The sequence below is a fragment of the Phaenicophaeus curvirostris genome, chromosome 1, assembly GCF_032191515.1.
Source record: "Phaenicophaeus curvirostris isolate KB17595 chromosome 1, BPBGC_Pcur_1.0, whole genome shotgun sequence".
Taxonomy (NCBI): domain Eukaryota; kingdom Metazoa; phylum Chordata; class Aves; order Cuculiformes; family Cuculidae; genus Phaenicophaeus; species Phaenicophaeus curvirostris.
The window spans coordinates 26,168,263-26,240,351 of NC_091392.1; the positions used below are offsets into that span (position 1 = coordinate 26,168,263).

The 72,089-nt window shown below is 40.3% G+C and overlaps 2 protein-coding genes across 2 annotated transcripts; both read right to left on the bottom strand.

The window, feature by feature from the left end:
• Positions 1–1,524: 1,524 nt before the first annotated feature.
• CAV1 (caveolin 1) lies at positions 1,525–19,405 on the bottom strand. Its single transcript, XM_069851056.1, has 3 exons — positions 19,173–19,405; positions 18,203–18,367; positions 1,525–3,883 (listed from the first exon to the last, which is right to left on the bottom strand). The coding sequence occupies exons 1-3, from the start codon at positions 19,200–19,202 to the stop codon at positions 3,542–3,544; spliced, it is 537 nt and encodes a 178-aa protein (XP_069707157.1). The 5' UTR covers positions 19,203–19,405; the 3' UTR covers positions 1,525–3,541.
• Positions 19,406–23,449: 4,044 nt separating this feature from the next.
• CAV2 (caveolin 2) lies at positions 23,450–35,534 on the bottom strand. Its single transcript, XM_069851046.1, has 3 exons — positions 35,331–35,534; positions 34,486–34,673; positions 23,450–27,844 (listed from the first exon to the last, which is right to left on the bottom strand). The coding sequence occupies exons 1-3, from the start codon at positions 35,478–35,480 to the stop codon at positions 27,694–27,696; spliced, it is 489 nt and encodes a 162-aa protein (XP_069707147.1). The 5' UTR covers positions 35,481–35,534; the 3' UTR covers positions 23,450–27,693.
• Positions 35,535–72,089: the final 36,555 nt, after the last annotated feature.

Here is a 72,089-nt window from a genome sequence, read left to right on the forward strand (position 1 = left end):
AACTCAAGTGCTCCAGCTGGTTTTAACTGGAGTGTCCAGCTGCCCCAGATGTCTCAGCATGTTCAAAGGAAAACATTTTGCATTACATGACACAGTTTAAGGACTGGTGGCTCAGAGGATAAGAAGAATGACAGCTAAGAAAGTTTTCTGGCAGGTGGAAAAAGTGATGTTGAGCCTACCTGAACTCACAGGTCCTGAAGCAGCTTATGACACTGACTTTCATATCTAGCAGTGTAAGACTATGTAGATCACATTTATAACCATGACAGGACATTGCTTGACGACATTGTCTAACAGCTAATGTCTAGTCCTCTAGCAGACAACCCTGAATCTTGCTATGGGGTATACACGGTTGTGTTGCTGATCATGAGTGTCATTGCACTGAAAGCCTGGGAGGAGCATGAGATTCACCTACAGCACAGACCTGTGACCATTGCCCAGCGAAGCATCAGAGACAGTGCAACTGCAGGGTGAATTTGCATGTCTTTCCCATGAACAGTCTTGGAGATGTGCCATTATAAATTGTTCAAATGAATAGATGTATCTGTCCTGAATCTATCAGGCTCTTCGGAAAGGCAAGCTGGTTTTGAATAATGAATTGCTCATTAGCTTTACTTTCACGTTACAACCTCCCTTTTACCTTTTAAAACAATTCAAATTTTCAATTCAAAGTACTATTTGCTAATATTGGACTATTAACTACCACTAAATGCACCATGCTGCTATTAGAAAACACGTGACTGATTACCTTAAGTGTAGTATCTGCCATCTGAACCTTAAAACACAGTTAATAGATTTGTAGGCCAAAATGTAATAGCTCACTTTGTTGAGCTTTTGTGTACTAGAGGAATGGTGTGACAGGTATTGTGTAAACGCCACAGAAAAGAACTGCCCTGTCACAAGTTAGGTCTATACACGGCTGGATAAAAGCTGTCATTCCCCTATTCCCATACATTAAACGCTTAGGCTAATGAGCTTTTATTAGGAACAATACTGTTTCCACTGGATTCAAAACAAAACCTTTGAACAATTTTAACTGAAGAGCTATCAGGACAATCCAGGACTGAACTTTATATGCCCAAAGACTTTTACATAACATGAACTATAAGCAGGTCATTGTATTAGGGTATCATTCTGTTTACTGAATATTAAAATAATCTACAAGTAAACATCATTATCCAAATCAGAGATGTAAGGAAACTGAGAAACAAGAAATCAAAGGAATTAGTCATCATTAAGCATTTAAACCAGCTTAGGCTCCCTATTTAATGCTGAATTCATTAGTCCTACTAACACTTATTTAGCAACCAAAAAATTTACTGGGGAGAAAAATGTCATTTTTTTGGGGGAAGAACCTTCCTGATCCAGATCCTGAACCACAAATCAAGACTGTTTTGTGCTTGCTTTCTTGAGAAACCAATGACATTGATTTCTGTTTCTTTATCAAGAAATGTTGGGCTTTTCTTCCTAGTAACATGAGATTTGTTCACATGACTCTCTAGGAAAAAGAAGTCAGACAGGAGCTACCAATAAACATCTTTTTATTGTAGTCATTAATGTACATGCAGATTTAAAAAAAAAGTGTCAGTTATATCTGTAAGTGTACAAATGTAAATGTCTTAGATCAGCAATGTAATGGATTAAGGACTAATAACTAAGTGAACAGACATCTTTCAGGATATACAGTTTATATGGTAAATCAAGAAGGTTTTCTTCAGAGTGATTTTCCTCATAAAAAGATAAAATATTTCTTGTATACAATCTCGCTTGTTTTTAAGACTGAAAAAAAATCTATAATAGTACACTCTTCATTATGTACATAGAAAAACATAAAACTATATCCATACCAGTGTCTGTTTTAAATGCAAACAATAGTAGTTAATAGCTTTGTAACTTTTTTGTGCACCCTTGCCCTTGCCCCCCACCCCCCCCTTAAAAAATGCAGCATTTCCTTAAGTTTTCAATGCTTTGGCAGTAATTGAACTTAAGGCACTCCCGTGTTAGGTAAAGCAATATGTGAAATATCAGCACTAAATACAAAAGCTGTAGGTGTACCAGACAGCTCCATGCTCATCCCAAGGGCCAAATCTTGGACTCTCTGAGGTCAAGAACTGGTTTGCTGGGTATCTCAACTGGAGCAGGCTCAGGCCCTCGGTTGGCTTACAATAAACCTGATTGGCCTCACGACTATTTTTACAAACGCTTCACGCAAACCATATGAGGATGCAGAGAGCACCTCTGAACACAGTACTATCATGAGGGAAAAAAACTCCTGCAGGTCACAGCATCAGAACATGTTGCAAAGGTTTTGCTTTCTGGGCCTTGCACTTTGCAACATGGTAGTTTCACACAACACCCTCTGTTTAAGACTTCCTCCTGTTGCAGCTCAGCTAAAAATGAACAAACAAACCCACGAATGTGAAGTTTCTAAACCATCTCTTGTGATGGATTGGTTTAGACTTTGCGAAGTCAGTTCTCCTGAAAAAAATCTGCATGCCAGGGGCATGCTGACTTCTGCTGATAGGGAAGCTATGAAAGCTGATAGAGAAGTTTCTTGCAGGGGCAGCTCCTCCTTGGCCTCATGTGGCTTGTGTTTGGCACACCTTCATTTTTCTTGTAATGCAGGGGTATCTCTGGCATACCTGTGATACGTATTTATATCAATACATTGCAAAAAGAAAAAGAAGCCTATGAGAGAAGCACCTAAATGCTCCTTAAGGGACGTGTCATAAGTCACAGTCAGGAAAACATTTCCATCATAACTAGCTTTAGTTCTCAACTGCAGTTTGTTTCTGCAACCCTAGTAAAGGTTGAGGAATGACTGGATGCAAACTTTGAAGAGAGAATGACACAGAAAGGCACTGACTGAAGCTTTTTACGCATATGAAAAGCTTTCAGATGCCAATGTCTCCAGCCCGATAAAATGTTAGATTTTTGGGCCATATATTAGTTCAGTAATTTGTTTACTTTACTAATTTATTCATAGTGCACCATATCTGATCACGACTGTAAACAGCTGCAGTCAACTGACAGTCCAATTGAAAAAGAACATTCTGCTAAAACCTGCCAGCTGGTCACGTTCATTCTGCTGCAACAGCTCTGTGCTCTCTGGCCACAATAAAATGAATGGCTTTATAGTGATGGAAAGCATTTTTGTCATTCTTCAGTATCACTGTGGATTTATCTCATAAGGAATGAAGGGTAAGATAAAAAGGCAACCAATAGCACTCCAGTCTCTGAATTGAACAGCCAGAGAAATGATATACAGCTGGCATGGAAGAAGAGCCATTTAAGGTTAGTTTGAAATGCAGGCTGAAGGGGGAAAAGGAAGAAAGGGAAAAAAAAAAAAAGGCAAGTAGTCCAGTAAGAATAAACAGTCGATTAAGAAACTGAGCAAGTGATTCTTTGTTTTGGGCCAGTATATCCACCACCAGTTGCTGTATGTTGCTTTGGGAAACATGAAACTTGGCACCAAAACACTTCAAACAACACAACCCCCCTCACCCCTTTCCTAGGCTGATGGCTCTCCTTGAAATGTCCCTCAAATCTCTTTCCGTACTGTGGCTCGGATGCTGCTGAACATTTTGCCTATGGCCTCAAACAGTGGATCGCAGAACGTGTGGATGCAGATAGAATAGACGCGGCTAATGCACTGGATCTCAATCAGGTAGCTCCTTATGCACGGCACCACTGCCCAGATGTGCAGGAATGACAAAATGGCAAAGTAGATGCCCCAGATGAGAGCCATAGGAATGCCAAAGATTGCTGACAGTAAACGATAAAACCAGTATTTCGTTACAGTGAAGGTGGTAAAACTGGCCTTCCAAATCCCATCAAAGCTGTGTGTCCCCTCTGGCTCAGCAATCACATCTTCAAAATCAATCTGCAGCAAAGAACACAAAGTCAGGTCAGTCAGATGTTCTCATCATGGGTGGATTCCAGAAATCCTTTTCCTGGAGAGCAATGGTCCCCTGCAACAAAACACCAAAGTACGTACTTCCTACATCCCAACATGATTTGACCCACATTTTAACACATCATTAAAGCCAAGAATCTTTTCAAGGACTATCTTTTTCCAGTGATTATCAGGAAGCCTCAATGGTTAACTCAAAATTAGACACCTAACTTCTAGAAGAAGACAAACTGCCCACAATACATTTTCCTCATCTCCTAAAGGCCTAAGGGTGTGGAGGGCCCTTGAGGTCTACTTAAGGGATGAACCAGGTGAATAGAACCATCATGCTTTCATGGCCAAAAAGCATTTCATGTCTCTACAACTGGAATAAATGCAGCCATTGCTTTGACTTTCTACACACCTCAAGAATGCATCAATAAAATGTGTTATCCATCCTAATTTTCTCATCATGCCTTGTATAGCACTGCTGAATTCTGACAGTGAAAAAATGGTGAGGCTAGTAATTTAAATTTTGAAACAGGCATAGATAGTTCTTAATAGTCCAAAAAAAAAAAAATGTTGGGTTTAGATCTGCAAAAGGTGGAGCTGCTTCTTAGTCTGAAAGGGACCTCTTTCATCTTATTACTATATGTGAGAAGGCTCTTCACATTAGAGCCATTCTGTTCTAACCTATCCTGTTTATGTGATAACATTCTGTGCATGAAAGACATGGCCAGGCCAACATATTAATATTTAGAAGGAACACACTCTTCCACATATTTCATAGTTTTGACTATTCACACATCATTCGAAAAGTCACCTAAGGAAGCAGCGCATTCCAACAGGCATATTTTACCACTCTGTTGAAATACTGAGCTTTTCAGGAAGCTTAATTGTCAAAACATTTCTGTTAGAAAACTAACAGAATTGTGATGATGATACAGCTGCATGTCATACAAACATGTGTTTGATATAACCCACAACACAGGATATTTCATGTACTCAGCACAACCAGTTGTGGTACTGCATTCAACAGGACAAAGAACACCACAACACTATTCTTCTGCAAGAAATGAAATACCTGTTTAAATCAGATAAAAGAGAAAAAACAGAGCTTGTATTTCTGGGACTGGATCCTAAAGTCAGATGATACTGCTGCCAGAAGTGAAGACTTACAGGAGCAGGATAAGTATGACATGGGCTAGTGGCCACAGGAACTCAGGCAACAGTTCCTTAGAATGCTGGAAAGAGGTGAATATATATATATAAACATACATTCAGTATAAGTATTCCTTATACTGTAGGAAATGACTCACAATCACTTCTTTTAATCTAAAATATACAGAAACATTGGAAAAAAACTCCTCTGTCTCTCCTGTTGAGTCCTCAACCAAAACATAATTCCAAAGCAAAACTGTACAGTCTACATCCAATTTACCTGAAGGGCTCAAAAGCCTTTGGGAAGAAATCGTGATCTCAATTATCTTTAATGCCTAATATCAAGCTGGCTTCATTCTACACGGAGAAGTCAATAATATCTACTGATGATGACTTCTAACTGCCTTATGTCTATTCCTGCCTGCCCGCCCCCCGCAACAAAAAAAGATGATTTCAAGATCTGCATATTGTTCACTGAAATCTATCTCATTCAACTGAGTACAAATGTTGGAAAAACGTATGCCTGAGATCACGAAGAGGGTGTATTTTCTTTCTGGAAGACGTAAGCATACATATATTATCTATTTCTGCAGCTGTTTTTCTTTTAGTCTATAGTCTATATCCCATGTTAGCTCATTTTCAAAGCAAATGGGTGTTCTTGGCTTATTATTGATGTTTGCCCTGAAATCAGATAATAAAAATATGCAGATGATAGCTAACCCCAAGATGATTACAGCAATAAAAAAAAAAAATAAATTGCTTCTCAAAAAATGGTACTATAGAAAGACTACATATTTTTTTTGTCTCAGGCTGAACACAGCCCACTAATCTAAAATTTCTGGCATTTTATTGTATGCTTCCTACCAGCTGATGTTGTAATCATTGGCAGGGCCAGTTTGTGCAGACAGGCACCATACAGCAGTTTAGTGCATCAAGGGCTATTCAGGGTCATGCCTAAAGTCTTATTCAGTTCAGTTGTGATGGAGCCTACCTTGTCTTTTTTTCAGCTGGCTGGTAAGGGAAATGTCATATCTCAGCATTTGCATGGAGATTCATCAGCATTTCATGGTTACATCTTTAAGTTAGCTAAGTGCGACCTTGTTTTTATAAGCAAAGCATATTTTTGGCATGTAAAAAGAAACCATAGGTCAATGTGAATTTCCTAGAACTTTTAAGATAAGTAGGAAGACTGGTCCATAATTTGATTCCTTTCAAAATAATTCATTTAATGAATGCTTTACTGAAAAATGGGAACCAGTAAACTCATTGGTTTGTAAATCAAATAGTAAACTTTCTCTAATCATGATTCCCAGTAACTAATGTTTTCAGCCTGTTGTGCAGGCTAAAGATGTCCATGGACTTATTCCCGGGGAGCTGACAAAAGAATCATGCTATATAACATTTCCAGATGGACAGCCCTGTCTCATTCCAGCAGATGATGCTAATATTAGAACATCCTTGATAGATCTTTGGCCAGTATTTCCCATCTCAAGTCATACACAGTTGTCCTAAAAGTACTCAGGAATCAAACTATCTGTTAGATGATAATAACAGTGTATTTGTGCCACCAACAGTTGTCAAGAGATTACTTTTTTGGAGTAATTTCAAGAGCTCTTAGACTGTCTCTACCAATGCACAGAAGCTGAAGAGATGGTGCAATAGAAACCATAGCTGATGTCTCACTGCCGTTATCTTTCCCATTTTCATTACTGAAGTTCCATGTTTCACACTGCTCCAGTTTCAGTAACGGAGATATCAAACTGAACTTGAGAGTGAAAAGACAGGAAAAACTCTTAAAAACTCACTGCTGAATACAGTGTTAACATGAAGCTGTTATCTCCCTGAAAGCCATAAGAACATTACAAAACTACATACATGTCAGGAGAGTCCAGCTATGACTAGAACGCAAACCTCTGCAGAGCTGCTGTCCAAATCCAGACTTATCCGCAGCAGTGTACAGTCTAAATAAAGACAGGCAAAGAGTGGAAGCAATCTGGGCTCTTCTACTTCTCAGCTGCTAACAGATCACGTACAGACCCACTGGCTGGGAAAGGCTCTATTTATTTCGCTGTTCAGGCAGTAGAGATAAGTCCTTACACTGCAGGAACTGAGATATTACCCAGATTCTTCCTGCACTGAACCACTCCCATGAAAGATCCTGTTTTTAAATCACAGAGATCAGTCCTCCCCAAGCAATGGAAGGAATAGGTGACTGGATGCATTTTCTCTTGCTGTGGGTTACATTTACATCACTCCTCAATATCTCCTGTAACTGCCCTCTGCTTCAGTAGTTCAGTAGTACTCAGTGATGGTGAGTGTCATCAGGCTAATAACAGGAGTCCAAATGAACTAAGTAAAGTAAAAATAGGGCTGATGGGAGAAAGAGAAGTGGTCAGAAATATGTCCCTAGGGAAGAAAGACACTCTGTTTTCTGGAAATGAACCTAACTGTCTTGCAAAGATGACATATCTTTTTTTAGTGTATTGTTTTCAAAGCCGCTCTTGACAAGCATTACACATGCACGCAAATCTGTAAAGAAGTTTGTTTTATTTAAATGATGGAATGCTTAGGTTAGGCACAGGTCTCGTTCAGTAAACTGCATGTTCAGCGTGCCATTTGTTCCTCCAGTGCTGTCATGGTGTGCTGTGAAATCACGTTGACTTATTCACCAAGCTAATGAAAATATGGGCACATTCACTTGTGACAAGGAGAGAAGTAAAGGAAATTTCTTTTGACCCTCTAAAGTGTGCTAATAACTCGCTGTAGCCTTCTGTTTTAGCCAAAGCTGTTAAACACTATCAACTTGTATTCCATGCCTACAATACACTTCCTGGCTTCAGCTATTCTTTGTTTCCTACTATTCAGTTTGGTAAAGTCAGTTTTCACAATGCTCGAAGCTTTCATCTGATTCTGCTATGAGAATTATCACTTCTTTTGCTTTGCATATGTTTATTAAACTTCTATCAGGAAATTAAGGAACCTGCTTTGATTCTAGAACAGATGTATTACAAGAAAGGGAAATGGTATGGGGAATTTGTCTTCTTTTCTTTCAGTTTGTTTAAAGAAAGAAATAATAAATTACAAAAGCTAAGCAGTGTGAAGTTACTGGTTTTTTTCTTAAAAAAACCCCAGCTGTCTCAAAAATATAAGCTTTATATATGAAAATAGTTGATCTGTTGACCTTGCTGCATTAAAACCCAGCAGGATGGAAACGTGTGCTAAATGTCAACCTCAAATCACCTACTTACCCGCTGTGCTCCTCAAAAGTTTGTTCTTTGAGGTATATAATAGTCATTACAGAGAAAAATTTGCTGTACTGGGTCTATGAGAAAAAAAAAATGAACGCCAATGGGAGCTTAGACTTAGTCTACTTCTTTGTGATTCTAACTATAATCATTCAAGTCTTCGTGCATTCTATCTGTGTGCTCACAGCATGCAGATTGCACAGACAGGCACCATCCCTGCTCCACTAAGGAGGAACCCAAACAAGCGCTGAGGATGTCTACATTTTTGAGCGCCACAAATTCTTTTTGGAGTCAGTGAAGAGAAGCTCAGATCCTTATTGGATTTCTTTTGATTGATCACTGGTATCTTCAATCAAGCAAACCACTTAAATATGCGTGCAACCTAAAAAATGTGAACTGTCCCACTGATGTCAATATACTTACGTAGTCTGCCAGACCAGGGCTGTGGTCAAGTCTGAATACATATTTATACAATAAGGAGTCACAAGCTAGTTTTCTTTACATTTTCAGCACAGAGTATGGAAACTATCTTTACTGCTTACCCAGTGCTGATTTTAAATAGTTTTTTCCCTGATACCAAGACTGTAAGTAGAACATTGTTTCACCAGATTATATTGTATCCTTGTAAGAGACATACAGAAAAAAAAGCAGATATGCTATTTTTTCTGTTGTGATAAATTCAATTTGTAAAATTTCCCAAAACATTCAATGTCCTTTAAATAAACATTCATTAGAAGAAAATGTACAAAAGATCATGAGTCACATTTGGGAGATGATATTCAGGACAGGTGCAGCACCAGCTTTGGAGAAAGCCGTGATGAATGTTACTGAAAACTACAAAATGCGTGAGCATATGATATCATTATTTGAAAATTAAAAATTAACACAATTACAGTGTTTGGAAAACAAAGACATGACAGCAGAAGCAAAAACACCCTAAACAATAAGCTCTCAATAATTCTACTAAATCAGTGATATCAGCTAAACCTCTAAGTGTTTCCTTGACTTTTGAAATATCATGTTTTTACATCTGCTAATTCTTCTCTCCCTGATCACTACCACTGTTTATAACAAAATGAGAAGAAAGCTTATTAGTTTGTTCTACTGAATCCAAGAGAAAGTGCATGGGAGGTGCTGGGACTAACAGGGGTAAATCTGCTCTTCTCTCTTCCCTCCTCTCTCAGAGACCAGGGTGCTTCACTGTTTTGAAGGTGTGGGATGTAGCATGCAGTAGCACCTCAAGGCTGCAAGGCCTACGTGAAAGAAGAATGGGAGGACACTCAGTTCTTACTGTTGCAAAGGGGTCCAGCGCTCTCCCTGCGGATTCACATCCATGCCTTGGCTGTATGGTATTACAGGAATTTGAACAGTGTCTTCATCATTCCTACTGTAAGAAATCATTCACCCTTTTGACAGCACTACGTAATCTCCATCTGGCAAATGTTTACCTGCAGTTACTAGAGAAACTGCTACTTTGTTCCTGAAAACATCGAGCTTTGTGATGCCTAGGTGTTCTGCTTTCTCACTAATCATCGTTTTCAACAGCACACATTAGGTGTTGTCAGGTGTGTTACAAAGGCAAAATTTGTTCTATTTCAGAGTATTTATATGAGCCTCAGTGTGACTACAAAACGTGAGCATCCAGCAGTGACCAGAGATGGGGTAAATTCCATCAGAAGACAAGGAATCACCTTGACTTTTGGTATGGTGGCAAGTTCCTAACAGGAGAACCTCGAGAGACTTTCTAGACTGGGTTTGCAGCAGTGTAAGGCTCTGCCTGTCAACCTTGAACTCTGCCTTCAGAGGATACTGCATTTCTGGGGACCGGCCAGATCAGTGGGCACAACATGCATTCCTCAGCACAGGAAAAGATGCCATGAGTGCAGATGGCTAGGAAAGTTTTTGGCTTGTTAAATCCAGAAAAACGACAAGTAATTCCAAGGCAAATGAAACCCTGAACAAGCAAATAGAACTGTTTCACCCTATTTACTTGTTCAAACCGGCCAATGAATTTGCATTTGGTTTAGTGGTTGATAGGAATGGTTGGACTTGATGATCCTAGAGGTCATTCCCAACCTAGTGATTCTATGATCCTATGATTCTATTACATTGCCTGTCTCCCTGAACCTGCTTTTCATAATATGGCAAGAAAAGAGAGTTCTGCTGGCAGATCTCTTGATGGAAATAGTGAATCTTTCCTGAGTACTACAGAGTATGCCAGAAAATTCAACAATGCTTTAACAAACAAATTCATGTTGGAAAGTAGATTTGAAGGACTATATTCCTCTAGTCAGAAGAAAACCTGTCTGGTCAGGAGTCACCATTACAGCACACATTGCAAATACTCAAATGGATTGTGTACAATTTTAAATAAAGCCATGACTTAGAAAAAGGTTGTGATTGCAGGTCACCATTTCACAAAGTGAAAATCAATAAAAATTGCCAAAAATAATGTGCTACTAATCACTAAGAGAACAACCTTCTGCTCCCTACCCATGCCGAATTACTGATTTCATACCGGAAAAGCCCTGGTGATGGGCTGTGTTTTATAGATAGGCAGGCTCACAAAAATCTGCAGAAGTACTTATGAGAAAAATGTGACTGATGCCAATGGGTCAGCACTGTAGCAACCAGTCACTTTTCCAGAGATCTCTTCCTGAAGCACTTGCCTGTCTTGTCTCTATCTATTCCAGCAGAAGAAAGGACTTCAAGGAGACACCTGCACTCCTCTGAAACACAGCAAAACTTCCTGTGCAGGTGGGGATATCATGTTCATTGGAAAATACGTTGATGTTGTTGGTATAGGCATTCAGAAACTAAAGTGGTTGTTTTCCTCCCTGGAAACTGGGCTGCTGGGAGAATATTGCATGAACATGAAGACTGGAGTGAAGTTTTGACTACGCTAAAGATAACACGAGTTCCTTTGTTGATTCCAGTGAGGTCTGAGTTAACCAGGATCCAGAAACATCAATGAAACAAAATAAAACACTAATAAATTCAAGGTATTCTGTAAATAGATATTATGTTCTATTTTATTAGATTTTGTTTTATACATATAACTAGCTTATAGCACACATATTGTGTGCCCTTGATGCATATTTACAGTTCTGCTTACGGTAATAAAGTACTGCTAGTTATAACTTTTCAGAACTTGCTCTAGCTTCATCCCTCCTAAATTTAGCCACTAATGGGAATAATGGGAAATTTAGACACTAATGGGAATAGTGACCTCAGTCTCCTTAGTGGTGCATGGAGAGAGACAGGCACCTTTGGAGGGTGCTTCAGATCTGGAAATCACTTTTTCCTCTTCATCATTTGTAAAGGGAATCTAAGAAGAGCAGACGCTTAACTAGGTATACCACCCACAAACACATTCCTATTAACTGCCTCAATTCTTTTTAGCAAAGCTCTATAGCTTGTTCTCACCTTTTCCCTCATCCCTGCCTGAATATACTTACTGCTGACAATGAGCATGCAGCAATGTCCAGCTGCCTCTCTTTTCCTTAGGAAAAAAATTGCCTCTATATTCCTTCTGTTAGGAGATTGTCTTTCTTGTACAAGATCTTAAGTTACTGATCCTTAAATACAAGGTAACTATTTCTTTAGTATTTCATAAAAATCAAGGTCTCATTAGTCTACATAAATTAGTCTTGTCATAAACTGCACTGGAACAGAGATTTATGACCATGGACTTCATAAAACAACAGGAGACTTTAAGGCTAAGGTATACAGGAGATTTTAGCCTGATCTTGAAGGGAAACTGGTTTATTTTTTTGTAACACCTACTTAAAGAGAAGGGATTTCAAAGTTGAGGAAGTGTCACAATCCACCTATAAGACTCCCTTAGACTTTCTTAGAACTCTGAGTATAAATGCACCACAGTGGGAATCTAGACAGGGAACGTGATGCTTTCACCTTCAGCTGTGAGAGTATCTTCTCACTTCTTATCTATGAAACTGAATTTATGACTTCCTATGTATTTGAAAATAAAGTACATGGCTCAGATAAATAGAAAACTACAGACAAACCCCATCCTTGTACAACCCAACTAACATTTACAGCACAGCTCCTTGACTGTTTTGAATAAAATAAGGTGCAAATTTTACTAATAACATGGTCAAGAGAGCGGGGATAGTGGTACAAATTTATTTGTCCTTTGGAATGGTAATCTGATTACATAATTTCTAACATGAATGATATCGCATAAAATTCAAAGTGGTTTTTTTTAAACCATGAAAAGGCATTTTCATAAGAAATCTGCCAGAAAAAGAGAAAGGGACTAACAGAGTTAAACCTGCCTCCCCAATAAATGAAATTAAATTGCATAACTTTTCTTTCATCTTCAAAATAAAAAATCCTTTTTCGTACAAGACGTTTTTTATTTCTGTCGTTTGTTTGGAAAAGAATGATGGTAGTTCTGGATCAAAAAGCTCAAAAATTCCACTGCTGATGCAGATTTTACCCCCCTGTTTGTTTCTTACAAGGGTATTTGAGAGCTATGGGAAATACAAACTTATCTCAGTTCAGAACTATATATCTCTTCAGTTTTCCAGAGATTGCAAATTTTATGGCATCATCTAAGTTCATCTGTATTTTCTTCTCACTGTTGCCTAAAATACAACAAAGATCAAATTCTCACTGGAGACCTCAGGGGCAGACTGCTCTGCTATACACGTTGATCCTTCTTCCCCATGGAGAATTTTGAATATCAATATTTTCAGTTTTAGGTGTCCATACTTTCTGCAACAGAAGATGGTATTTCTAACCATATATTGGGCTAAGAAATACATAATTAATTCATATTGTTCTTAAAATTTTCTAATGTGTAACTGAATTCTGTTGAGTTTAAGAGAAATAAAATCTGTCTCCTCTGAATGTGAGATAATGTCCAATAAATTCTAACAAAGGGAACATCCATGCTGAATCGTTGGCTTTGTTTCCATGGCCATCTAAAGAGCCTTTTGCTATGGAGTTATGAGTCATGTTCGTCATGCTAAGCAAGAAAAGAGTGCATAAGGCTTTAATAATACTATGGGCTTAAACACAAACACTTTTTTTTTTTTTTTCATTAGAAAAAATGCCATTATTATTTGTAATCTTATGGACATTCAGAAATTCCATGCCTGGAAACTCCTAACTCTTGTGCAAAAACGCTGCTTTTCAGAACTCTAAGACCTTGCTCATTCCTTGCATAAACCAGCACTCATAACAACTCCAGCTTTTAATCTTTCACTCGTAGACTAGCCTTGGATGCAATATTTGAAACAGAATGGTATTATGTGGATTGCCAAAGTAAAACATTTGAATATTCTTGCAGTTCAAATTTAAAAACCACAGTTGGACATTATTATGAAACAAAGTTCAAGAATAATTTCATTTAGATGCAGTTGTGTAGAAGTGTCATGTGTAAGCTACATGTATTGTCAATGGACAGAAACACACTCTTTGAGAGCACTGCTTGTCTCGTCCAATGGTTAGGCCTGTGATGTGAGTCTGCCTCCAGAATCATCACTTTCATCACTGCTTATAGCAAGGGCTCAGATGACAAGCTTGGATTGAAACAACCATGTACACACATTTGCATTATTTATATCAAAGTATTTGAACTTATACATTTACCTATTTTATAGGACTTTTAACAATACCTAAAAGCAATGAAAGGAGGGCCACACTAAAAGTTATTAATGTTTCAGAAAAAGCATCTGACCGAGTTCTGTTTTTCTCTCATTTTATCGTGTTGAAGAACAGAACTCTGTTCCTTCCAGGTTGATGTGTGCTATCACACCACATCACAGTGATAGCCCTCAATGCCTAACCTTTCCCATCTGAAAAGAGCCAAGGACAACACCTGCTTTCCTCGCAGGAGGTCCTCAGGTGTGGCGATGCAAGGTGCTCTGAGTAGTCACCTCTCAGTGCATCTTACATCATACTCCGTACAACAGGAAGGGACCGTAGCTGTGAAAGACTAAATAATATAGCAAACTGCCTTTTAAAATATCCTCTCTTTTTACTAGAAAGAGGCAGAAACTGTAAATGGCTTTAAAATGGCTGAGTAATACTTTCTTCCCTAATGTCTACATAAGGATGTTATAGCATTTGTCAACATCTGACTAGAAACTCCAGACTTTTCCTCGCAGTGAGCTGAATTGCCCTTGGTTGCATTAGTTTTAAGTGGAAAGCACAAATACAGAACTGTTTAAAACTTGGTACAAAAGCTTTGCATCCTTACACCAGTAGCCAAGTACTGAATTTTTTTTCCACAGGGAAAGTGACTCTTATGCAACAAATAGCAGATAGACACCATTTGTTTCAAACAAAATAATAATTATGTTTTGGATGGTAGACCAGGCACAGGCTTTTCTTCCTGGCACACCACCGTAGGAAAAAACTGTAATCTGGCTGCAGATGTGACTGCACATTTGGTCTTCACTAGTCCCAAAGGAGTAGACTTTGCAGGGTTGGCTACAAGGTCCATCACATTCTGAGCAAGGAGACACTGAGGACTGCAAGCTGCAGCAACTCTGTTTCTCTCCTCTGCTTCCCTCAAATTCAGCAAACTTTGTGCAGACTTGATCACAGATACATTGAAAAACTCAAAACTACAAAGAGTTGGAAGACTGTAATTTAGCCACACTCTGAAACAGGAAGAGCAAAGGCTGAACTTCAGGCACTTTCATTGGGAATTCTGCATCAAGGGGGAACGAATGAGAGGAAAAAAAAGTTCAGCTTTCTATGCTGTCTGTTGCATCTCATCACACATATATAAAAACTGTGGGACACAAGTCCAAAAGTAGAATCGTTCAGTTAAGGACATATGAAATGCCTCCTGCATGAGTAGCCGGTTGGATAGTGATGGTGAGGTTTTACAAGGCAATGTCCCAAGGCATGGGACCACTGTTGCTTGTAGGTTGTCCCCCAGCTGAGGTGACACATAAGGGCAGTCATATGAGGAAGAAACTTCTTCCTTTCCACTCCCTGCTGAAGGAATTGGAACGGGAAGGAAAAATTGGTGATTTTACTAGATCATGTTTCCTCCAGCATAGGGCTGCCAACTCTGTTGTCTGCAGGCCTCATGTTCAGTACAGCCTCATTCCCATCCCTCTCTTAACAGAAATCCAGCCACTTGACCCACTTTTCTGTAAACCACTCAGCACTTAGCTTCTACTCGGTGGCTAATTTGAAGATAAAATGTAAGCAAAGTAGTATGCAACAGTTTTAGCTCCATGTGTCCAGTTTCTATGCAAGGGTCTTGACTGAGTCTCACCCTCTTGCCTGCACCCCTATCCTGTTGCTGCCTGCATCATGTATCTGCGGCAGAGGAAGCTGTGCAGATGATGCATGTTGCACACCAAGAGAACATGTCTCCTGCTTCTCACAAGCAAGGGTTATTTTTAAAATGTGCTATGGGAAGTATTTGAATGCAGACAACACTGAGGCCTTTTAGAGAGCTGCTTACAGAGCAGATTCCTCGTTCTCTGCCTAATCATTTCTGTTTCATGGCTGACTGATTTGTCCCCAGTTTCCATGCTATTGTGCCTCATAGTCAAGTGGCAAGAAATGCATTAAATGCTGAGTAAAATGCAGAAAGTTCTGAATCTAGAAAAATGCAACAGCTCTAAACAAAATTGAGCTAAGCCTGAACCATATTTCTGGCTTACAATACCACTGAACAATTTTTTCCCTCTGTCTGACTGAGACTGGGGACTCCTGTTGTACTGGTGTCTGAATGATTTCCAACAGAAGGAAAGGCAGATAAGTGACAAAAGGGGACCACAAACTGATAGCTAAGGCAGTAACTGAATCTTTGTATCTTCCCCACACACTGAGCCTGTAACTTAGGTACAGGGTCTGAACCCTATGGCCACTTCTAACAAGTTGGACCCGAATGCAGTGTCCAAATAAACTCAAATTATGGCAAAATTCCTCTCTCTTCTTTTCAGATTAGACTCAAATACTTATAAAACCTCAAAGAAATTAACAAGAAAAATATTTCTTTACCACATCCACATTTTTTTACAAATGCTGCTGGTTTTACAATGCAAAAAGCATCCTGAGTGGTTAACGTAAGACTCATTTGATACATTCCTGTATCTTGATATGACTATGTGCACTACCAGGAGCTCTCTTGCTAATAAAAAGGCAATATATGTGTTCTGGCTGTTTGCGAGTTTTCAATGAATGTGTCTGTCCACAATTATTTTGAAAAGGCAAACTAAAAAGCTTGCTTATTCCTATAAGTCTTACTTTTCAACTTTATTTTCAATGATTGTGTGTAAGAAACTTTCTTAATCATTGCCTCTGCAGGAGGCAGAGAGGGCAGGATGAGCTTTGTACACTTCAGTTTCTTTTAAGTCCCTTAGGAGTTTTTTCCATCAGTGGTCTCCCTCTTTTCCCAGCTGGATCTTTCTTTCCCTAGCTAAACTTGTGGACACCTGAATTCCTACATGCTTGGGGGCTATGACTCATCCTCAGAATGTTTGGTTGCTTTGGGGACTTCTTCTGTTGATGTACGCAACAAGCCATGATGCAGCCTCATTCTTCAGCTCTTGCATTCCCTGTCTAGTCAGCTGCTCCCCCATGGATAGAAGAAAAAACAATTGCTCTCTTACTTTTAAAATGAAGCACTTTAACACAAGTTTTGTACCATTAAGTACATAGATGGTTTTCTTCCTAAAGAAATAAAAACTATGTCTTTTCTTTCTAAATCAAAGCTGTCAATGGCTCTGAGGCATAACCCTAAGCATTGAGCCACCATGATGGGTAACCATATTCAGCACCTCAAAATTATGTTAAAGTCAGTGGAGTTTGGGGTTACTTGCGACCTTACTATATTCTCTGCACATAGTACGAATCATTCAACTGACATACATTCAGGAACCAGAGTCCAACCTTTTGATTCTCTGGAAATAATGCAATATTTCTCATTTTCAATAGCAGGTCTTCCTAACCAACAAACATGGTGAACTGCACACACTCTGACTCTGCTGGACACTAAATAAGCTATTTAGTGGCTTAGTCACCCACTACAGCTGGGCAACTCCTGTTTTTCCTAAGTTCTGACAACCAGATGAGAGCATCCTCAACTTTTACATGCATAGTATGCAACTCATCTGCTAAGAGAAAAACAATCTCTGTGATTTGTCTGACTGAATTGAACTCCAGCAAAAATCTCCATCGATGGTGATTCGTCCAAACAGGCAAACTCTGAATTGAAAACCCAAACAGCAACAATAAAAAAAAAATCCAGACAGGGGCACAGATAGATTTTGCTTAGCTTATTTCCTTTTAGTATTTCTAGAGGGAAGGAAAAACACCAAGGAAAACGGAACAAGGAAACAAATCCAAGCGTCCACCAGGACCTCTGCTTTGTGCATCCCCTTGGCTCAGGGAGGGCGACCTGTCCCGCAGACCGTGCCCAGCAGCGCAGTGAGCTCAGAGGGCTCGGCTTTGGTGCCAGCTCCCTTCCCTGTCTCTATATGTATATACTCCCTGCCCGAGGGAAGGAAGATCCCTGAGCCGGTGTTACATCAGGTCAGGCAACTCTCCCCGCTCCCCGGGGTGCCGGGAGGGCTGTCCGGGCACAGAGCTGCCGCATCCCTGAACCGGGAGGAGCCTTTCCCGGGAAGGGCTCCCGCATCCCTGCGCCGGGAGGGGTCTCTCCCGGGAGGCTCCCGCATCCCTGCGCCGGGAGGGGTCTGTCCCGGGAGGCTCCCGCATGGCCCGCGGCGGGGAGCGCAGGGGCAGCCGCGTCTCTTCGAGGGGCTCCCGCCGGCCGCCCCCGCCCGCTGCCCACTTCTCTGCTGTACCTTATCCTTTCAATAAATAAATCCGAGCTCCCCCCCGTCCCCCGTCCCTTCATCTCTCGCAGCAGGTGGAGGGAAGCGGTTCGCCCCGGCGCCCTCACCTTCACCACGTCGTCGTTGAGGTGCTTGGGGTCTCGGTCGACCAGGTCGATCTCTTTGGTGTGGGCGTCGCGCAGCGGCTTTTCGCTCATCTCGTCTGCCAGCATCTTGTTGTTGGGCTTGTAGATGTTGCCCTGCTCCCTGACGGGCGCCGCGTACAGAAAGCCCTGCGGGGAGGGAGCGCGGCCGGGAGGGGCCGGGGGCCGGGCTGGGGGAGGCGCGCCGGGGCCCGCGGGGGGCGCGGGAGCCTCGCTGCGGGGCGGCTCTCGCCGCGGCTATTTAACCCCCCGCGGGACCCAGCGCTGCCTCCCGCCGCCGCCCCGCGCCCTCCGCGCTGCCCCGGGGCGGAGCGCGGCCGCCGCCCTCCCTGCTCCGCACCGCCCGCGGCGCCCTCCCGCACCGCCTTCTCCGTCCCAGCGCCCGCACCGCGCAGCCTACACCGCACCGCCCGCTCCGTAGAGCTCTCGCTACACCGCCCACGCCCGCACGGGCATCACCGTGCCCCCTCCACCCCAACGCCCGCACCGTACTGCCCGCACCGTACTGCCCGTCCCGTATTGCCCGCACTGTATTCCCCTCGCTCTATTCCCCCCGCTGTACTGCCCTCGCTGTACTGCCCTCGCTGTACTGCCCGCATCGTGCTGTCCGCTCTCCCCGCACCGCCCCCCGCACGGGCATCACCGTGCGCCCCCCACCCCGCCGCCCGCCCCGTCCCGCTCTCGCTGTGCCGGCCCCCGCACGGGCGTCGCGGTGCCCGCTCCGGCCCCCGCCCGCAGCGCCCGCAGGTCCTGCCCCGCCGCCCCGCAGCCCGTGGCGGCCTCAGGGTACGAGCCCTCCGGCTCCCCCCCGCCGCCCCCCGCAGGTGCCCGGGTGTCCGCGCCCCGCGCCGAGCTGCCCCCGCGCCTTCGCCGGGGGGACGCGGGGTCCGAGCCGCAGCCGGCGCCCGCGGCTCCGTTCCCACGGCGCTCCTACCTCCGAGTCCACGTATTTGGTGCCGGACATGCTGCCCCGGGCCGGCCGGCGTCTCTGCCGCGGGTGTCTCTGCGCTGTGACTCGCGGGAGCGGGGCAGGAGGATCCCGGGCGGCCGCGGGGGAGGCGGCTGCGAGGGCGCTGGCTGGACGGCGGCCAGGGGCTGCTCCCCGCCGCCGGCTCGGGTGGATGAGAAGCCCCGGCACCTCGCGGCGGGGGTGGGAAGGGAAAACGGCCCTGCCCCGGCAGCCTGGAAGCGGGCGGACCCGGCCCCGGATGCTCGTGTCAGGGAACCGGCGGGGACGGGGCGAGGGTCCTCCCCGCGCCGCCCTCCGGCCCCGACCGCGGGGGGAGCGCGGAGGGCAGGGGAGCGCCGAGGAGATGGAAAACTTTAGCTGTGTTTCACGTCCAGAGCGAGGGAGGCGTTTGTAGGGCTCCCCCCTCACCCGCCTGCGCTGACAGCAGTTTACACGGAGTCATCGCTGCCCCGCGAACAGTCGTGGAAACTTGGACATCCTTGAGATGAAGAGAAAGAGATTTTCTCAACTAGTTAATTTCAAAACTATGCAAATATTTAACAGTCCTGCACTTTAGCTGCGTTATATTTTTCTCGGAGCGGAGACTGACCCATACGTATCTTGCCATGCCTATTAGCCAGCTGGGATTTACTTTTAAAGAGGAGTAGTGAGATGCTGATATTTGCCATGCTCTGTTCTCAAAGCCCTTTGTCAGCTCCGGGGCGTATGTTGATGTAAAAGCTATAAGGGTTCACCGCTGTATTGAAGATGGTTCAAGTGAGGGCTGTAATGACAGTATAAATATATAAAGGCTGGTTGGATGGAGCCTTGGGCAGCCTGATCCAGTGGGATGACCCTGCCCGTGGCAGGGGGGTTGGAACTAGATGATCTTTAAGGTCCCTTTCAATCCAAACTATTCCATGATTCTACAAACTGTGAGTTATGTTTTGCCCTACTTTATTTTTGTGTGTGTGCATTTGCAGCTATCCGTTTTCTGTTAGGAAATCAGACCATGGTGCAAGATTTATAACATTAATGGAAATATAGTGACTTAGTGTTATGCCATTTAGCACAGAGTTGCAGCAACAGAAGTAGACAATTCTTCACTGCTGTATATTTGGCTTAGGCAATTCAACAGAGAAATTACCTCGAAAATGTGTTGGATGTAGGCTTCACAGATGTAAATAACTGCACCTGATGAAAATGCAGTCCACCAGTGATCATATTACTGATATGATCACTGGTTAGCAGTGGAATTTAAGAGTTTATATTGCTTATAAACTTTAGGACAAATGCTTTGGATGGATGTTATCCAGCTTTCCAAGTTCATGTTAAATTAAGCTTTAAAAGTAACTTTTAAATTGATGCAATAATTCACTTAGGCCATCATTAAAATATCTTTGGCTGTCCAAGCATTTCAGTGTGTGCATAGAGTCAAATGAGTGGATTGAAGGACATAGTCTCTGCAATTTTTCAGCCTTCCCCAAAAAAAGCCCACAAAACAGTTACTTGTTTTCATACTTAGGAAAGTGTCCTGCACATAAATCAGAAGATTTTGACCCATCATTCACTATTACAGTGTATATCAAAGATGGCTAAAAAAAAGAGAGATATATTTATTAATTTGAACTGCTGAATTGGCCCTGGTGTGGTTTCTGCAGAACCACAGTCACCTTTAAAATCATGCAACACTGCTGCAGCTAGAAGAATACTGGAAACAGGTGGAATTTATACACTTTATGAGATGTATATGTATAGGGCTGAAATGAACTGTCACATCCGATGAACCTTGGAAATGCTCACTTGAGCTTGAATACCAAGAAGACAGCCTACGAGTACTACCAGGTTGAAAGAGTGAGGATGGGGACAGGGCCATGGCCCATTGCTTCTGGCACTGTTGTATGAGAAATACACAAAAAGTTAACAGCCAGAGACTTCGCATGGATGCACATGGAGTTCTGCAAGGAGCTCCCATTACATACAGAGGAAGAGTATAGCTCAGCAGAAAAAAGGCTGATAAATCTTGCAGGAATCTTCTGAAAGTGCAAAGGCTTTGACCCCCTTCTCAGTTACTATGAATGGATTATTCAGGGGTAGCCTAAAATTGACAGGGGTTGTAGACCCCAAGCTGGCCTTGAAAATGCCACCCAAACTGTCTTCTCGTTGAGCTTTGCTGTGCCTTTAGTAGCCCAGGTCAGCAGGACTACATGCTACCTTTCCTGGCCACCTCACTGACTCTCTTCTTTCTCCATCACACCGGTGTTAGGCATTTCACGCCTAATTTTAAGAAGTTTTTATTGATCCAAAGACTTGCTTTAACTGAACATCCAGACTTCAGGGACTCCTTAATTAAGAACTTGCTCTAAACATGGAGCAAACTGTGAGCAACTCATAAGCTGTTCTTTCTGTTTTGAAAAGAGAAAAGATTTTGGTATGGGTGGGAAACATTTCTTCCCATAAGCCAGCATGAAAAAAAATAAAGAAAAGGATTGGACAAAATTCCTCAAAAAACTGTTGAAAATGAGTCATGAAACTGAACTGAACATGCATGAGAGCTCACTGAGTGTCTTTGTCTGGTATCACTCTCCCTCCAATCCTCATCACCCTCCCCGGTTTTTTTTTTTTCCAAGCTTGTGTAATTATTCCAATTATGGTATTAGCAATGCCCTTGATATATTCCAATGTCAGCAAGATCAGAATCAGCCCTAGGAAACTGTATTCTTTATGTATAATTTCAGCAGCAGCAGGGCTGTCAGCTAACAGAGGCTGTCAGCAAGCAACCTGTCTTATGTAGAGCACTTAAAATCCTGAGGCTTAGGAGAGGAAGGTCATTGCTTTTTTTTAAGTGCCTTCCCTTCAGCTGCTTAGCTGCATCCTTTTATGTGCATTTTTGGATATTTTGCTGGATGAAAGCGTGAGCTGCCAGAGCTGTTGGTATTGAACTTTTATCAGCTGTGGTACTGTCCTCAGCTTGCTGTGTGATACCAAGCATCGGGATGGGTTTAACACACAGGCCCATGTTTTGCTCATTCATTATTTACAGACTTGTAGTCCTGGAGGATTCATGGTGGTTGTCCCCACTCCCTGGAGGATTTCTGTGTTTTAAATTATAGGTCACTGGATCAGCAGTTTTCTACTGACATGGGTGCTTCTTGCTGTCAGTATATAGGACCACATTTTCATGAATGCATTTGTTATTTGCCCCTTTTTTTGTCTGCATCAAAGGAGTAGTTATGCCAGGAGAGATGTTGAGATGCACTCCCATTCCTTCCCTCTCGCAGCCTCTAGCTGGGAGTGAATTCATTTATTCCTTTTACATGGAAACGCTGCTGCCATAAAACATTTCACAATAGCCTGAGGGCTAGAAGAAATAATCTAGCATCTGAAACACCCAAAATAATTTTTTGCATGTCTCAAGAAGTGCTAATGCATGTGAACTCAGTCCCGGGAAGGCGTTATCTTAGGAAGTTCCCTATTCCACTCATGTGCAGTAAGTGTGTTTTGAGGGGTCCAACGCAATCTGTTCTCTTCTTTTGTGATTATGACTGGGTTTAGATGCAAGTAAGATGCCAGGTTGCTCAAACAAGGGCAGTTCCGGGCATGACCAAAGTAAAATTGTGGGTACTGAGGGGAGGTTACGTGAAAGGGAGGTGCCTTCTCAGTTTAGACATGTTCCTGGTTGGGTGGCAGCTGGGCAGGGACTGCGATTCTGGATTTAAATGCCTGACTGTCATCTCAATCCTGTGGTAGGTGTGTACATCATTTATTAGAGCTAGTCCCTGTAGGTCTTGATCAACATAGCTTCTAACTGTCTTGGCTGGAGAGGTAAACAGATTGAAAGCTTTAATTCTGCCAGACCTTGCACAAATCAAGTCACTCTTTTCTCAACCCCTTTTAGCATAAAATTCCTGACAAATACCTAGCTAGACCATGAACACTGGTCCATGTCAACACTGCTGTATACCTTTCCGCCAGTTCTAGTATACTATTAACTCTTCAGCTGTCTTGTGGAAATATCAGATCTAGTCTTGTCAATGGGGCTCATAGTGGGACTTAATACCCACCCCTTGAGGCTTATGTATGGATGGAATTTATTGTCACCCAGATTTGCTAAGCGTTTCATGGCCAATCCTAGCTTATAGTGTAGCACTGTGATAGCTCTGATGGTGTAAAGTAAAAAGCAAGGTGAGGTAGGTATATGGGGTGAAAAAACAGCTCTTATTACTGAGGCAGTTTGAAAAATAGACAAGCTTTCTCTCAAGTTTGAAATACAAGTGTGAATCTCTACATTTTATTCCATTAAAATGTACAAAGTAGGATCCAAATCAGTGTCTCGTAAAGGGGTCCTCCTTTCTGCTACTTGCAGTTGGAGGGGGAAGCCAGATCACAGACAAAACTGAACGCCTAACACAGGTGACACTTACTCCTGACCTCAAGTTGTGAGAGAAGTGTGCAGAGAAGAACCTACCCCACTATTTACATAAAGTTCTAGTTGCTTCCATAGTCCTGCTCGATTTCTTCAGCAAATACAACTTTTTTTTTTTGTAGCAGTGGAATGGAGCTAAGCCAAACATTTTGCATTAATCAGTGCAGAGTGTCTTCTCTGGAGGATGATTCAGTGCAGGAATCTATCTTCGCTCCTCTGAATTGCCCCCACAGAAGGCATTTTCTTTTTGTTGCAATAAGCTTAGGAAGATTAGTGTCATCAGGCTAAAATTAGCCATTATTAATTGTCACCTCAATTGTAAATCCCTCCATGAAAGAAGTACGTCAGTTTTTAATACGTAACTATTGGTTCAGTGTACTGGCTGGAGGACTTCAGCTCTGATTTCCATGAGCATGATGTACTAACAGACAACACTAGCAGAGTGCCTGGTGTTTGACCTTGCTCCATCTGCATTTTTATCTTAAAAAACCCCTCAAAACACATGTATTTTTCCATGTATTAAAAGTAGAGAGTTAATACAACTTACTAGCAATAGTTTTATCTCTGCAGGTTGGGGAACGATCACACCCTATAAAAATAATGGACTTACCATTCTTTGGCATCCACTAAATACGAATGTGTGGTCTGAGGTCCCAGAGCTGCAGGGATATTCTAAACTTTTAATTCAGTGAATGCCTAAGTGAGCTTTTTGGATAGTGAGAAAAGTCTTCTCATTTACTAAAATGTCAAAGTTTCTTTTAAGAATTTATTCCAATTTATAAAGTGAACAAATAGGTTGGGGAAAGATAAAATCCAAATATAAACGTTATAGAGTCAGATTAGAAGGATTTTATGAAATAGCTCTCAGAAGGAGGCAGGTTAAATTTCTTTGTTAATTAAAAGAAAAAAATCCATAAATACAAGTCCAGGGTTAGTTCTGTATGTTAGTTGTGAAAACACGAAAAAGAAGATGCTGAAATAGTCTGCATTACAGAACTGAATCTCCAGCTTATGATTACAATCCAAGGTCTGCAGTAACAAGAGGTAGGCTGGAATCATGACATCTCACACTTTATTCATTTATCCTCATAACTACGATGATACAAAATCTACTCTTGTTAAAGAGCAACAGCGTTTTCCCCATTCCATAGAGGGGAAAAAGGTTCATCAAAAGTAGCTGACCTGAACCAGATGTAAATTGTCCTATATTTGTTGCAGACACTGAGACTAAGTTTCTAGATTCCCTTTTTGCCCAAATTGTCTTTTTAAGTTGCTGTTACAGGATCTGCTGGTATGGTTTGTCCACATTTCAAGTTAATTGGAGACGAACTTAAGGAACTTGCCCTTACATCAAAGATCACAAGTCAGTGCCAGTGCCTGCTTCATCCCTGTTGTCCAACAGTTCTGTCCGCTATTGACAGTATCAGCTGTGGCAGAGCTTCAAGATGTCAGTCAGAATTGTAAAGTTCATAAAATCTAGAGGATGCTTGCCAGTCAGAATTGCCCAGGGCAGATTCACACCTAAATGCTGAAGAGTCTGTATATATTCATGCATCCTTCCACTGTTTTCATGAAGTAGTATTTGCCAAACATCTAATATTTTACCCTAAGCCCATTAGTCCATTTGGTATTTTCTCGTAGTAAAAGCACATCTACTTCAGAGAAAGATACTGCTGTAAAATATGTAAGAAACTAACAGCTTTAATTACTTAATTATAAGCTCATTTGAGCCTCGTGACAGCTAGCAAAATGGCGAAAAGAACTAATTAATGACAAGCCTAAATAAAAATAAGAACAGACCAAATGATTCTACTTGATTTTCTGTGGCAGCTAGAGACTTCAGTAAGCTATTTAAAAATGTATATATCCAGGAGTGCACGACCTAAATGGATAGCATTTTCTCTAGGGAATGGCCTCATTCTCCATATTTGGAGCCAGACCCAAGTTCCCTCAAAGTTTAGGCTTTTATAGCACTTCTTTTAGACACAAGGATTAGTACTGATTGATTTATTTTCTTGTTTTTAATGAATTCATCAAGGAGATATATTTATGTGGAAAATATCTTTGGAAAAACCCTTGGATGCTGTAAAAGAAAACAACTCCCAAAAGAACTCAAACCTATCCTCACCAATTTTTATTTTCAAAAGAGATATTTTCATTTTTAACATAAGAAGGGTATCCTGAAGAGCACATCTGAACAGTGACCTAACTTCCTGCAGAACTAAAAATGTCCAGAAAAGTTTCCATGGGATCCAGTTTTGAAAAGCCATATGAATCCCTCTCTGAAAGGCACAAACATACAAAGATGTTTTCAATGTACAAAGAATATAGTGTCAGTTAGTTTCTGTAGGCCAATAAGCAAGAAAAGGAAAATTTGGCAGCTCATCTGTAAATAAAGCACGTGCTTATAAAAAGAATTAAGTGTTTTTTTGAATGTAACAAAAGTTATGCATCGAGAGACCTGCTTCAGAGAAAGCAATCATTCTCTATGGGCTTAATTATACAAATAGCTACACCATTTTCTGCTATAAATAAGTTAAATGCAGTTTATAATAGTGGAACCATATTGATGTTCATCAATTTCTTTTCCCTTTCCCATATTTTGGAAGAACTGCACAGTATTCTATGCTGTTCAGCATTTTAATAGATTAAAAAAAAAGTTTAAAAACCTGAAAAAACAAAGTTGAAAAGAGGAAAAAGCTGACCTTTTATTATTTTATTATTTATCTCTTGTTTGATAAGAAATTTGTGACATCATTTTAGAAAATAACATTCTAAATCATACAAACATTTTACAATTGCAACTTATCATCTGTATTTCAAGAAAACAGCAGCATAAGCCCATCAGCAGGCTAATGTAATTTTAATGTGCCTCTGCATACATTCTGTTATTCTGGTTTACAAAGCCACACTAGGTGCAGAAGGAAGAAGGGCTTTTTTATAGGTTAGGCTTTGAAGTAGCAAATAAGCAACACAGAGAGTCAAGTCAGTAGGTGAGGAGAACTAGACAAGGATACCGATTACAGTCACTTGCCTTCTAGAAGTGCTTGCTACCTAAAGTGCCAGCATAGTGTCTATTGTTTTAAATATCACAATATTTGCACAGATAATACACAGAAATAGGCAGGGCTGCATTTAATACACCCCATTTTTAATAAAAACATTTCTCATAAACAGATATTTCCAACTCCTGCTTAGTCTTGTATTAAAAGTTACAATCTTTGCTTTTACACACTACCATATATAATCAATATACTAGAATTGCACGGCAACACTTAAAAGTCTATATAATTTAGAAACTGAAATTTTAGTTATCTGAAGTCATCTTTTGCAGTGTCTTACTCTTGTTGCCTAGTAAGCTGGTTAGAATTCAAATACTATAGAAATAATGTTTCAAAGAAAACTGATCAAGTGCCATTTACAAAGATACAAAATATACAGCAAAGTTAACCTCTCATTAAATAAAATATACAGATTAGCTGATGTTCCAAATCATTAGCTAACACCTTATCTTAAGGGATAAACTTCCAGGGAGCTTTTCCTCCCCAATACAGGAGATTACACAACAGTTCCTTTCCCTGCGTGTTTATGCAATGAGTCACCTTCATTTTAACTGCTGATAATAAAGGAGTGAGCTGATCATTCTGCATAGTGAGGGGTAGAAACGATCTCTGGTGGACTTGCAGTAAAGTCAATGGGAAACCCTAGAGATCAGTTTCACCTAAGGTATCACAGCCTATTTAAATATTTATAGTAACAACGCCAGTCATTATCACTGTGGTGGCTGTTAAACCTCCACCAGAATTCTCCTGTGACCTAGCAGACGTACCATTAAAATAAAGTGTTGCCAACATACTCCATGTTCAGTCTGTTGTTAAAACAGCGAGCTATGAAAACTGCCTACTTATTCTTCACCCGATTTCCCTGAAAATAAAGGAGTTTTTGAAAAAATAGCATGTTCCCACTTAAACCAGCCATTGCAATTTAACGGTTTGGAATGAATGGTAAGTGCTTGTATGTTAGGTTAGCAAAGAGGTATTAACATCCGCTACAATTACAGCAGCGTCACTTCCTTGATGTTCACTCTTGGTCCAGGCGTATATTAACCATAGCAAAGCATCGGCCTAGGCTGTGAAAGAATGGTACGATGAAAACATCCGTCATGCTCTTCCATATAGTTTGAACCGAAGGCAAGACCATGAGACAGGTTTTCACAAAAGGCACCACAATCCTGTAAAAGAGAAAAAGGAAGATCTGAAGAATGCTGCTGCTATAGCATGGGGAAATCAGGATAACCAAATACAAGTATGAGATCTTAGGGCAGAGAAAGTGATTTAAACACTCTAAATCTCTAAACAAGTTGATTTTACACTCTTGCACCAATTTTTCATCAATGTTGTTCACTCAGCCTCACATATGCACGTGCAGAAGCACCATAATGCACATGGTTTCTTTTATTCCGCACCCCCCCACCCCACCTTCCTGCAAATGCACAGGAACACATGCACAGGGCCAGACCAACTGCAACATCACTGTTACAAGTTGTTAAAATAAAACAGAAACAGTAAAGCAATATCTGGTTACGCTGGATTACTAAAATTACAGCACAGGCCAAACCTGAGAAAAATGGCATCTTGCTAATCCTTGCTAATTTGTGGGTAAGGAACTAAAGTTGAATGAGGTCAAAACTCCTGGTCAGGTGAAAGACTTAGGGTGCATACTTTAAAGTATTGTGCTTTCATCTGGAGATGCTCTCCTTGTGTCCCAGTTCCAAAGCCATTAGTGGTGGCTTATGCCAAGTGTATTAACGACAGAGGCGAGCCAGAAATGCAGGTATGGGTGGCTCACAAGGGCAGCAGATACATGGTAACTCATCACAGTATTTTAATTCATTCTTCCATATTAGTCATTCACTGGCCAAACCCCCTAGTCACTTCACTAATCTGGATGTTCTTATTTGGGCGCAGACAAAATAAATGCATAAATAATTTATGTAATACTACAGTGGTACTAGAGCAAGGTTTTAAAAAAATCTCTGCGGCATATATAACAGTTTTACTTCCTAAATTAGGTAGAATTCTCTTGATAAAGATAATAAGCTCCAGTTTGGATTCCAGTTTTGCACCCACATAATTGCATTGCAGAACTATCACTGATTTTGTAATGACAGGAAATATTTAATTTACTGCTTCACTGGAAGTCTAAAAAATATGCAATATTCTGTCTTTCGGTGAGTACTTCTCAGAATAACAAAGTAGAAAAAAAAGTACATTTAAAAAAAATGAAGCTTAGAAATTTAAAGAGTCAAAATGATTTTCAGTGTTTGTCTAACCAGATTCTCAGCTTTTATCATACAATGCAAGCCGTATACTAGTATGTCTATGCTGCACTCTAAGCTAACTCAGATGGATTTAAACAAGAATAGTTTTCTAAAACCTTCTCTTCTTTTGTCTCTGCTGAAAGAGCTAGTAATATACACACCATATAGAACTGTGAGCGCTGCTGGCATATTGTGTATTTTAAAGTGAACTCAGTAAACTATGTGTTTTAAAACGAACTCAGTAAACTATGTGTTTTATAACCACCTATAGTTCCACCGTATATAGAACATATAATTTATAGAGAATAAAATTTGAGCTTCATGTGTTAGAATGCAGTTGATAAGCATCAGTAATGCAAATGAAAAAAAAAAATCTGCATTACTCTAAGGGAAAATACCAGAAATGGATACTCAGCTTGTGTTGACTTCACCCCTTTTCCATTTCAGTTAGTTTATAAAGGCTATGTCACTGCTCCTTTGCTGTCATCTAAAATTAATTTGGCCTGCTTTTTTTTTATATATTTTTTTATTTTTTTAAATCTAACTGAATTGCAGAGAAGCAGAAAAGCTGACATTTCTGTTGGACCTTCTTGACAAGATTACAGAAAATATAAACTAAGCAAATATCACACTGTGCAAAAGTTTCATGGAAAGATGTAGTTAATCATGAGGACATCATTAGGGAAGGCTTGAAAAGCAGTGATCATACTACTTGCAATGGCTGTAGTGGTCATTTACAAAGTACCAGAACTCAATGTCTTTTGATAATGTTAAATACAATAAACACAAAAATGTTTTGGTAATGTTTTGCAATCTTTTAACACTTGCTATCTGATTTTATGTTAAATGCACACAAAAATCAACGTAGGCTAACTCCATAGGATGATATGTGAAACATGCTAGCAACCAAAGCTAATTAAGGTAACCCACTTTCAATTTTAAAATAACAGTCAGTCTGTTTAGATGACAATTACTCAAACATCTTTCCTCACAGAAGGAAATCCTTTACACCCAAGAGACCAGTAAATGGTATTTTCTAACTTAAAAAAGAGTGTCTATCTATGTATCTACATGTATGTAAGTACACATCCTGTTCTGCATAGGATATGTTATCCTGCTGTGCAACATTTCCAAATCATCACAGGGTACAATGTGCCTTCCGTGACCAGGCACACTAAAAAAATAAATAACCAAGCACATTAGAAGCTATATATTTGTTTTTGTCACCTCTCAATAAACATTAACATATATGTGCTTTACTCCCAGTGCGGTGGGTTTAGCCTGGTCTGCACTTCTGATCACAGAGATGGTAACTGTTTGCTTGAGTGATGTCTAGCAGTGGAAGTAAAGCTGGTATATCCCAAGGATATCAATATTTACTGGAGTATCGGTACTACTAGCACTGCCACATGGTACAGCATTGGGAAGAAAATCAAAGCTCTGTTGAATTTGGCATTTAAGTCAAAGCATAGCCAAAATATTTCAACTACCTATTATATATGACCTGTCATTGACTCTATACATCATAAATACCCACTCTTTCACTAAGCAGAAAGAATCACCTCTTTTGGGAACTGTTTAACTGAAAAGAGTAAATAACCCCATTTTTTTTACATCTTATCCTATTTTCATTTCTTTCTCTTCGAGATGTCTGTTCATGACATCCACAAAATTATACCCATCAATGTTTCTCACTTTTGCTCACATTACTTTTTTTCTGCTTTTCTCTGAGGGAACACTGCTGAGAACCAAACACCTCTTGGACATGGAGTGCACAATTTAATTCCCACTGATGAGGGTATTTCCAGCTTGCAGCAGCTCAACTTTTCAAGATCTGGGCAATGTGGTTGAAGTAGTCATTCAATAGTAATTCAGTTTCCTGCTTCAAAGTGATGAATCACATCTTCTCCTGTATGGTTTTTAAAACTAGAGATAGTTGTCAAACGCTAGACCATTCAGACATTAAATTACTTATTTCCAAGTATGCACATGTACTTCATCATGATTTTGATTTAAAAGTCTTGTATGGCTCTGCAATACAAGTAAGCATTGTGAACAGATGGCTAAATATTACCTAGCAGTTGCGGACCTTCTTGTTGAAGTGCATTAAAACCAAACATCATACACCCAAGGACCTTGATAGACTCAAAATGATAAAACTAAAAAGGAAGCAAGACAAACTATCTCCTCTTCAGAAACCAAGGGATATATACCCTGGACATGAATGAAGAGGCATCAAGACAACACCAGATCATAAGGCAGATCTTTGTGGCATAGCTGTAATGTAATTTCTTTTGATTTCAGACAGCCAGTAAGGAGATGGTTTTGGAGTTGAGGATGATGGCAATAAGTTATACAAATGGAGTCGTGGAGACATAGGTAAGAGGTGATGCATGTCCATACCTACTTCTCTGTGTTAAGTTTCTGGTTAAATCTTAGCACTGTGAATGGAAGTGAGAGAAGCTGAGAGAAGTTCTGAGGACCTACTGGTCCAGGTGATGACAAGTGCATAAAGCTGGCTGAGTCCTTGTTCTTTAGAGTGCATCTCAGATCCAAGACAATTTATGGATCCTCAAATGAACCACTGATTCTCAGCATAAACAGGTAACATCAGAACACTATTCAGAGAAGCCTACAGCAAAGTGTATATAAGATTCAAGTGTTAATTTCCAAGAGGTGGCAAACATGTGGCTTGGAAGAAGAATCAGTCCACAATCTGTAATAAATATAATGATTTTGCATGTGTTGCCTGGAAAATCAGCAGTGTTCTGCTCATTTTCAAAAATCAGTAATCTTAATAGACTTGATCTAAGGACATGTTTAAAAGCTTGCTAATATTCACAGAAAGACATTAAAAGTCAGTCTGACAAATTCTGCTATGAATTTGACATGAATGAATTTGACACGAATGACATGAATGAAATGTCACTCTGTGGTGAGAATGACAGCCCCCAGTAAAGGAGAAGAAATGTGGAGAAGCAGCCTTCCTTGAACAGGCTCGTATGGAGGTCACCAAGCTCCCAGCTGGCACAGTTTCAGCCCATCAGTATCTTTTACCTGGATTCTGGCTCAAGCAACCAGTTTGAAAATGGAACAGAATATGCTCCACCTTTACAGGTAAAACTGAAAATTAAAGTGTATTATTACATATTTCTTACTCAGCTTTCTTTGTGCTTTCCATGACATTTGCTTCCGTATTTGCTTCCTTCTTTAGCAATCATTTTGCTGGTGAGAGACATTTACTATCAGGTATGAGGGGTTAAACTCATGAGGTGTCCTTGATGCATGAGGAATGCTGAGACAGACTTTTGTGGATTTTGAGCATGCTGACAAAAGTGCAACAACATGTGTGACAATCAGCAGTGCCTAAGCACTTCCAAAAGTTGTTGAAATGCCTTTGAATTTAGCCTCAGGAAAAGGCTCCCCTATGACAGATCAACATCATCATCTCACTGGTTTGGATGATGCAAGTGAGGGACAGGAGCTCTGATAAGCCCTCCTGCAGGCAGCCATGAGGGTGGGTGTGCCCAGGGTTTTCCCCTGACGTTTCAACAGTTGAAGACAGAGTTATAGAGGAATTCCTTTCCTCTTGCCCACAAAACAAGGACTATTTTTTCAGATGCAAAGGGCCTCATGGGAACCAGTACCATGTGTTTAGGGTCCCTATACCTGAACTGCTCCTGTGCTACCTTCTCAAGTGCAGAAACTTTGAACTCCTTATTCCTGGAAAATCTGGACCATGGAGAATTGCACAGAAGCTAACTTAGTCTCAGTGTGTTCTACCTTTGTGTTGGAACAAATCCAGTTTGTGGTTGCAGTAAGATGAAACAGTGCAGGCTTTGCATGGTAGCACTGGATGGGGTCCAAGGAGTGCAGATAGCGTTACTGGGTTATGTAATTCTTTCACACCCATCCCAGGTGCAAGGAAGATCAAAATGAAAGATCACTTCTGTATTGACAATGAAAGTAAGGAAAGAAAATTAATTGTGGGGAAAACCAATGTGTTCACAGAAAGTCAAGGGAAACTTTTCAAACGAAGTCCCGCATTCAGACAGTTCTATTTCAGTTGTACTGAGAACCCACGGTTCCTGGGAGAGTCACTAGGGACTACTCACATAAATAGAAACTGATCTCTGAGTCCTGATGCAGAGAAACTCATGCTTGTGTATCCAGGCTTTGAAATCCAGATACAAGATCACTCTAAAGCACAAAAAATTAAAGTCTTAATAAATCAGGTATCAATAAATTCTTCCATAGATATTCCGTTAGGGGAAATCTATATGTCCACCAAACCCTTTTGCAGTAACATGCACCTTTTGCAGTAACACACAGCACAGTGACAGCTGACAGACCTAAATGTCTAGGAACACTCTACAATGTTCATCATAATCTGGGGAGCAGCAGGTGGGCAGCTCTAAACTACATTGCAACTCCTTTGGATATTAGGCAAACTTTATGCTCCACAATTCAAGTTAATCAGTTTTTGAAGTGGCTCATGACAATATCATCAACCCAAATTTCCGTTCCACTTTTGAAATCTGCATCCAAAAAACTGCAGTCACAGGTTCAGACAACCAATATACTCTCACTACTTTAAGTTTGTTTCTCAGTTTCTGGATTGCATTTTATTTTCCTTAAAAACTTTTTCATGATTCCAGTGCTACCCAAGTCAAATAAGACTCCCCAAACCCCATGTATATGGAAAATACTAGCTTGCAGGAATGACATTAATAATCTGTATCCATTCCTTCCTCTACAGGCTGCTGGATTCTCGTTTTTTTCCCTCAATCTTATTTTTCTCCCTGACTCTCTTCCTTCTCTATAATCACCTACCTTTCTGGTCTCAATGTACTCATCCCTGATACTTTGCCAGTATATTCTGTTTAAAGTACACCAAGTTTTCTGTGACTTGGAGGGCTACTGTATTTGCCTGTGAACCTGGGCCACGGCCAGAAGCAGCTTTCCCGAGTTCAGCGGGGGTTCTTTGATTAAGTGGAAGTGATTCGAGGCACTGCACCTAGAGATGGCCATGTACCACATGAAAGGCAGTGACAGCAGATTTTGTGGTAGTCGCAAAGAAAGAGTGAGCTGGGCCCTCAAAAGCTTTCTTCAGTCTGTGAGGGAAAAAATGAAAGAGGTAACCTTTCCGATGTCAGGTGCAAGTAATATTTCCACCCTGTTTTTTCATCTCAAACAGGCATTTTAACAACGTAACAACCAGTTTGAAAAAAAAAACAACAAAACAATCATTATTATTCTAGAAGTCAGCTGAGGCTGGGACGCATTGCAGTAGGTGCCATACAAACAGTAAAACAGGCTCTCCGCCCCAAGGAGCTTACACAGACACAACAGGCTGCTGGTAAAAGCAAGTCAAGGAAACGAATCACAGAGAAAACACTGTTTTCACTTCTCCCCCTTAAAAAATAAAGCAGATGATGTAAGTCAATCTGCCTACTGGCTGCAAAGATGGTGAACACCGACCAGGCAGCAATGCTCCAGGAGGAAAGTTCTGCTGAGCTCTCTGCAGGGCCCCTGCACCGAAATGCTCTTACCAGATGTGCAGACAGCTGAGCACCGCAAAGAGGATCCCCACGACCAGGGCCAGCGGTATGGCAAGGACCAGCGTCAGGAACTTGTAGATCAGATACTTGCTGAGCTCAAAGAGAGCGTGGCTGCAGATCCAGACTTTGTCGAAGGAGTGGGTTAGCTCGGGCTCTGCGATCACGTCCTCGAACCCCAGCTGGAACAAGAAAGCAGCGCTGCCCTTACTGGAACTGGAGTGAGGGGAGACTGCCGGGTATCTCATCCCCCGGGTACCCCATCCCCCACGGGGTACCCCATCCCCCAGATATCCCATCCCCTGCTGGCTACCCCCATCCCACGAATATCGCATCCCCCGGATACCCCATCCCCCGCCGGCTATCCCATCCCCTGGGTACTCCATCCCCCGGGTATCCCTATACCTCACGTACTCCCATCCCCCTGCCGGGTACCCCTATCCCCTGGGTGCCCCCATCCGCCGGGTGCCCCCATCCGCTGGGTACCCCTATACCTCGCGTACCCCCATCCCCCCGCCGGGTACCCCTATCCCCCGGGTGCCCCCATCCCCCGGGTACCCCTATCCCTCGTGTACTCCCATCCCCCGCCGGGTACCCCTATCCCCCGGGTATCCCCATCCCCCGGGTACCCCTATCCCTTGCGTACCCCCATCCCCCCGCCGAGTACCCCTATCCCCCGGGTGCCCCCATCCCCCGGGTACCCCTATCCCCCGGGCATCCCTTCCTCTGCCAGGTATCCCATCCCCTGGGTACCCCCATCCCCCGGGTGCCCCATCTCCCGCCGGGTACCCCCCTCCCCCGGGTGCCCCATCCCCCTGCGGGTCCCCCCGCGGCCGCACCTGGAGGTGGGCGTTCATCCCGTGGGGGTCGCGGTCCAGCCGCTCCTCCGCGCCCTTCTCCGCCTCCGACAGCGCGGGGCCGCCGCTCCGCGGGAAGTTGTCGTCGTCCATGAAGATGCGGGCGTCCCCCTTCTCCGTCTCCAGCCCCATGGCGCTGCCCGCCGCCCGGCCCCGTCCCGTCCGCGGCGCCTCGGGCCGCGCAGCGCTGGGGCGGAGCGGGGCCGCCCGGGACACGCCCGCAGCGGGACGCGGGGCGGCGGGGGGGCCGGGCCGGGCAGCGCCGCGGCGGCGGCGGGAGCCGGGTCCCCGTCCCGCTGCCCGCAGCGCCGGCCGCCCTCGGCTTCCCCATTCGCAGAATCACAGACCAGTTTGGGGTGGAAGGGACCTTAAAGATCACCCAGTTCCACCCCTCTGCCCGGGGCAGGGACGCCTCCCACTAGAAATTCGTGACGGGACAAGAGGCAATGGCCTCAAGCCCCGCCAGGGCAGGTGCAGACTGGACACCAGGAAAAAAATTGTTCGCAGAAAGGGTCATCGGGCACTGGCAGAGGCTGCCCAGGGAGTTGGTGGAGTCACCATCCCTGGAGGTGTTTAAAAGACGGTTAGATGAGGTGCTCAGGGACATGGTTTCACGGCAGATAGGAATGGCTGGACTCGGTGATCCAAGAGGTCTTTTCCAACCTGGTGATTCTATGATTCTATGATCTGAAATCCCTGGGCTGCTGCTTTCACTGAGACCTCATGCATGACTGAAATTTGTAGGACCAAGAGTTTGTGGCATTTTGACAAGAGGCAGCAGGAAAAAAGTTGAGGCGATGGTGCATTAGGGGTTGTATCTGCTGCCCTCTTTGCAGCTGCAGGGGGGTGTGGGAAAAAGGGGGGGTGCGTTGCCACTGCCCACCAAGGTTTCCATGTCATAGAATCATAGCCTCATAGAATAGTTTGGATTGGAAGGGACCTCAAACACCACCCATTTCCAGCGTCCCTGGAGTGGGCCCGGATACTTCCCACTGGATCAGGTTGCTCAAGGCCTCAACCAACCTGGTCTTGAACACCTCCAGGGATGTGGCATCCATGACTTCTCTGGGTAACCTATTCCAATGCCTCATCACCCTCACGGTAAAAAATTTCTTCCTAATATCTAATCTAAATCTCCCCTCTTTCAGCATAAAACCATTACCCCTTGTCCTGTCACTGCACTCCCTGATGAAGAGCCCCTCCCCATCTTTCTTATAGGCCCCCTTTAAGTTTTGTCTCATTGGTCTGTTACACTCCAACATCTCTTACTTGGCTTATGCTTCCTGAGCTGCCTAATTGTTGCTGCAATAAAATGTTGCATCCATCATTGCAAGCTATTATTTTGCCCTCCTTGGGTTTTAGCATCAACCTATACAAATTATTTCCTCTGTTTTATTTGAGATGTTTTAAGCCCAAGAGTCACATACGTAACAGTGAGCAGATTTCTTTAATGATTGCTAAAAGTATTTGATAATATTGCTATACAGTGTGATTTCATGAACTCACATGAGTTCATTCTTACTGCATTCTATGAACTGACATTACTTATCAATGATCTGGACTTGTTAAAGGAGAAAGAAGCTGGTAGTGGTAATTTTCTTCAATTTCAATGCGTTAAATTAAGAATAGCCTTTAGCTTTAAGAAGCTCACAGGAAAGTGATATAAAAATAACCACACAAGGTTTGGGTAGGAAATTACCTAGTACAATGCTCTGGACCATATCACATTGTTCTTGACCGGATAACTTCTGCAGAAAAGCTTCACATCTATGTGTAACTCACGTTGATGCTTTTTGCTCCCCTGTTGATAAATTTAGTGATACTGGTGTTGTGTAAATGGTTTGCATCCAGCAATATGGCTGTGGCTCATTAAGTATAAAAGCCTGCAAATACAAGTTTACAAAAGGTTCAAATGCAGGCTAAGAAACACGTGATGACTCAAGACATAAGCCGCATTTTTACCTTCTCCAATTCCTCTTTGTTCCATGAGTGGGAGGAATAAAAAGGCCAGTTGACAGACTTAAGGTTCAGCCCCACCCTTCAGGGTACTTCTGCCCCTGAACTATTATTTTTTAGCCTATAGATACAGGGAGCTGAGTGCAGCCCAAAGGCATCCAGCAGGCCTCTGTTCCTGCTTGGGTCTGACACAGAAATTTGGGTTTGGTGCTGCTGAAAAGCAAGGTAGGAGCAACAGCAGTGGATCTCAAACTAGCCCTTTGGCTAGTGAAGTCAGGCCATGCTGGTTTCTGTCAGCTGCTACCTTTTCCTACACTAGAGACATGAATCAGGATGCCTATGCACAATCAGGGAGCTGCTTTTTGAACAGCTCTACCCATTTCCCAGCTACTCTTGGTGCATCTCACTCTCCCAACCAACAGCAGCAGCGAGTCTGTAGTCCACTTGCTCAGCTCCAGCTTTGCTGAAAGCTGGGGGTTGGTTCCTCTTGCAAGATCACCCAGACCATAGTTTGTCACTAAAGAGTGGTCTTGCAGTATCAGCCCCCTTTATAGGAAGCAAATAAAACCTTTTTTGTTCATGTCCACCTGTGTCTTTGTAAACTGTTACTGTGATAGCTAATCAGTGTTGACGACTGTCAAGACAGCACTGTGGAAAGTGAGGAAATTGCCTTTACAGTCTCTGAGGATGTAAAATAAAGTGGTGATGCAATTGCTCCTGAAAGAATAATATTTTTCATTAAAAACTGCTTAAAAGCAATAAAAGTTTAAGGCTGTGTACAATTTGAGATGTTGTTTATTAGTAACCCTTTAAAACATGTGCTTTAAAAATAACTGTGGTAGTCTTTTTTCGAAATTATTTTTGTATGGATTATTAAATGAGGTTGATGGCAAAGCTTGAGCAGTGTTAAGCTCTGATCCCTGACAACTTCTGGTGGTACAGACTGCACAAACACTGAACAACAAGTAGTCTCTCAAAGAGCTTGTAGTAAAAAGCACAGGCCCAGGGATGGCCAATGGATGTGAACATAAATATTGGGCATTCCAGGAAACAAGGAAATCTATGGTAAGCTCGGTAGTTTTATTACTGTGTTTTCACACACATTATCGGAAATGGATTTTTAAGAACTACTTTGGAGAAGATGTATTTCACAGCAATTTTTCTGAGGTGTGAAGTGGAGCATAAAGTGAAACAGCTCACACACAGATTCCTGGAGAGGAAAGTTCTAAGCAAAAAGTTTTCTTATTTCTCCATGATGAAGAATGCATTAAGTTGGTTAGGTTTAGACTTTAAATTGTAATAGTATTGAAAAATGTCAAGTCAGTTCACCATTTATTTTATAAGTACGTTTGTGTTTAAGCTTTTATCATTATTTTGATTATTGTAGTTCATGTTATATAAAGAGAAAAAGTCTTTCCTGAACATGACAAGGGTGTCAGTTATATGTCTTTCAGCAAAAGCTTTCACAATTACTTTGCATTTGAGAAAGTTCCCCAGTCTTTCCAACAAGACCGTGTATAAAGTCTAGTTGGGGCTCCTTTTTTTTTTTTTTGGCTTGTCTGGATGAGTTAGATTCTTGGGGTGTTATTTTCCTCTTTTCCCTCTCCCTTTTATAAATTATTTCTAACCTGCTCTAAAGTTATCGTATCATGATTATCTCATACACAACACTTTACATTTTCAATGAGGTGAAGTACAAGGAATACTATTAATTTATCTTATAATTTCATAGGTATTTTAACAGATGTGTACTTCAAATATGTGCTTTTCCTTTCAAGATCAGTATTGAAAGTCTTAATGATTTCAGAGGAGCTGTGAGAAAAGTCTTTTCTTTTATCCTCCTATATCTATAGCGTATCTGGGGGATTTTCGTTACTACCCTTTCACAGGTGGACTACAGGGATACAAAATGTCAGATGAGGTCTAAATATTTGTGTGCATTAAGAATGAAAAGTAAGAAGGGTGGCTGCAGCCCTTAGTTGGCTGTGTGAATAGGGTAGGAGGGAGAGGCAGCTGCAAGGGTGAGATTTCAAGAAATGAACCAGGTGGTGTTAATGGAGAGGCTATAGCCTCTTTTCCAGATTTTCCTTCTGGTAAATGTGTGCCTGGATGTAAATCCATGCAAAGGAAGCAGATGTAGTGAACTGAGAAATTCTGGTGGCATTCAGGGATATGTAAGATGCATTAAAGTGAGTCAAAACCTGAAGGATCTTGAAGATTAAAGATATGGATTAGAATCTAGTTTTTCTTATTTTCACAGAGGACACATTAGATATTCAGATTTGACGTATATAGAGAGGTTGAAGCTGCAAACTCCAACATGTTGTCTTGATGTAGCCATATGTCTACAAACAAACAAAAACATTAAAATGTTTGAAGAGTATGCATAAGAAAAGCTGATTGATAAAAGTGTATGCATTCTATCTGCGTTAGTTTATCACCTCTGAGCAGTGACTTTAGATTTTTTTCCCTGAAAAAGAATAATTAGGTCCTGTCTCTCTGTATGGAAACTCCTCTGCTCTAGTTGTTTTATTGTCTGCCTTGTGAAGTGTAAAATTCACTGGTTTTGCTGATCAATCAATGTAAACAAAGGTAAGCCACAGGTAAACATTAATATTTGTTTTGTGAAATTACATTTATGCTGCTGAATTTAAGCCAAAAGCTTCTACGAAGGCTGGTCTTATACATGTCAGAGTGAAAGCTGCTTAGAGTCAGAGTAGACTTGACACAATAAATGTGTTCTGGCAAAAAAATGGTTGCAGAAATGATTTTAGGATTTTCTGCATCTCTTCTAGCAAACTTAGGTTAACAGTAATAGAGATGTTTATAGCAGCTTTAGCGTAGCCTCTGATTTCTAATACGAGAAAGGAAGAAAGAAAGTACTCCCATGAGGTTTCCTGGGTTACTGTTTTGATGGTTTACCAGTTACTGTTCAAATGGTCTCCAGTGAGGGAGTGAGAGAGTTTACTGTTTGGTACTGGCAATGGGAATACTGCTCTCATGAGCAGATGGAGAATGTGAGGAATAGCAAATAGCTGGGCCAAGCATTTTTAGATATGTTTTTTTCTTTTCTTCCATCAGTAGAAATCTGGAAATGTTTTCAATGTGTTTTCACAATTCATACTTGTCTATTTTATTTTTTTTTTTCAATTTTGGCTGCTCACTACAGTTTATAGGATGTGTCAGCAGAGCTGTTATTAATATGTCAGCATACGTCACAGGCTAAAACTCACAATGATTCAGTGGGACCTAGATTCAAAGGCTGAAAGAAGTGATGATCTAGTGAAAAATGTCCCAGGTTGGGATTTAGGGGCTGACTGGATGTGTGATACAGACTTCAATGTTTACAGCAGTACAGGGACTGCTACAATCAGTGTTTCTTGTGTGCTTTATCATGTTAGAGATTACAAGGCACCCTAGTGGGGATAGAGAAAGTATTTAAAATGGGTTCCTGCTGAGTGGGCCAGTTGCACATTGTAAAAGGTTGGGAAAGGGATGTAGGGTATGAAGAGCTGCTCAGTGCTGGATGCAATTTGTGAATCTGTGCTTGGGGCTTGCCAGAGCTAGGGAGGAAAAGCATCTGCATTACCCTGCAGCATGTTGATCAAACAGTCAGCTGCTACTGTTTGGCTGACAGGTGGTAGCTTGTTAAAATGTGATTACATGAGTATTCACAACAGTTTATTCACATAAACAGAGCAAAGAAAGTCATTAGAGTTTGGTGTTGCTTGAAACACGAACCTAAATGCTGACAGAACTTCAGAGCTTGTGCTGTTTGCCCACAGAACTGAAAAAGGAAAAGGGTTATTGTGAAGGAGATATGCAAACAGCTCTGATGCTGGTGGGATCCGCAGGAAGAATCTAGATTATTTCTCCATGGGCATTCAACTGTTAAATCAGATTCTGATGGAAGATCGTTGTACAAGCAGTAACTTGGCTGTGCTCTTGTTGCAAACATTCTGGGATTAGTTGTCAGTAATGGAGGTCTTTAGCCTGGATCACGCTGTTTCTGGCAGTTGCTAAATGCTCTGGTTTAACTAGGACTCTGGTTGTCTTATATGTCTGTAGATGAAGTGCTGCTTTGCAGGACACTGATGTCCAGTGGAAAGCAAATGATGTTTGGAGGTGTGAAGCAGAGTGCTGTCACTGGTTCACGACCTTTAAAAAACAGAAAAGCAAACCCTTCAATTATTCAATAACTGCCATGAGCTTAGGTGCTTTGGGCGTTTTAAAAACACCAAACTGATAGTTTTTTTCTGAAGATGCAGATTCCTGTTCATGCAGCAACTGGATCAAATACATCTTGGATCTGTTTATGAAAGCTATTCATCTGTAATCTGACTTTAATTGTGACAGTCACTTGATTTAGACTAGCACAGTTTAGTTTGCATTTCTAAACCACACTGCAGAGATTTTCTACCACTAAGGTTTCCAGTAATTTCTGCAAGTTGTTATTTAACAACTTTCTGTGTTGAAAGCCCACAGGTTTCTGCTTTTAATGCTGTATATATGAAAGGGGAAGATTGAGCACGTTATGCTTGAATTAGGTCATTCTTTTGCGTAGTTCCTTTACAAAAATACTTAGGATCTGATAAACTACTTATCCTAAGAATGCATTTTTGTCTGTTTGCAATATGTTGATGAGCCAGAAAGTCTCCAAAGAATTTAGGACATTCTCAGCAATAAATTAATCCAAGTGTGGAGAAACAACAAAAACTTTTTTGCTAAAATACAGAAAAAAGTATTTTCCATTCATATTCATCGTATGGTTTAGAATGGCTTATTGGAAAGCCAGAAATATATATAGGTCAGCCGTGTACAGTGGTGAGATTTTCACTTTCAAGGCATTGATCATTTCTCCACTTAAGATTCACAGAAGTCTTAATTTTACTTGCACAAGCAGTACTTCACAAACACTATTGCTGTTTTTTTTTTTAATTAATATGTACTCTATTAATCCTTTTGTAGTCTGATATCTTGGTTGCATCTTGACTTCTTTAGGTAATTTAAGTAATTTTTGAGGCAAAAACCTTCCTTTATAAAAATGAATGCTTCTTTGCAGAAAGTAGAATTTGCAAAATACTTTTTAAAATGGCATACAATTTAAAAATTCCTACTTTGAAAACTCCACTGAGAAGACATGTGAGGAGAGAATCGAAGACAAATGCCCATGTGAGAAACGGATGTTTTTTGCTTATTATTTGGAGTCAAATAGTTGCTCCCATTCTTAAAGGTGCACTTGGATTACATTCCTTCTGTCTGTAAGACTTGCCTAGTATGACTTGGACTGCCGCTGTGGTGTCCATGCAACTAGTCCATGCATACGAGTATTTACACACATTGTATGTGCAAACGTGTAATTGTTACACTGTTTTGCTCTGTCCAGTTTATCCAAAGGAAGGAGATAAGAGAAGATAGAATGCAAAGTTGCTTTCCAGACAGGACATACGTGATAAATAGTCAAAGTCTAGCAAACTCGGATTGCTTCTGGTTGCAACTTGTTGCTTCTGGATTTTTTCCCTTCAGGCTGCTCTCTCCCAGGGCTATGTGCTCTTTCTACTTCTATCACATAGCTTTCTATTAAATCCAGATGGAATAAGGAAACTTGGCTAAATGAGTCAGCAGCACCCAGTGAGTTCAACAAATGCTGAAAGAAATTATATGTATGTGATGGTAGCATCTTAAAATCTCCTTCAGTGCTCATGCTTGTGGTAACAGTGCTAGGGCACACAGCAGAGACCAGTGACTAGGTTAGAGATCAGTTTGTTCTCCAAAACTGTTTTGACCAGAGCTAGATGATTTTTCAATAAAATGCCAGCTACATTGTCTTAGTAGCAAGGAACATTGAATTGTGGAGAAAAACTAATAAGAACAGGAAGAAAAATTTTTAAGAGACCTACTGTAGATCTGATAACATGCTAGCAGATTTTTTTACACATTCCACGCTTGAGAGGCTGCTCAATCTTGGAAATTCAGCATGCTTTTTTTTTTCTTATTTAATTGCCTTTCCTCTTTTGTCATAAAAGTCCCTCTCTTTTTGTATTTATGTCTTTCAAGCTGGAGATTGCTCTATCTCTTTGTCATACAGCCAAGATCCATTCTATTTTAGTCACTCACTGTGTATCAGTCTCTCCAGCTCTCTGATAATGTTTGTTCTTTTCTGGACTCTTCATTTTCTCCCTTGGTCTTTCTGATAGTTAGATGGCTATAACTACATGTAAAATTCATAGCAGGCACACAGAGATTAAGACATCTATAGACAGATTTTCACCTCGCTTCTTTCTGACATGATGTGTTTGTGAAAACTACACAAAACTGTTTTGTTTGTAATTCAAACAATTCATTTAGTTTTTTAGTATGGGCTCCTCCAGGCATTGTAGCTTTAAGATGAATCAGAATAGATGCTTGGCCTTAGCTGCTCCTGTTTATGCCAGATGAAGGTCTGCTTGTTGTATTTTCTGTAGGCTGCTACAATTTATAGCTGTGGATTTGTTTATTTTTTGATGTCTGTGTGTTCATGTTCCTTCACTGATGCTATTTATCACTTTTCTATTGCTTTGACAAAGAATTCTATGTAAAGTACTCCATCCTCCAATGAGAAACCTGTTAGCTCTACAGTCAAAATAAGTCAGAGCTACAGCTTTTCCTGCTGAACCTTTGGGAATAAGGGTGGAATCAGAGACATGAATGTCAAAGTGCTCCGTGACTGTAACCAGGCTATATACGGTAAAACACCACAAAGCAATACTCTAATTTCTAGGCCACTCCTGAGACTTAGACCTGTCTTACTATTTGAGGCAGTTTTCCCTTGACCTGAGCTCTGATTTCTTTAAAATCCTGCTCAAATAGGGCCAGGCAATGCTCTAAGGAGGTTCCTGGGGTCCCTTCTAAGGGACCATGTGGGAAGCAGCTGTTTGATCCCCTAAGTACAAGGACTATGAAGATGCATATATACACACATTGTGTTTTGGTGTTCTGAACAACTGAATGTCAGGTTTATTAGATAATATTGCTGTGCTATACTGAGAGCCTGGCAAGCGTGAGGTATTTCTTGGATTTTGACTCTTTTTGTTTTCCATTTCAGCAGCTCCAGGTTTATTTTGATGCCTTAACCAGGTATTCCAGATTTTTTTGTGGGCTTTTTAGTTGACTTTTCAAATTGTTAGTAGAACAGAAGCAAAAGACACCTTTTGAGGACTTTCTGACATGAATATGAAAGTACCAGTATAGTCATCTGAATACTGACACCTGATAGAACAGGTTTTTGTTTTTCTCTTTATACAACTTCTTGCAAGGCAGTTGTGGGTTTTTTTGCTATATTGTCTTTCTCTATGTGAATCCTCACTATTTCATTGTGTGGCTCATGTTTATCCTGTGAAACATATCAGTGAACCCATTTGCTTTTATACATGCCCAATGTGCCACTTAAAAACTGTTGGTATGTGCTGAACAGTACTGTATACGCAACTTGCAGGTGTTTTATGAAAATGCAAAACTTTCTGGCAAACTTTCTTTTTCTCTCAGATCTATTTTATAGTCCACATCCTGCAAACGTTGTATGAGTATCCAAGTTCTCAGAAACAGTATATTAGATCTTTTTTGTCACCTAGTTTGCCTCATTGGCAAACCTGTTCTGCCTTATAAGATGTATAAAACCTGCAACATCACAGTGAATGTGAAATTACAGTAAGGACTCAACATTGGGAGCACCACAATGTCTAATGAAAGAGCAACATACCAGGTTGTTCCCTGGTTCTTCTCTTGCTCTAGTGAAGATTTATTTTGCTGTGTCCTTAATTTGCAGTAGATTGCGTTAATAGTATGGGTAGGGTCAAAAAAGACACCATTCCTTTCCCAGCTTGCTGCCTGCCCATCCCGTTGTTAGGAAACACGTGACTGGTTTCAGCATTGTCGTGTTGTCTGTGATGATCTTCATTAATGCTGGGAGAAAAGCTGAAGTGCAAAGGGTCACAGAAGGGTCCACTGCTACCCACAATGAGCGCATAAGGTGAAGCACAAGACTGTCTAGAAGTGTTACTGGTACAAAGAGCAGTGCAGCCTCTAAGGCCAGCACCATGCAGATTGACTGGGATGTATTTTACTGAAAATGCTCAGTCTGCGTAGGAAGAATTCATGTTAGAGCTTGGTTAGGAGGGGTCTTTAAAAAAATAAATAAGAATGTAGTTGTAACACGAGGGCTGTGCAGTCTAACTGTCCCTCTAATGTGTATCAGAAGGAAAAAAGGCTCACCTTTGCCTCTCATACATAGGATAAAGATTATTATGATATTTTTAAAGACACCATTTTAAGACAGGCCTATGAGGAAAGATCTTTTATTTCTGGGTTTTTTTTCCATGTTGAGACATTGTTTCCAGATCACAGTGACCCAAAAGAGCATGTATTCATGGAGTATTACAGATTGTCTTTGACAAAATATAGCTGAAGGGAATATAATCTGGAGAAAGATGCCTCATAAATTCCACCCCATCTCATGACCCATCCAGCAAAGTTGGTTTTGTTCAGACACTGATCAAAACCCAGCTATCATCATGTAGGCAAGGAAGATTAACAATGGACAATGTGAGCATTTACGCAGAGCTCACCAAGGAGTGGGCAGAGAACAAAAATCTAAAGAAAATTCAGGAACAGTGCTGAAGCCTGACATGATTAACAGAAGTATGTTTTCGTAATTACTATGTTTTCAACGGCTGAAATCTTTTGCTGCTTGCCAAACGCTCTGTACAATTCAGTTGGTCAGTGGGGAAAGCCGGCCAAACATTCCTGCATTTACAGAGAAGTGCCACATGTCCCTGCTGTGTGCAATGTTTGAAGATGTCACAAAGTTATTTTTCCTGCAGCATCTGTGAACTATGACTAACAAATAAAGAATCAGAAGAGTACAGAACTGACTATGCCATCCTTCCCACTGATAAACTTGCTCTCTCTTACCTACACTAGCGACATGCGTGCTCTGGACATTCATGTCCTGACAGCTGCAAGAGAGCAGGTGATGTAGCAAAACCAGGTAAGCAGCACAACTCAACCTGAAGTAGTAGAGAAAGGGTAAAAAGTAAAGAAAGGGAAGGCAAAAAAATCTTGTAGAAAGCAGCGTTGTTTTTTCCCTTGGACGTTATAAAAATCTCCGCTAATAACATCTATAACAGGGTTTTATAGAACAAAATCTCTATGGGGGAATTTAGCCTGTTGTGTGTTTATGGGTATAGTGGCTTTTACACACAAAGACCAAAAGAAGCTGAGCACTGCTCAGCTTTTATATTTCCTGGGTGCAGATTGAATCTTATCTGTGTTTTTATCTCAGCATGTCTGGCAGAGAGAAGGGGGCTTGGCCTTTGGAGTCTGCGCATGGCTCAGCCAAATGCTTCTTGTCAAATGAAGTTCAGGGAATGCAAAGATTCAGCACAACAAAATTACATTCTGGGGCTGCCCTTTTGCAGGTGCAGATCAGGGTGGCTCTGTCTTTTGAAAGACATATATATGTAAAAATGGATATTGTACCCATTTCATTTCATTTTCCAGAATTCTGTGGTGGAGATATATGGAGTATGGGAGTGTGCTTTAGGATAGCTTTTTTTTTATCTTTTTTTTTAAGTAGCAAAGCCAGAAAATCATCTCTGGAAATGAAAATGGGTCTCTATAGATATGAAGCATGCCAAATGCCATTGCCTAGTTTTATTCTGTATTTCTGTTTACGTTATCACTAGCATGACACTATTTTTTTAAATTACCTTATGTCCTGCAGGATAAGATAGTAACGTATTTCCCTTTGGCTTTCAAGTTGTAATTAAGTTGGGCTTAGTTTACCATTTTGATGAGAACTCTCTACACAATTCTCTGTATCATAAACACAGATTCCTGTTTATTCATACTGAGAGATCTGGTAGTACTGTATTATACTAACATCTGCCTATTGAAAAAAAATGCACCTTTTTTTTAAAAATCTGTGAATAAATAGCATGTGCAGTCAAGTTTATGGAATATTAAGATGATAAAGAATTCAAGTGTAAACAATCAGTGCAAGCCACCTGAGCTTATTTAATTAACATTCATAAAAATGTGAACATGTGGGAAGAAATAATCCTGTATGCTTTGACATATTTCTTTGTTCTTCTACCCATCAAGATACAGTCTGTACACAATAGAAGTCCGGGGGTTGTTTACTGTCTGGGTAACTGAGGATAGAGTAAGGGCCATACTGCCTGTTTATGTGTCTTACATCTTGGATCCGCTAGGAATGTGCTGCAGCCCCTGTCCAGCCAGCTTAGCGAGGCTGCCTTTGGGTGGGAGCCACATCGTGATGAGGAGGGTCACTGGGCAGCCCCTGCACCCTCCTGAATGGGGAATGGGCGTGTGGGTCCTGCAACTCAGAAGCCCTTCCAGCTGCCACAGGTTCAGACATAACCCTCGTGAGATGGATGCAGCAGGACTTTATATGGGAGGCAGTGTCAGCGCAGACAGTGAAAATGTTTCCACTCTTCATAGGCTGCAACGATAGGGGTGACTTGAATTGCAGTTCTTGCACTGAAGTCAACACAGGGACTGCTCTCTGTCTATTAGTTTGATGTAATAAGGAGATGTGAGAAGTCAGAAGGAAAAGCACATTGCTTCGTGAAATGTCCCATGATGGAACTATCTGAATTTACCATAAGAGGAATGGTCGTGTTTAAGTGCTGCTCTCTGTTTTAAAGAACCTGCTTTTACCAAGCAGTTTTTATTTTGAGACAACTGAATAATGGGAAAGAATTTTCAAGTGATGGTAAATTCTCTACAAATGCATGTAGCCCCATCTGAGAATATTTTTATTGAGATGGCAAAATTAAAGTAAAATACTGAACTGGTGAATGCCAGACTCAGAACAGTGGCTGAAAAATAATCCTCTGGTGAGAAAATAAGAGGTAAATTTCATTTACAGGAGAAAACAGAAAGCTTTCTACAAATATCTTTATTGGAGGTTATATGTCTGTCTCTATGAAACAACTTTTGGAGCTGCTGAAGATCTATGACATGGAGAGCCCTGCAGCCCTGACATTCCTTATAAGCATATGTTTAACCTAACATTTTTACTAGAACATATTCACTGACTGGCAATATTTTAGTATCTATGATGCTAATTTGTATCTATGGAATGCTTTTTAATAGTCTGAGAGGAAAGAACTTTAGTGTTGTACAATTTAAGATGGCTTTGCAAATATTTCAGGGTCCTATAAAAATAGCAAATTTACATTCTTTATTAAATTGGGGCATTCCTTGAGCAGATATTGCCTTGCTTCATAATAAATGGACTCCAGTACCTTTGGTATACATGAATTTTCCAAAAGCATGTCTCTGAAAAGTCAACAGATTGCTCAGTCTAGTTGAAACATCTTTCCAAGTTTCAGATTGCACAAACTTCAGTCTTGAGAAAGGTCCCCTTGAGTGATTCCCTTTTTATTAAAAAAATGTGTTGATTTGCCAATGAATTCTCAGTCTGTTTCTTCTCTTGAAACATGTTGCTAAGTCACACTGCCTTGTTTTGTATTCACCATTTGGGCAACACTTCACCACGCATTAGGAAAGTCACTTTAAGGAACATGGGCTGCTGACTAACCCAGCACTGGTGAGCTGCTGCCTGTGACCACCTATAGCACAAATAGTGTTTACCACCAAGATGAGGGGCATCACCACTTTATTGAGATATTATTCACTGATTGAAACAGTCATTTCATTTTTAGCAATGCTGTGTTTTCTGACAAGGAAAGGCTAGTTCCCTCTTTAGTCAGTAGAAAACATATCTGGCAGCTCACGCTGTGATCGTTATTTCCCAATGGCCAGTTGCAGTACTTTCCAGCCTCACATTGTTCATGCCTTAGTTACTTCCCATCTTAACTATCCCTGCTGCCACTTTTGTGCTCTCGAGTCTCACAGCTTCTCAGCATCCAAAGTTCAGTGGCTAAATCATAGACTTGCTCAAGGATATGGAAATGTCCCACCCTCCTTCTCAGTCACTTTCGCACTGGCCTTCTACACAGCTTTAAGGACAACTCAGACTTTGCCCTTTGTCTTCCAAACCTTTCCTCTATAAGCTGAAACACAATGCCTATTCTGTGATGATGACTTTTATCAAGTTTTAATTGAGCTATTTGTGATGTTCAAAGGGATCAAATGCTACCACATTTCCTAGTTTTAATTAGGAACAGCAATTTTCATAAACTATAAATGTTGCATTGTGCAACATTGCTAGAAGGAATTCCCTGAAGTATCTTTGAACATTGCCTTCTGGACATGATTTTCAGGACGTGGTGTGGAGATGGCAATGAACTCTAGATGTCTTCTGGAGATCTCTGGAAGAATTTGGTCTTCAGTTTTATTAGGAAACTCTGAGGTTCTCTCAGGGGCAGCAGCTAAATATTTAAACATCAACAACTATTGTACACAAAAAAGACTGGATGAAGTTGTGGCCATCGCAAAGCCAGCAATAAAATATATGATAATTTAATATTTCTCTCTTCCAAATTAAACTATCTTAAAAGTGGAAATTCTATAGTTTAGATATTTAGCCTATGCTAGTTCATCTACATTAAGCAGAAGAAGAGGGTCTTCAGAAGGTGATTTGGCTAGTTATTTTAGATGTTTGTTTTATATTTTCACTTAAATACACTTATGAGCCTATTTATCTCACTTAGGAGCGAAATTCTCTTCCTTTATGGTAGACAGTGTAAGGGACAGACTTAAAACAAAATCCAAGTGTTGGCTACCATTGTTTTGTTTGTATAGTCATGGGTTCAGTCCTGCATTGTGTGCTGTGTGATCCTGCCCAGAGTCACCTTGATTTCAAAGGAAGAGCAGGTGTTGCTTTTGGGAAAAAATTCAGGTTGCATCAACAAAATTATGTTTTTTCTATATTTTGCTGAAATGGAAATACTCAGCAAGTATAAATCAGTTTGTATAATTTTCTACAAAATGGAAAAATCTCATTCCTGTAAAGCTTTGCTCAAAGTACAGACCTTCTCAAATGTTTGCTTTACTGTGAGAACCATTAACAGGTGAGGATTACACAGAATTTGGTACAGCTTACTTCAGTTAAGCTGTAATTACTTTGCAGAACTTTTCCAATATTAAAAATATTTTTTTTAAATTAGAATATGACAAAAAAAAGTTGAAATCCATTTGCATTTTAACTCCTTCTGTCAGCATACTATAATGAATTTCATTTGGCTTTCAGTCTTCAGCCATTGTTTCTCAGTTGGTGTTTCTCTCTGACCTCAGCACTTGTTTAACATTTAGACCATGATTTTGTGAAGATATTATTGCAAGCAAGGTGCCAATTTGCACCGAAGAGTTATTGTTTGGTAGGAGCCTGTGTGAGTAAATGAGAGGTGTTTTACAAAATTTCTAGCAGTATCTAATGAAGTAATGACTCGAAGAATATCATAGAAATAATTAGTGAAAATGGAAAATCCAACTTAACTGTCAGAGATTGAGAAGCCATTGGATCATCAGCCTTTACAAGAGTCTTAAAAAGTAGTAGATTGTAGCAGGATGTATTTCCACTTGCTTCCATCACCTCATGTTCATAAAATTAGTCATCCTTTGCTTCCCCTAGTTTTGCCTTACACAATAGATATAGAGGAATCCACTGGGATAACCATGGAGATCCAAACCATTGAACTATACTTATTTAGATTATAAAAACAAAAGCAGCAAACCTGACTGATGAACATCACAGACTGAAGGAACAATGCCTTTAGAAACATGCAAATAGATTTCCTTTAATTCTGGAAAGAGGTCTTTGAAATAAACAGCGTGGTAAATTATTTAGCCTCTATTTTGTCGGAGGCTGAGCTTGCTAATGCTCCAGATGTGAGAGAACAGGAAGTTCTACCATTTCCTCAGAATATGTGATGTGGAGACTATTTTTTTTAGCTGCAGATTGGTAAAATAAGAAGAAAACTGAAACAGTTGTTCCCTTATACAAATATGTTATGGGATTAGTATTATTCATGATACCACTTCTCCTGATTCTTTATTTTTTCCCAATTACACAATTGTTTCCTACGTGGTATGAATCAATCCAGCAATACAGACCCATTTTTATTGCAAGTGGGATGAGAAATCATTAGGATGATATTTTGAGAATATAGTTGCAGAATGTTAAGCACTGCTAATAATAATAAAACAACATCACTAAACCAATGGAATTTATTTTGGTTATTAATGATGATTGTTAGCACATATGTGGATATATTTTCCACTACAGGTGCTGTAAAATGTTGTGTGGTGTCACTATTAGATGGATTTCTCTATCAGTTTGTGTAATTAGAAAATCTATGTTTGAAAGGAAAAAGAACATAATTCAAATGTAATAGATAACTGTAAAATTGTTTCCAGTCTGATAGCAGCCAAAGTAAAGTTCCTGTTCAGCCAGTAAGTTCCTGTTTAATTAATTTTAATGGTGACTTCGTCAAGATTTTCTTGAAAAAGGAAGACTCAGGTATTCAGCACTGTGCACTTTTCTTAAATATAGAAATTACTACAGTAAACTCTTCATCCACCAATGTGTATTTCCATGTTTGTGTATACAAGTTTCATGTATTCTTCTTAAGAAAAGTAGTGAACATGAGAAATACTGAATATTATCTTTTCATCATCCTTTTTAGAGTCCCTTTCCTCACTCTGACTCTGGTTCTAGTAGAAGGACAGCTTCAGGTTCTCAGAGTCATGAATGCTAAGCTTGCACAAGTTAGCTGAGAAAACAGGACAAGCAAATCTATGGAATGGACAGCGCTGTCCTCAGATGTCCACAGGATATTGCGTATTAACAGAGGGAAGCAACACAGCATTAAATATAGTTAAAACAGCTGTAATTTGATGGGTTTTTGCTCTGTATTTTTTTGTGATCTGATATTTCTGATACCATAAATGCTAAGAAATCCTCTAGGAAAGGTAAAACTAGATTTATGCAGGAATTCACACATCCTGAAGAGCAAAAGAGGCAAGCCAACATCTTTCAAGAACATATTTAATTGGATTGTATTTTTAAAAATACTACATCCTGTTAACAGTCTCTATTTGGTCTTAAAATATTTACATTCCAAGATAAATGTTGACCTAGTAAATAAACAAATTTCTGTGAATGGTTTTCTAGATAAAGACTTAAGCGAGCGTCCCAAACACAGGAATCAAATTAATTCACCAGTAAAGCTTACAGGACAGGGATTCCCCTAGGCCTGTAAGATTTAAACCTGATTATTACTGAACAGAATTTGCTTAATTTGATCTACTGAACTATACTTACATTGCGTTTACTATAACTGTCATTATTAATGATCAGGCTTGCTACAGCTGAAGCTATGTGAATTTTGGGCAGCATTGATGCCATAAGAATTCAAAATCTAATTCAGGAATGTGTTGCGCAGAGAAAGATGTGCTGTAGTCCTGCTATAGTGCCAAGTCTGCAAGAATGTCATCCTACTTTCATAACCAACCAAGTCTGACTGTAGATCTGTCATATCACAAATAAAGCAGCTGTGTGGAAAAATATCAAAAGGCTTAGCAGTGCTGACCTGGAGCTATACTGAGGACTGAGTTGCATAGAACATGAGATAAATCTAATGCCTGTTTGTAGTCCTATAAGTGTCTGGACTGCTTTAATATGGAAACAAAATTTTATTTTCCTCCACCAGCAGAAACCTCAGATCAGGGCAATTCTATGTTATAGGTAATAAAGTGTTTGTGTAAACAAGATGGAAAGGGATGCAATAACTCTGTTACATATAAGGAGAATAGAATATAATTTTGAGTATAAATATCACTTAATAATTTAGGATTATTTCAAACTCTGTACTTGCCTGCAGAAAAAAAGTTTACTTAAAACACTGCAATGTGGCAACATATTCAAATTTGTCTCTGATTCAGCTCAAGGGGCCCTGTTCTTTGCAAGCTGTCAGAACTTAAATTTACTAAGATATATTTTGAGAAAGTTGCTCTGTAGAAGCACCTGACAGAGTATCAATAAATTAATGGGCTATCAATACAAAATCTAACACAAATTGCTTTGTTCCAAGAGCTTTCAAAAGGGGTGCACACACGTGGCAAATAATATTGCTTTCTTGTCATGAAATAGAGCAATGTAAGATAAAAGACACAAGTCTGGACACCCAGTTACACCTCAGGTGTCATCTGCAGTTGCACTGACCACTCTAAAGGGTTCATAAAACTGAAGCTGTTCCCAGTATTGGATATCAAAGGTATGGATATTTAAAAATACATTGTTTTGCATTGTGTTGTTTCATAAAATACAAAAGAAACTGAGTCACAGTGACATAAACCAGGACTAATTTAGGGAAATTACATTACTCAGAAGTCAGTGCAACTTTCAGAATCATTTGCTTCCCCAAAGGTTCACTTTTAAGAACTGTCTAAAAAACAGGAAACTATATTCAGCAATCCTGAAAACACCTTGGACTGTAGCAAGGAAATAAATAGCTCCTTTCCACTCCAAGTTGTTGGCTGTACTCACGTATTGTTTCTTTGGCTGGGTAACAGCTGTGAAAAGAGGAATATTTTCCAAAGGCAAATATAAAAGTACTCTTAGGATACAGACATTTTTGTTGCTCTTTGGGAACAGTGCATTCTGGTTTAGATATTAAAAATCCAGCATATGGCACATAGTCCACACTTATTCACTAGATTTCTAATAGTGGTTAGCCTAAACAGCACTGTGCGTGGTGAAGCTATAAGGAAGGAAATACTTTATGGAAATTAAATGGCTTCTAAATATATGATCTTCACAGAATTACGCTTAAGCGATCTTATTCTGTTTCCAGATCTTCTCTTAGTGAAGTTAGTGACAAAACTAGTGACTTCAGTGGTATACAGGCAAAATCCTTAGCTTCTAGCACATTATCTTAAAAAAGTCGCAATGTCTAAGACATTAAGGCATGCTTTATTACCCTGCAGAAGAGGATAAAACACCACAAGTCAATATTTTTTACAATAAATCATCTTCTTGTTATGAAATGCTATGTTCTTCAAGCCTTGAGTCATTAAAAAATAACAAGGATTCCCAGCAGGATTTTTGCTGAACAGTGAAAGAGGAAACTATTTAATTTTTAATGGAATTGTAAATTTACTATGAATTAAATTTCCACATCCTGTTTAAAGAACAATTGAAAAGGTAGCCATGGTCCATCTTTTTCTGATTGGGAATGGACCGACTGGAAGAACAGTTTTCCATGAGAAAATATGGTCTAATGATACTGGAAAACATCTAAGAAGATTTATATTCAGTTGAAACTTCTAATGGAAGCCAAGCTAGCTTTCAGATTTTTCATCCTGCTTGTGGCCCCATTCAATTGTCCCACTCACTTTCACTTCAGTAGCTCTAGTGAGCTAGAATAAAGAAAAAATATCTCTGCCATCAGGGAAAATTTTATATTTTCCATTGTTTTGTCACATTTAGCGGAGAAAAAGTGGATAATTGATATTTAGTTTGAGGGGGTTTATTTTTATTTTACAGAGAGGAAAGTGCAGGTCCCACTCCAAAATATTTACTGATCTGGGATATTAAGAAGAACCAGGTTAAGAAGAGCCAGAACATTCTGAACTTCCACCCAATCATCCCTTCTAAGATCAAGTAAAAACCTGCAATAAGGTAAGAAAGAAAAGTTAGTGTCAATAAATAAAAAAACCTTATTCTTGAATTCTCCCAAATTTGACATCATGCAATTGTATTATCGTAACTAGAAACTGATTTAACTGCGTGACTTACTGATACAAATGTTGATCTGTTAGAAAAAACTATTATAATGTGCCATTAGAAACTAAGAAGTTGTATATAAATGCAGAAAGCTGTATTAGCATTTGCTCTCGAGTGTCAAATGACATAAATTCACGAAAATTATCACAAGAGAGTTGACTTTATAGCTACTTCTAACTTTCAGTGAAAGGTGAACCAATATTGCTAGTATTGCTAGTATTAATTGTAGAGGGTGGCAGCACAGCCTCTTTGCTGACACTGGCAGCCAGGTTAGAGCACGGCACAGGCTCTTACCCTAGATCTGATCAGTGAAAGCGAGAGGTTGTATGTTAATATTCACATTGCTAAAACATGTTGCTCATCGTTTCCCATTTTCTCCTCTAGTATTCTGCAATGATTTCCTTGAAGCCGTTTCTGAGTCTGGGCTTCAGCATGCGCTTAGGTTCATGAAGTGCTTCTCCATGGAGGGAATTGATTTGCTAGAAGTGGTTTGAGCACTTCTGGTTCAGCACATGGTAGCTATAAACTACCTGGAGAAGAGGGAAAGGCAGTGGCCATGTTCTCCTGCTGGCCTGGGGGAAAGCACTTGCCTGGGAAGTGGAAGATGTGATTCAATTTCCTCTACATCCTGAGGAAGTTCCAGCCCCCTCCCATTTCCCAGTCTCTAAGCTAGCCTGAGATGGGGTCACACTCCGTCCTTCCTATCGCGTATAGACTACTGATAGCCCAGATGAAGAAATCAGGAACCCCCCAAAAAAAGGAAGACAAGAGGGCTTTCATATATCTTCTGTCCTCTAATGAAGAGTGAACATGTAAACAGCTTGGGAAGTGAGCATCAGAGGCTGAGCTACATCTAGATAAGTAGTACCTTCTCTGGGCTGCACCACAACCTGTCATTTTGGATTGACATGGGATGACTCAGTGTTACTAACGAAATCTGCCATATATCTGCTTTTCCAAAGACAACACTACTGTCAGTGGGAGGAATATGTCCAGTTTGGCCCATTTAGCAAATTAGCAAAAGTTATGAATAATAGCCGTGATAAGAAAACAGGAGATGACTAGTGAGTTAAGCTTTTTTTCATGAGAATATCAAGACATGAAACATTTTTCAGAGATAAGAAATGTAATGGACTGCCATTAAAAAGCAGTGCTAAGGCAATCAAGAAAGAAAACACTAGTACACTTATTCCAAAACAGAGGGTGCTGAAGGGTTTGCATTTCTCAAAAGTTAGTTAGGAAATAGAAACACCTGTTGAAGGAAAAAGAGGGGAAAAAGTATTAAAAGACTGCCATTTGTTGGGATCACTGTTCTTTCCTCCATCCTTGTCCTTCTTCCCTTCTGTTCCATCTAAATCATCAGAGAGTAACAGGACGGGAGGTATTGGAATACTCTGATTAGTCCAGAGCATGGAGCAAATTTAATCTTAAATGCCTGTATGTATTTACGCATGTGTGCATATGGGTATATTCACATAATTGTACAAAATTCCATCTGATGCTGACAAAATACATCCAAAGGAAGGACTGATGGTATTTCCTCCTTTTGTTCTTAAGGAGGGTAAGGCATTTTTTTCTGCACACAAGTGTTCCCCCTGTTCCTGACTCAATCACTTTCAAAATGTGCTGTCCCACCCAAATGAAGATTGCATCCTAATTTCTCTTCCAGGGACTGCAAGATTTAACTTTTAGGGCTTGTCTCTACAAGTAAATCCTTTAGTTCCCTTTGCCTCCATGTAGCCAAAGAGAGGGGAAAATCTGGTCCTGCATCCATTTTGTTTACCCTGTACATCACCCACAGTCAACTGTCAATCTTGAATAACCAGGGTACCTCTTAAAACCTGTATGGAACCTCAAAATGGATTGATGAGGAAATTTGTAGCTTTAAAATTATGTTTAACAAATAATAAAAACTTAACTCTGAGAATTCGGTATTGTTCTATGGTGTCAGTATAATATAAGCTGTTATCTTTTGAGCGTGTGTCTCCAGGGGTGGCAGAGGTAGGTGCTGAGCCTGGGGCTCTTTCTGACTCAGAAAGGCACGGGGCCAGGAAAAATGGTAGTTCCCAGCCCTTATTAATGAGAGCATGGGGAGATCTTTCTATTTACAGGATCAAAGACCGGCTGACACTTGTTCTGGCACTAAGAATATTATAAATAAGGATTCTGCTTTTGTGAGCTCCTGAGCACCTTCAAATCTCTTTGACCTTGATGAAAAGGAAGAAGAAATTGTAAATATAACTGCCTGAAGATTCTCTGTCAAGTCCTTACATTCACTTGTGACAGCAGTGAGAAATGTCAGGAACCTGAGCATCCTCAAGATGCCATGACCTCTTTGGACTATTCCAATGTTTTTGCTGAAGCCAGCATAAATATTTTTGGAGTACAAAGTTATGTTTTTTTTAAATGACCCTTGGAAAAAATGACCTTGTGATATGGGTGAAGTTGTATTGAATTTCTTGGATGATGAATGATGATATTATATTGTATCCGATTACATAGTTCCTGAGTAGGCATAGTTTGGCTACAGGAAGTGTATTAGCTTGGATATTTGTTAACATTTCCTTTTTGTATTATGAAAACAAATAATATGCAGATTGCCTGTGTTTGGTTAGCGTAATAAGATGTGGTTGATTTTCTATGAAATTCTGTTTTCTATGGTAATTAAAGAAATTTCCTTCTCCATGGCCTAACTTTATACAGTTTTCTATTTTCCTGATTTGTGGTAGAAAACCAAACAAATGTCATATCTGCATTTTTACCAGTAGAACAGTATCATGCTTTTCGGCCTGCAGCATTTTTGTCTTTAGTTTTGTCTTAGTCTTCTATTTTTTTAATTGTTTGACATTATTATTAATATTGTTAAACATTATTTTTATCTAAAATGCTCAGAATGGAACAATGGGCAGGATAAGTAAATCATGACTTCAGTTTTCTCCGCTTCTGACATCTACCTTCTGTGAATCAATGATTTACATATAAATGTATTGAAACACCTGCTGTTTGATTTTCTGTCATCTATTCTGGACCGCTGTTGGTGTGAACACTTGTGACCATACCAAACAATGCCAAAAATCTAAATAATTTTTTTTAAATTGTGATTTTAAAATGCCAAAACCAGATACAAGCAAATCCTAGGGAAATATTGTGCTATTAGGTAATAACATAATCCAGACAGAATGTTGTGATGTGGGGTTTTGCTTTAGCAAAATAAAGATGCAGCGTACTGTAAAGATTGAAGGCTATCCATTTTATACAGACGCTGTTCAATTTAATTTTTATCAAGAAAGAATATTTTTTTTAAAAGAAGTGCAGTTTTTAAAATCAATGACCAGTGTTTCCCTGCAGCAACTCAGAAGCACTTTCCTCTTCTGCCCTGTGAATCTTTTCCTTTGCCCCCCTCCCCCGTGTTTCCATTATTTTTTCACTGTGGAGCATCTCCACTGCTTCTTCAGTCTCTGCTCAGCTCCTGAACCCCCTGCATGCAAAGTACTACTGCTGCATAGGACAGACCACTGGGAAGAAATGCACAGTGCAAGAGCAGCTTACCGGATAAGGTAGGGGGATAGTATTGCCCTGATTTCAAAGAAGTGAAATGCAAGGACAGTGATGGTATTTGGGGGGGATACAAGAAGTCTAAAGCATTCCCAGATGCCAAATTGAAAGCTATTAACACCAGCTTGACTTTTGTGTCCCTTTATCTTTCCTCCCACCTCCCAATAAAATGATCCAAGAAAAAGCACCATAATACAGGCACAGTCTCTGTCAAGTTTCAGTTGCACCAGGATATCTGAAAAACTCTGTGGCAAATATGTTTGTGACTAAGATCCTCTAAGAAGGTTTGCAGGCTGAAAACAGTGTTCTTTCAGGCTCGGCTCCTAAACAGAGCAAATTATCTTAGTATCTGCCTTATAAGCATTTATGCTGACAATAAAATCTGTAAAAGAAAAACTGAATGGTAAATTCACCTGTCTTAAATGCTGACCTCAGAGAAAGACACTTTCATAAGTGAACCTTCTTTACAGTGCTTGAGTGTATAATTTGGAGGCTTTTCAAAAGTAATTGTTTTGGAAGAATTTATTTTCTTTTCACCAGCTTCCTGAGAAAAACCTGCACACTTTTTCAGTGGGAACAATTTATAATAGTTTCATGTAATGTAAATTTAAACTAGTTTTTGTTGATGTAACTGCTGTCTCCAGCTGAGCATCAGTGGGCGTGAGGAGCTGGGACTGGTAGAAAAAATGTTCAAGGTACAGTCAGAAAATACTCAGTCTATATATTTAATTAGCTATTTATAGAGTACTCTGTGAGTGTCTGCAGTGTGTATACAATTTATGTAAAGAGATTGTATATCCACACAGGTGAAGCACTGATGCACACATTTATCTGGTGAGGATGACTTACTAACTTAAAATAAGTTGACTCCAGGCTCAGATTAGCAGGACAGGGGATTAGTGGGCTAAGGAGTACTCATCCACCTCCTGTGGCTGTGTGGAAGACTCACTCCTCCTCACCCTGTGGTTAGAGTCCAGCTGCATAGCCACACGGTCCTTTCTGCTCTTGGTAGAATCACGCTATTCCACATGATTTGTGCACCGAGAGCTCTCACTGACTCCCCGTTGCCCTTCTGCATGTATTTTGGGAAGAGAAGGTCCTTAATGAAAATAAATCCCTGATCAGTTAAGAAAAGGACCAACTCCAATGATGTGTGTAAGAGAAGTCACTTGAATTGATGACATTGATTGTTGTTTTCCAGCACGTCATTGTTCGAGCCAGGAAAAGAAGCCATACCACAAATGTATCCACATGACTTCAAAACAGTTACCAGTTCTAATGCATGACTTTACTTGTGGCTTCCCCGTTTTTGTAAGCAAATAAGTACAGAAACGCTTTCAAATGAGCCTGGAAGGTAACTGCATGCTTACTGTGAATCCTTGGACTGTACGGATCTTCAATTCAAAAAGCAGGATCTAAAACATGATCTATTACCTGGAGATAAAAATGGTACAACGAAAAAGTTCAGCTTTAAAAATGTGAGAATCTGTGTTTGTATGGAAACAGTCTATAGAATAAACATATTGGGGGAAAAAAGCTCCTCTGATCTCTCCCTCTGTTGAAGGTTCAATATCGGTGTATCAAGAATCATAAAAGATTCTCTCAGAGGGGGTAGCTGTCCCTGCCAGGCCCCAACTCAAAGTTTCAGCCTGTTTTTCTGCCCTTGAGTCAAATCAATTCCAGCCAGGCTAGGGGAGCTTGCCGTGGTTGCTTTTCAAAGATCACTTCAATTTTAGCCTGGATGTGTTAGTTCACGTTACTCCAAATTCAATCTGATATCCCATCCATCGTCCTCTCTTGGTCCCTGTAGCTTATTTCCCTGTTCTCACTGCATTCCAATCAACTCTATTCTGAATCAATGCTCGGTTTACCTCCTATTCCAGATTGTTAATAGCATGACCCTGGTGCATGGAGTTCAGTGGCTTTTATTAGGTTTAAATTGGTCCCTTAATAGGACTGCTGATATCCATCAAAGCCTGGAAAATTGACTTCATTTGTCTTCCTTTGTGTCCAAAGCAAAAAACCCCAAAACACTTGATACCTCTAGCTTAGCTGCATTTCAAGTCAGTACAGGTTTGCTTTTATTTCTGGTATTTTCACTGGGTTTTCCAGTCATAACCTCTTGCTCAAGCATTAGTTCAATTTTTTTAATTTTTTTTTTTTCTGGAAAAGGAACACAAACTGCTCCCCAAGCCTTTTGTACAGCTCAAAGCATAATTCTTTGCAAATCAGCTAGATGTGAATGTTGGAGGACCTGGGTTGGATGCAGTTACTGGAATGAAGCTGCTAATCTCTTCTTGCATCTGATTTATATGGAAATAGAAAGGAGGTGCCTTGTAGGGAGTTCAAATAGGAATCCCTTCTGTTATAGGAAGCCACAATTATGAGTCACTCCAAATGAAAAGCTTAGTGAAAACATCAACATCCCAAAATATTTGGGAAAAAAAAATTCCATGCAAAGGAAAATTAACCTGTTAATTCTAAGCCCACAGTACGGGGCTATTTTGTTTTGCTGAATGCTCATTCCCTTTGCTTAAGCTAGCAACAATGTTTTACTACAGAAAGTAGTAAAATATTTACCTTTTGAAGGTTAATGGCAATGCAGAGATGAGTGAAGCTTTCATGTGTTGTGCCCCAGAGGATCACTGGTATCAACAAATGTTGCAGAGTAAGAGTAATAAGCAAAATAGAGGCATTACAGAGCTACTGTGAAGTTTATGGCTTTATTGAGATATTAAACTCTTACTAATTTTCTAAAAACCCCACTGGAGTCTTTTAAAGGTGAAAAAAAAGTGCCTAAGTACAATTCTCAGTGCCTTTTAACTGTTTACACTTCTGAGCTCTCCCTACAGACAATGCTTAAGCCATTCTCCTTTTCTTGGGTGCCTCACCCTTGTTTGTCAGGATATTTTCCTTTCTTTTTCATTTCCTACTCTTTTTGATGCCAGTACCAGAAGGGCCCAGCCCTCCTAGTGTTTCCCTCCAGGCACAGCAGTGCTGGACACGCTAGCCTCTGGCCCACCAAAAAGAGCCAGCAGCTAGCTCTGAGTAGGAGTATGGCCAAAAGCACAGCTCATTTAATGTTTTTCTCTCATCTACCCCCTTTTTTTTGTCAGCAGGATATTGTATCTCACCCCCTGTTTGCAGCTGGCATGCTGGTCCTTCTGAGCAGCCGTTGTCTCCTTGGTGTCCTGCCAGCTGAACTGCCTCTGGGAGCCTGACTCAGCCAGCAAAGCTCTGCAGGACATCTGGAGGCCTCAGGTCCACGTGGGACATCCCCACTGTCCATGCAGAGGAGGGAGATAAATGGCAGTTCATGCTGCAGAGCCAAGGAGTTGCAATATCTGCTCTTCTTCCTGACCCTGTGGGACCTCTTGTTCATGGCATGGAAAGCCGTTGTCCAGGCTTGGTCCCTCCCTGTCCAGGGAGGGGAAATGGCTCCTGCTCCCTGAGTCAGGGCTGGCAACAGGAGAAGTCCCTCATTCTCGAAGTCTTGCTCAGGGCCCAAGGCTGAGTTTCAGCCTCGATGATGGAGAGCCTGTGCACGAGGCTGAGACTCAGTATGGGAGCTTGTCCCTTGTATGTGCTTGTTGTGGGAGCTCACTGCGCTTCTTCACACCTCAAGGTCAGGTTGAATGGTGTTCTGAGCAACTTGATCTAGTTGCAGGTGTCCCTGCTCATTGCAGGGTGTTTGGACTAGACGACCTTTAAAGATTCTCTGCTACCCAATCAATTCTATGATTCTATGATGATGTTACAGAAATTCTAATTTCTGAGCCTCTTATTGCTTAGGTTCATTCTTTTTTTTTTTCTCTTTCCAATGAGAAGAACCACACTAAATCAGATAAACGTCAAATCGTCTCAATTAGTAAATTCTACCAATTGCACATACTATTCACCTCTTCGTGGCTATGAACAACTTCACCAGTGTCAACTATCTCTAGTGGCATCCAGAGATGTCATCTATCATACAGCCATACAGATAATTATTATCTCTAGCCATTTTCCCTTTATGGTTTCAAAGGCTATCAGAACGAGATAGGAAGCTTTGACATCTCCCTCAGGTTGAATCCAAATCCCTCCCTTGGTTGGGTGCTAGTCAAACAGGTGTTTGAAATGCACACAGAGATGCTCAGCACTGCAAATGCTGCAGATGTTGTAGGAATGGTGGAGGATGAGACTCCTAAGGGACTCTGCTGTGAAAGAGGGGAATGCAGGAGTGTTTTCAAAGCAAAGTGTCATCTGAGCACAATCTGAGCCTGCTGAGGTTGTGAAATCCCACCTAACTCCTGCCTCAGGTACCTGTGTTCTTCAGATTCAGCGCTGAAAGCATCAAAATGCTGCAGTTTTTGTCTGTACACTAGATGATACCTTCAGTACCAGTAGGAAGGGATTTTGGAGTAGTTAGATATTGTCTGGATTCCTCTGTCATCTGAAAGCCTGAAGTGAAAATAGTTTCTGAAAATGCATCCATGCTGTGAATATAGATAATACTATCTCTATAAATATATATAATATATAATATTTTTAATATATATGTATACGTATACACAAACACAAAATATCTGAAGTATTCTCTGCTCTGCACCACTGGAAGACTGGTGCTTTCTGAAGCACCAGAATTGATATTGCCATTCCATATAATGGTTCTTTGTTCACTCCATCTCTCCCTTTCTCTCACACTATTCCATTTCAAGCATTCTCACTGTGGTTTTACCATCCTCCTGCTGTCTGTTCTGTAGTTGAATGCTCCAGATGCCTCTACCCACAGGTTTCTATATAGTGTAATGTTACTTGATTTTAGTTTCTTTGTTTGTTTGTCTAATTGGATGGAAGCTTTTCCACACACTAGGTGGGGGTTAGGAGACAGTGATCCATCTGCAGCAAACTATAGCCATTATACATTTTTATTTTTGCAGATCCTCACCTAATCTTAATCAATGCACAGACTTCAGAGAACACTGTAAATTCAGCTTAAAACCCAACCCAAAAATTAGGAAGGGAAATAATGGGAAATTAACAGCAAGGTTTCAGTTACAAGGATCTGTTCTTTTACTCTCAGCCACAACAAAAGGGCCAACAGTCTCCATGAAACCATGTAGCTCATGAAGGACAACTCTCACCACCACCATCCCTTCCCTGTGTAGGGGATTGAAAATGAAATAAAGCCACCTAACTTCTCCCTGAGATTTTAGTGACTCGCGCAAACATTATGTACCCGTTTCCTAGATGTGTAGTAATTTCCTTCTGCTGATTCTTTAAAAGTTGCTTCTCATTCTTCATTTTTGATTAAGGTGAAAGTGTGATGTTGTATAAACTCTCAGCTTTTGTTTAATGAAATTTGTAATTGGGAAAAGTCTCAACATCTTTGTAATGGCTAAGAACTACTAGATGTGGCTCTTATAAAAGTATAAATGTGTAAATTGAAGTCCTCTTTAAGGGACTTTACATGGTATCCCTAGAATTTTCTACTGTTAATAGAAGCAAACCCCAGTTTTGCAGGAGGGGTTGTAATGCCTTAACAGTCACTCAATTAATGTAACCTTAGTTCCATAGATTAATGTAATTATCACTTAGCAGCACCATAAAACATGAACAAAATCCAAATATCTGATCTTGATTTTTTTTCAGTTTAATTAATAGACCATTCACTTGGTCGTTTATTTGATTTATAATCTCTTGACCTCCACGTAACCTAAAGCAGCACCACTTGAACTAGAGGAAAACAGAAATTAGGGGTCAAATAATAGAAAATGTAAATGTAACCTAATTTTTCTGTGCAACAATGCCAATGCAGTTTTGATTTGATTAAGGTACACCTACTATTTAAACATCCTTCCTAATCTGATTATCAGCAAGATAAAACATGGGTTTATTTGCCTGTGTTTGTGAGTCATATGTATTTGCCCTGGCAACATTTCACAGAAGGCATATCATAAAGCATTAACTCCTCTCCAGTATCTTAATAGACAAAAGCTAAGAAAATCCAGTAGGTTTTATGCATTTTCCTTTTGCAGCACAGCTGCAAGAGGAGGCAAACTCATGATTTTGGCCAAAAACGTATTTTCAGAGAATCATAGAATGGTTTGGGTTGGGAGAGACTTTAAAGGTCCAATCCCCCTGCCATGGGCAGGGACACCTCCCACTAGACTAGGCTGAACTTTACTTTTAAGTGGCCAGCAAGCAAGCCCTGAAGGTGAGGAATCCAGCCTCATAGTGATGATTAACATGCCCTTGCAAAACTCAGAGGTGTGGTTTGAAAGCCTTGCGCCCTCATTGGAAATGTTCCCCTTGGCACTCCTCCTCCTTGCATAGCTGTATTGTTAGTCTGATCTCTTGTTTATTTTTCAGAGGCCCAATTTAGGTGCAATTCTCTAAAATATTTATTTCAAGTTGTTCGAAGAAGCCATGGAATGAGTATAGGTCTTTGGAGTAGCCATTGGCTTAGGCTGAAGTCAGTGGAGTTGCATCAAGAACCAAACAAGTTTGTCACATTTAATGTTTTTGATCTAATATTGATTTCTTTGTTCGTATGCTGCTCATGGCTGCTAATACTTGAAATATTTTTTTCTCTTAGTTTTTCTGTTGTGAGATTAAAGAATGCTTTAGAGCCTCATTTAAAAAAAAAGTTTCCCTAATGTTCTGTGTACTGGACCTGGATATTTGGACTGTGTTTAGTCTGTCTATTCCTACATCTTTTATTTGTTCATCATTTCAGCAGTGATTTGAAACCCTGCAGTAGATGATCTGAAATATCTGTCATTCATTCTGTGGCTGATGGTGTATAACAGTAGTTCTCACCCAAACAGAAGATAGATGTAGCTAGCAAGCTGGTCACTTGTGGGTTTAAACCTCCAGATTTGCAGAGAGCAAGCACTCAGTGTCATAGAGCAGATCATCTGGACAGAAATGCTTTATCATGACAAAAAGGTCTTGGCTGCATTCAGATTGTCCTATCCAGTTTCCTACAGTGGCAACTCATTTCAGAGGACAGAAACTTTTAATTATATCTACTATCTTGTAGAGTATAACAAAGTAATGAACTGACATATAAAGCTGTATGTCTACTTAATGCATTTTTTTCTCTTGCTGTGTGATAGAGAACCTGGAAAGTACATAACATTGTTTCCAAATCCAAGGGAGATGGCTAATCATTTGCCCTTCTTGAAAGCCTGTATCTTTTTAGTAAAAGACAATATGCACTAACAACTTCAGAAAAATAGGTATCAAAAATCATACACTAGCTGCAGGAACTGAAGAGCTAATAATAGTCTTAACTGTTTTTACTCTGTCCATTTTATGGACTGAAATATCAACGTACAGTGTTGTTACATTTATATTTACTTAAGAATCAACCTCAGAAATAAAGTAATACGGTTAATGAACTGCTGGATTTTGCTAGAGATGCTAGCTAATAGGTTTTCCATGCTTGAAGCCTTTAAGTCTAAATATGCATTTCACAATCATTTGTAACCATTCAGACAATAGTTTCCAGATACACCATGGAGCTTGCTAAATTAATTCTTATGAATCGTACTATGCAAGGGCCAGTCTAGGCATGAGCAACATTTCCAGCTTCAAGAAAATGCATGAAGAACAGCAAACATTAGTTTTCCAGTTAGAGCTAAAGCCCTTTTTGTATATATGACTAAGAACTTTGAAGTTTTTCTTTTTAGCAGTGTTTCAAATACAAATGTTCAAAAAAGTCTGGTTTGTTTGTGTGTTTGTTTTGTTGTTGTTAATGGAGTTTGTAGCCACTCAAGAGTTATGTTCTATGTCCAGGCCGTAGGTAAACAGTGAATTACTTCTATACTGTGGGAGCTGACTGCTTAGCTGTAGTATTGCAAATATTCTTTCTAGGAACTAAATAAAATAAATCATCTTCAATCTGCTGGCTTGCTGAGATTCTGCATAATAAAGAGATGGTCAAGAGAACAAAAGTAAAAATCAACTTCAGACACCTGTGACCACTGGCTATGCATATTAGATGTGCATTTCTTCCACAGCCAACCTAAGGGGAAAAAAAAACCAAACTAGAAAAAGATTATTTTAATTGTCATTTCAATATATTTATTTTGATCAGTTTCACAGTGGTAACAGTCAGCACCTGATTTGTATGTTCTTCATTTGGACAAAAAAATATTATTTGTCACCCCATGGTTCCAAAGCCTCTTCTTAGTTTGTAAATTGCCAGGCAACTTTCATAGGCACACAGTGAATCACTGGAATGGGTGTGGAAAAATAGTTTAACAGCATTTTTAGAGTATTTCCCATCCTTCGAGCAAAATCATACTGAATGAATAATCAAATAATCTTTTTATCTCTTTAAGAGTGAAGCTTCCTATTCTTACTTCTGCTGGTTCTTTTGAATTTCAGGAAATCAATCTTTCAGCTACTGTCCCCAAGAATAGAATGGAGAAAGATCTGAAAATATCAATTAATACAGTTACTAAAGTTGTCAATATTTCCACTAATTTTCTATTTTCACTAATATTTCAAGTCTCACAAAAGTGGATTTCTTTATTCCCTTGTACTCTTTAAGTTGGGAGAGCTTACTGATCCCCCACTCACAACCTTCCAACCCATCTCTGCTTTTTTTCTCAGATATTTACCACCTAGAAAAGTAGGAAAAGTAGTAGGAAATGGAGTAGTTTAAGCATCTCTTGATGAGAGTCTGGGAAGAGATCTGTTAAGCCTGCTAATCCTGATTCAAAACTAGTAGGTAAAATCTGTCAGGACAAAAAGAGCTAGGAGCCTCCTCCTGGAGAGAAGTCTTCCTACACTTGTACTGCTAGCCCAGATGTGTGAATGAGGCCTTTGGAAGTGCTCTGGCTGGATTCCTCTTGGTGCCCCAGGCTAGATGACACAATTTGCAATGCCTCCTCTCTGCTGCTCTGGCGTATGTCCTTGCATTCACTAACAGCCTCACCACAAAGCAGGAGAACTATTCCAATAGATATAAAGAAAAAGGAGAAGCAGTGATCCAGAAAAGGCCACATGGAAGCAGCTGTAACAACATCAGTGGTGATTTCCCAGGAGGAAAGGACAATTATTTTTTTTAACAGAAGAGGTGAGTCATACACTTTTTGCTTCAGAGTGCTTGTTTGAGAATATTGCTCACAGATTCTGCTGCTGAATTTACTTCTTTCCTACTTTGTAGTAAAAAGCAATGATGAAATATTCCCTAAACCCTTTAGGGTTTCAGGTAATTGGATATTTGTCTCTTTTAAGAGTAGACTATAAGCCATTTTGACACTTAGTTCCTCATGTATATTACTTTTCATAAAGGAAACTCTCTATTGAGTAGCTTTGAGCTTCTTGGGAAGATTATTTCCAGAGTTTTGTCATCAAGGAACCTAAAACACAAAGGGATCAGTAGAAATGGTATCATTCAAAGAAGAAATTTCTCGGGTGAGGAACAACAGCTGCCAGATCGCACAATGAGCTTCCAGAAGGAGTAAACATTTACCAGAAAGCAAATTATAGTCTTGTGAACTAATTGGTGAAAAACAGGTAATATGATTTCATTTTACACCAGTGTTAATCAGAGGTCCTGCCAGCCGAGTCAGTGATCCAGATTCAACAGTGTGATGCTGAGTTCTGTTAGATGTGAACGGGGAACAGTGTGGTTAATGTTACTTTGAAGTAAACTAAAATAAAAAGCATAAACTTTACTGACAGGCTTAATGCACTGAGTGCTGATTACACATTACATTTTAATATTTTTATTTATTGGCATCTTAGGCACCGATTGTTGTAAAATTAAAGTTTTGTCTCAAAGTAAAATGAAGTAAAAAGCTATTATTTATGGCTGTTTGCTTTCTACCAGCTCTTCCTAAGTATCTACCAAATAAGAAATAAGTGATTTTGCATCTCATTTGAAGTATTAAGCAAGTTTAACAAGTGATTATTAAGAAGTTAAGATAGTGTATGAGAATATTCTCACTGTGGAAAAATAGATCTCTGTTATTTAGTCTAGTAATGAGTAAGGGAAGAAGAAACCGCATTTCATTGCTTGTGTGTGTACCTGTGTCTATGTGTATCTATGAACAGAGATTCTTTTTGTTATTTTAAGAAATACACAGGAGGAATTCCTTTCTCCCTTAAAATCAGTGATGCCTGTGACACATTTCTTTTCAAAGCACAGCATTACTCTAAGAGTAATGTCTTTGCCTTTGCTAAATGCATATGCACCATGACTGGTACAATTTGTAGTGGTTGGAGGATTCGTTGGTAGGAACAATGTGCCTGGACATGACTCTTCATTTTAACCACACACTTGTAAACAATCCCATAGCAGCAGATGGAAATGTGATGCTTTCTTTTCCTTTAAAGAGCTTTTCATTCTGTTCAGTTATAGAAAAAATAGAGATATCGAAGACTCCAAGTGGTGTTATCAGAAGTAGGAACATCTGTCTACTGCAAAGCCTCTTTCCTTCAAACCTGCCATGGCACGACAGGAAAAGCAAATGAACCCCAAAATCTTCAATCTGTAGCACCAGAGCAGGTCTAATGCATCGTTTTCTATTTAAAGATCCCAGAAAGTTTCCTGCACCACCTTGGCTTGTTTGCAGTATTACTAACACTGCAATACTTCTCCCAAGCACTGTCTCCGACTGACTGGTTGGGGGAGAATGGCCCTGTCACAGGCAAGATGCAGCTGAGATAAACAGACCAGGATGGTTTGGAGGAAGCCTCCCTCAGGCTGGCTGAGGTCTGATGGGCAGACTGCCTCCCCAAGCCATTGTCCTCAGGCATTTTCTAGGATGCTATAGGGAAAACTTGGGACCAGTGGCACGGTTGCGTTTTGCTTTCACTCCCTGTATAAGCATGGATGAAAATATGGTGGTTGTGTAGTACTAGAAGTAATTAAAGGAAGATACTTCTCCAACCAAAATTCTGGTTTCTTTGGGATATGCTACAAATTATAAGCAATACTTAGGGCTGGGAATTGCCATGTGAATGAATAAAAAAGAAGGCTTCCTTGCTGTCTGAGCTTTGCTGTCAGTCTGAATTTTCAAGATCATTCACTGGCAAAACGATTTCCAAGTAAATCAAAGTTCTCCTTGTGATGCGTTTTCTGTCAGCATCGCTGAAACCACAAAAAGCCTGTCCAATTTTACTAGAAAGCTGGAAGATAAATGAAAAAAATTAAAAGGGCTTATCTTGTTTTTATAATAAAAATCACTCCTGTTCATTTGAGCCAATTTTATTGATGTGCTGTAGCCTGTGCTCTTCAGGGATCTGTATGTGGCACTGTATGAAGCAAACAGATGGAGCAGATCAGAGATTTCCCAGTTTCCTTCTCAGAACTGAGAAAGCATGGAAAAAATTAAAGCCGGACTGCAGACGATGGAGAGCCTCGTGTGTTGGTTTCATTTGCATTTGCATATATACTAACTGCATGTATCAAGCACAACTAAGTGGCCAAGGGAATGCTATTACAAATATTAAATTGTCCATCTTTAAACCCACTTTCTGAAAAAAATATACCACAGAGAAGTAGAGCACACAGCAGATGCCCTTTAATGCTGTATTATGTTTTCAGTAAGTTGATAATATTTTCTCATTTGTTTTGCAAAAAAGAGTAGCATATGAGAGCACGTATTTTTTTAAACAAGTACTCTTTTAAGAATACCAAAATTTCTGTTATTAGTAAAGGCATGTCAAGTCAGCCAAATTGTGGATTATAAACACATGTGTACAGCAAATTAAGAAAATTCTTCAGGCCTGTCAGATATGGCCTACTATTTGTTGTTTTGTCCTCTTTTTATTACAATACTAATGCAGGAAACAGGAACTCAAGTGGGCTACACCCCTATATTTTCTTTTTTTTCCCTCCAGCTCTTTTGCTGAACTTTGACCAGAACCAGTATTTTTTTACTTTCATACTAAATATAATGAAAAAGAAATAAATATCTTCTAAAAAACATAGGAGAACTAACAGTTAAACACAATACAGGACCTTAGGGTTTCTTGATAATCGTAATACCAGCCTCAAGATTCAGCTTTGATCTCTTAACAGTGGCAGCATGTGACTGCCAGATCAATGTTCCTGTGCATTTTCACTGGACTCTTCCCTGTCTTTCACTTGCTTACCAGGTAAGGCTAAATCTTTCTCGTTTCTTCCTCCCTTTATGAATGAAATGGGTTTCACAACAGAAAGGTGGAGATGTGCTTCGCTCTTGAAGCTGGTCAAGAGATAGCACAGTGACTGTTAAGATCTAGAGGAACCTGTTGAAGAAGGTACTGGCATGGGTATGGTAGAACCAAATACGAATCACTTGTTTGGGTGGTGTGAAGATGAGGTAGACACTGTAACACGACCTTTAAAGGAAGGCAGTCAAGTCAAAGTCACAAAATCCTACTGGTTCAGGAGAAGACTAAAACCAGACTGTTGTAAGCAGTTAACTCATGTTTGTTCTGCTTGAATTGCAAAAGCAGTGCAGACCAAGGCTGTTAGCTCTTCCTTGTGAGCACAGCAGTGAACAGACTTGAAAACCCAGTAAAAGTATTGTCCCTCCATGGGTCTCAATTGCAACAAATGCTTTGACATGTGGTGCTCTTAGGTAGGAGATACTCTTAGTGCAGGGGAGGTAGAAGTACTTGTCCTGGCTTCCCTGGAGATCTTTGGCCCTGGCTTGTGTCAAGTGTCAGACTATGACTGATAACAACCTGGGTGATGGTTATGATGGAGCAAAAGCTCTACTGGAGAAGGAAGGTCAGGGCAAACATCCAGGATGGACTGGGCAGCCTCTGTAATGATTAGGAGGTGCTCTTCTTACAACTGGTGTATGCTGTGAAAACTAAGTATAGATCTGTCAGTTATCTCATTGCTCTCTTTCTGCCCCAGTAAATCCAAGAACACACCTCCAACTACTTGTTCCTACAGACGGATGAGAGATAGCCCAGAGCAGTCCTCCCTGTAAGGACTGCACTTGGAATTCTGTCACTGCTACACAGGGGAAAAGAGCGACAAGGATAAAGGAAGGCTATGTCAGGGGACATTTTGTCAGCTGATAAAGGATGAGCCTATATTATAGGCTGCCAAAGTTTTCTGAGATTACTCTTGCTCAGTTTCAGAAAAGGGGGCAGTTTGAAGCATTTTCACAGCACAGCTCTCCAAAGATTGTGTCCTTGGGCTTGGATCTCAGGCTGGAACATTTTGAGGAGGTACTGATGGACTTCTGAAACACTAGTTCTCAGACAGCCTTTGATAACATGACAAAGTTTCAGTTGTACATTTTTCACATTTAGATCAGAGCCAGCATTAGAAAGAGCCAGTTTTAAAGAACCACTTGATTCTCACACAGGAGACTTCATCAGTCATGTCTCTCACTCCCACAGCTTGCCTTCTAGAGACTCTTATCTTGCCTTCCCAAGTATCTCCCATGGGTCTCTCACATACCCACACAGACCACTTAAAAAGAGGGGAGGAAAATACATCTAAGAATAGGCAATGCTAAAGGTCAATG

Coding starts and splice junctions, on each gene's coding strand:
- CAV1 (XM_069851056.1), bottom strand. CDS start 19,202: ATGTCCGGCACCAAATACGTGGACTCGGAG. Junction 18,368..19,172: donor CCAAATACGTGGACTCGGAG/GTAGGAGCGCCG, acceptor CCCTCCCCGCAG/GGCTTTCTGTACGCGGCGCC. Junction 3,884..18,202: donor TCAACGACGACGTGGTGAAG/GTGAGGGCGCCG, acceptor TCTTTGCTGCAG/ATTGATTTTGAAGATGTGAT.
- CAV2 (XM_069851046.1), bottom strand. CDS start 35,480: ATGGGGCTGGAGACGGAGAAGGGGGACGCCCGCATCTTCATGGACGAC. Junction 34,674..35,330: donor GGATGAACGCCCACCTCCAG/GTGCGGCCGCGG, acceptor TTCTTGTTCCAG/CTGGGGTTCGAGGACGTGAT. Junction 27,845..34,485: donor CTCAGCTGTCTGCACATCTG/GTAAGAGCATTT, acceptor TCTCTTTTACAG/GATTGTGGTGCCTTTTGTGA.